The following is a 69,992-nucleotide window of genomic DNA, read 5'->3' as shown; positions in this document are numbered from 1 at the left end:
TCACCCTATCAACCTGGGTGGCAACTTTCAGGGATCTATGTACATGGACACCGAGATCCCTCTGCTCATCCACACTTCCAAGAATTTTACCATTAGCCAAATATTCCGCATTCCTGTTATTCCTTCCAAAGATAATCACCTCACACTTCTCAACATTGAACTCCATTTGCCACCTCACAGCCCAGCTCTGCAGCTTATCTATGTCCCTCTGTAACCTGCAATATCCTCCCGCACTGTCGCCAACACCACCGACTTTAGTGTCGTCTGTAAATTTACTCACCCACCCTTCTGCGCCCCCCTCTAAGTCATTTATAAAAATGACAAACAGCAACGGCCCCAGAACAGACCCTTGTGGTACTCCACTTGTGACTGTACTCCATTCTGAACATTTCCCATCAACCACCACCCTCTGTCTTCTTTCAGCTAGCCAATTTCTGATCAACATCTCTAAATCACCCTCAATCCCCAGCCTCCGTATTTTCTGCAATAGCCTACCGTGGGGAACCTTATCAAACGCTTTACTGAAATCCATATACACCACATCAACTGATCTACCCTCGTCTACCTGTTCAGTCACCTTCTCAAAAAATTCGATTCGGTTTGTGAGGCATGACCTCCCCTTCACAAAGCCATGCTGACTATCCCTAATCATATTATTCCTATCTAGATGATTATAAATATTGTCTCTTATAATCCCCTCCAAGACTTTACCCACAACAGACGTGAGGCTCACCGGTCTCTCGTTGCCGGGGTTGTCTCTGCTCCCCTTCTTCAACAAAGGAACCGCATTTGCTATCCTCCAGTCCTCTGGCCAATGATGACATAAAAATCAAAGCCAAAGGCTCAGCAATCTCTTCCCTGGCTTCCGAGAGAATACTAGGATAAATCCCATCAGGCCCGCGGGACTTATCTATTTTCAGCCTGTCCAGGATTGCCAACACCTCTTCCCTACGTACCTCAATGCCATCTATTCTAATAGCCTGGGTCTCAGCATTCTCCTCCACAACATTCTCTTTTTCCTGAGTGAATACTGACGAAAAATATTCATTTAGTATCTCGCCTATCTCTTCAGACTCCACACACAACTTCCCATCCCTGTCCTTGACTGGCCCTACTCTTACCCTAGTCATTATTTTATTCCTGACATACCTACAGAAAGCTTTTGGGTTTTCCTTGATTCTACCTGCCAAATACTTCTCATGTCCCCTCCTTGCTCGTCTTAACTCTCTCTTTAGATCCTTCCTCGCTACCTTGTAACTATCGTGCGCCCCAAATGAAACTTTACACCTCATCTTCACATAGGCCTCCTTCTTCCTCTTAACAAGAGATTCCACTTCTTTGGTAAACCACGGTTCCCTCGCTCGACGCCTTCCTCCCTGCCTGACCGGTACGTACTTATCAAGAACACGCAGTAGCTGTTCCTTGAACAAGCTCCACATATCCAGTGTGCCCAACACTTGCAGCCTACTTCTCCAACCTACCCCTCCCAAGTCATGTCTAATGGCATCATAATTGCCCTTCACCCAGTTATAACTCTTGCCCTGCGGGGTATACTTATCCCTTTCCATCAATAACGTAAACGTCACCGAATTGTGGTCACTGTCCCCAAAGTGCTCACCTACCTCCAAATCTAACACCTGGCCTGGTTCATTACAGGGCGAACAGGGTTGCAGGATGGATGAGTCAGCTGAAGAAGGCACCATGGTTCAGCAGGCCATTCAAGGGGAGGGAGTAAATAGGCAAGTTGTAGTTGTAGGGGATTCTATTATCAGGGGGGTAGATAATATCCTTTGTGAGCAGGATAAAGAGTCCCGCATGGTACGTTGCCTGCCCGGTGCTAGGGTGCGGGACATCTCTGACCGGCTTGAAAGGATACTGAAGAGGGAGGGGGAGGATCCAGTTGTTGTGGTCCATGTTGGTACCAACAACATAGGCAAGTCAAGGAAAGAGGACCTGTTTAGAGATTATAAAGAGCTAGGATTCAAATTTAAAAACAGGTCCTCAAGGGTCATAATCTCCGGATTACTGCCCGAGCCACGTGCAAATTGGCATAGGGAGGCGAGAATAAGGGAAGTTAACACGTAGCTGAGTGGTGTGGGAATGAGGGGTTCCTTTTCATGGCACACTGGCATCAGTTTTGAGAAAGGGGGGAACTATACCGTTTGGATGGTCTGCTCCTGAACCGAGCCGGGACCAGTGTTCTGGCGAAAAGAGTAAATAGGGTGGTCAATAGGACCTTAAACTAAAGATTGGGGGGGGGGGGGGGGAAGGGAAAGTCAGGGAACCAAGAGGTGAAGTAATTAGTGGGAAGCGTAGCTGCTTAGGAATACAAAAAAGCACGAAAATACAGAACTCAGAAGAGGTTACAATAGTCCCCATCCCACAACATATAACACAGTGTATGGTAAGGCTCAGTAAACCAAGGTCCACCACACTAAGAAAACAAAAAGGGACGGTCAATAGAGAATTATAAGTGCTATATTTAAATGTGCGCAGTGTACGGAACAAGGTAGATGAGCTTGTGGCCCAGATTGTGACTGGCAGGCATGATGTGGTAGGCATCACAGAGACATGGTTGCAGGGGGTTCAGGACTTGCATTTAAACATCCAGGGATTCACAACCTATCGCAAAGACAGAGAGGTGGGCAGAGGGGGCGGGGTTACCTTGTTAATTAAGAATGAAATTAAATCAATAGCACTAAACGACATGAGGTCGGGTGATGTGGAGTCTGTGTGGGTAGAGGTGAGGAACCACAAAGGCAAAAAAAACATAATGGGAGTTATGTACTGGTCTCCTAACGGTGGTCAGGACCAGGGGCACAAGATGCACCACGAAATAGAGAGTGCATGTCAGAAAGGCAAGGTCACAGAGATCATGGGGGACTTTAATATGCAGGTGGACTGGGTAAATAATGCTGCCAGTGGACCCAAGGAAAGGGAGTTCATTGAATGTTTACAGGAGGGCTTTTTGGAACAGCTTGTGATGGAGCCTACGAGGGAACAGGCCATTCTGGACTTAGTGTTAAGTAATGAGCCAGACTTGATTAAAGATCTTAAAGTAAGGGAGCACTTAGGAGGCAGTGATTATAATATGGTCGAATTCAATCTCCAATTTGAAAGAAAGAAGGTAGAATCAGATGTAAAGGTGTTACAGTTAAATAAAGGTAACTACGGGGCATGAGGGAGGAACTGACGAAAATCGACTGGGAGCAGAGCCTAGTGGGAAAGACAGTAGAACAGCAATGGCAGGAGTTTCTGGGAGTAATTGAGGACACAGTACACAGGTTCATCCAAAAGAAAATAAAGGTTATCAGAGGGGTGATTAGGCAGCCATGGCTGACAAAGGAAGTTAGTGAATGCATCAAAGCAAAAGAGAAAGCCTATAATGTGGCAAAGAGTAGTGGGAAGTCAGAAGATTGGGAAGGCTACAAAAACAAACAGAGGATAGCAAAGAGAGAGATAAGGAAAGAGAGGATCAAATTTGAAGGTAGGCTAGCCAGTAACATTAGGAATGATCGTAAAAGTTTCTTTAAATCCATAAAAAACAAACAAAAGTTGACATTGGGCCGCTCCCAAATGACGCTGGTAATTTTGTGATGGGAGACAAGGAAATAGCCGAGGAACTGAATAAGTACTTTGCGTCAGTCTTCACAGTAGAAGACATGAGTAATGTCCAAACAATTCCGTAGAGTCAGGGGACAGAGTTAAATATGGTAGCCATCCCAAAGGAGAAAGTGCTAGAGAAACTAAGAGGTCCAAAATTTGATAACTCTTCGGGCCCAGATGGGTTACATCCTAAAGGAGATAGCTGAAGAAATAGGGAGGCGTTGGTGATGATGTTTCAAAAGTCACTCGAGTCAGGGAAAGTACCAGAGGATTGGAAAATGGCTGTTGTAACCCCCCTGTTCAAAAAGGGAACAAGGAAAAAGATGGAAAATTATAGGCCAATTAGCCTAACCTCGGTTGTTGGCAAGATTCTAGACTCCATTGTTAAGGATGAGATTTCTAAATTCTTGGAAGTGCAGGGTCGGATTAGTACAAGTCAGCATGGATTTAGTAAGGGGAGGTCGTGCCTGACAAACCTGTTAGAGTTCTTTGAAGAGATAACAAATATGTTAGACCAAGGAGAGCCAATGGATGTTATCTCTCTTGACTTCCAAAAGGCCTTTGATAAGGTGCCTCACGGGAGACTGCTGAGTAAAATAAGGGACCATGGTATACGAGACAAGGTACCAACATGGATTGACGATTGGCTGTCAGGCAGAAGGCAGCGAGTTGGGATAAAAGGTGCTTTTTCGGAATGGCAACCGGTGACGAGTGGTGTCCCGCAGGGTTCAGTGTTGGGGCCACAGCTGTTCTCTTTATATATTAACGATCTAGATGACGGGACTGGGGGCATTCTGGCTAAGTTTGCCGATGATACAAAGATAGATGGAGGGGCAGGTAGTATGGAGGAAGTGGGAGGCTGCAGAAAGATTTAGACAGTTTAGGAGAGTGGTCCAAGAAATGGCTGATGAAATTCAACGGGGGCAAGTGCGAGGTCTTGCACTTTGGAAAAAAGAATAGAGGCGTGGACTATTTTCTAAACGGTGACAAAATTCAAAATGCTGAAGTGCAAAGGGACTTGGGTCCTAGTCCAGGATTCTCTAAAGGTAAACTTGCAGGTTGAGTCCGTAATTAAGAAAGCAAATGCAATGTTGTCATTCATCTCAAGAGGCTTGGAATATAAAAGCAGGGATGTACTTCTGAAGCTTTATAAAGCATTAGTTAGGCCCCATTTAGAATACTGTGAGCAATTTTGGGCCCCACACCTCAGGAAGGAGATACTGGCACTGGAGCGGGTCCAGCGGAGATTCATAAGAACATAAGAACTAGGAGCAGGAGTAGGCCATCTGGCCCCTCGAGCCTGCTCCGCCATTCAATGAGATCATGGCTGATCTTTTGTGGACTCAGCTCCACTTTCCGGCCCGAACACCATAACCCTTAATCCCTTTATTCTTCAAAAAACTATCTATCTTTAGATAGATATCACACGGATGATCCCAAGAATGGTAGGCCTAACATACGATGAACGTCTGAGGATCCTCGATTATATTCATTGGAGTTTAGGAGGTTGAGGGGAGATCTAATAGAAACTTACAAGATAATGAATGGCTTAGATAGGGTGGATGTAGGGAAGTTGTTTCCATTAACAGGGGAGACTAGGACCCGGGGGCACGGCCTTAGAATAAAAGTGATTCACTTTAGAACAGAGATGAGGAGACATTTCTTCAGCCAGAGAGTGGTGGATCTGTGGAATTCATTGCCACAGAGGGCGGTGGAGGCCGGGACGTTGAGTGTCTTTAAGACAGAAGTTGATAAATTCTTGATTTCTCGAGGAATTAAGGGCTATGGATAGAGAGCGGGTAAATGGAGTTTTAATCAGCCATGATTGAATGGTGGAGTGGACTCGATGGGCCGAATGGCCTTACTTCCAATCCTATGTCTTATGGTCTGATGGTCTTATTACCCAAAACAAATCCAATGTGGCCTCGCCCCTTGTTGGCCTGTCAACATATTGTGTCAGGAAACCCTCCTGCGCACATTGTACAAAAAGCGACCCATCTAATGTACTCGAACTATATATTTTCCAGTCAATATTTGGAAAGTTAAAGTCTCCCATAATAACTACCTTGTTACTTTCGCTCTTATCCAGAATCATCTTCGCCATCCTTTCCTCTACATCCCTAGAACTATTAGGAAACCTATAGAAAACTCCCAACAGGTGACCTCTCCTTTCCTGTTTCTAACCTCAGCCCATACTACCTCGGGAGAAGATTCCCCGTCTAGCATCCTCTCCGCCACCGTAATACTGATCTTGACTAGCAGCGCCACACCTCCCCCTCTTTTGCCTCCTTTTCTGAGCTTACTAAACTACCTAAACCCCGGAACCTGCAACAACCATTCCTGTCCCTGCTCTGTCCATGTCTCCGAAATGGCCACAACATCGAAGTCCCAGGTACCAACCCATTCTGCCAGTTCCCCTACCTTATTTCGTATACTCCTGGCATTGAAGTAGACACACTTCAAACCACCTACCTGAACACTGGCCCCCTCCTGCGAAGTCAAGTATGTGCCCCTGACCTCTATACTCTCAATCTCCCGTATCCTAAAACTACAATCCTGGTTCCCATGCCCATGCTGCATTAGTTTAAACGCCCCCAAAGAGCACTAACAAATCTCCCCCCCAGGATATTTGTGCCCGTCAGGTTCAGATGTAGACCATCCTGTCTGTAGAGGTCCCATCTTCCCCAGAAAGAGCCCCACTTATCCAGAAATCTGAATTATGTTATTGGAAGGTTAGCGAAGACGCTGACGATGGGTTTCTGCAGGGTGTGTTTTTGGGAGAAGAGTGGAGATGTTGAGGATGGGATTGTGCAAGTTGTGTTATTGGAAGGTGAGTGGAGATGCTGAGGATGGGTTTCTGCAGGTTATGTTTTTGGAAGGTTGGCGAAGATGCTGAGGATGTGTTACTGCAGGTTGTGTTATTGGGAGGTGAGTGAAGATGCTAAGGACGAGTTTCTGCAGGCTGTGTTATTGGAAGGTGAGAAAAGATGCTGAGGATGGGTAAGGTAGACTATGAAAGTAAACTGGCTCAGAACATAAAAGCAGATCGTAAAAGCTTCTACAAATATATAAGACAAAAATGAGTGGCTAAGGTAAATATTGGTCCTTTGGCAGATGAGAAGTGAGATTTAATAATAGGAGACGGGGAAATGGATGAGGAGCTGAACAGGTGCTTTGGGTCAGTCTTCACAGTGGAGGACACAAATAACATGCCAGTGACTGATGGAAATAAAGATATGATAGGTGAGGACCTTGAGATGATTGTAATCGCGAAGGAGGCAGTATTGGGCAAGATAATGGGGCTAAAGGTAGACAAGTCTCCTGGCACTGATGGGATGCATCCCAGAGTATTAAAAGAGATGGCTAGGGATATTGTAAATGCACTAGTGATAATTTATTAAAATTGACTAGACTCTGGGGTGGTCCCAGAGGATTGGAAAGTAGCAAACGTGACACCACTGTTTAAAAATTGAGTCGGCAGAAAGCGGGTAATTGTAGGCCGGTAAGCTTAACTTCGGTTGTAGGGAAAATGCTGGAATCTATCATTAAGGAGGAAATAGCGGGGCACCTGGAGGGAAATTGTCCCATTGAGCAGACGCAGCATGGGTTCACAAAGGATAGGTCGTGTCTGACTAATTTGGTAGAATTTTTTGAGGACGTTACCAGTGCAGTAGATAACGGGGAGCCAATGGATGTGGTATATCTGGATTTTCAGAAAGCTTTTGACAAGGTGCCATACAAGATGTTGCTGCATAAACTAAAGATGCATGGCATTGACGGGAAAGTGATAGCATGGGTAGAGGAAGGATTATCAAGCAGAAAGCAGAGAGTGGGAATAAATGGGTGTTTCTCTGGTTGGCAACCTGTAACTAGTGGGGTCCCTCGAGGATCAGTGTTGGGCCCGCACTTCATCACAATTTACATAGACGATTTGGAGTTGGGGACCAAGTGCAATGTGTCAAAGTTTGCAGACGACACTAAGATGAGTGGTATAGCAAAAAGTGCAGAGGATACCGGAAGTCTGCAGAAGGATTTGGATAGGTTAGGTGAATGGGCTAGGGTCTGGCAGATGGAATTCAATGTTGCCAAGTGTGAGGCTATCCATTTTGGGAGGAATAACAGATGAATGGATGTATTTAAACGGTAAGATGTTAAAACATGCTGCTGTGCAGATGGACCTGGGTGTGCTGGTGCACGAGTCGCAAAACGTTGGTGGGCAGGTGCAGCAGGTGATTAAGAATGCTAATCGAGTTTTGTATTTCATTGCTAGAGGAATGGAGTTCAAGATGAGTGAGGTTCTGCTGCAATTGTATAGGGTGTTGGTGAGGCCGCATCTGGAGTATTGTGTTCAGTTTTGGTCTCCTTACCTGAGTAAGGACATATTGCCACTGGAGGGAGTGCAGAGGAGATACACTAGGTTGAACCCAGAGTTGAGGGGATTAGATCATGACGAGAGGTTGAGTAGACAGGGACTGTACTCATTGGAGTTTAGAAGGATGAGAGGGAATATTATTGAGACATATAACATTATGAAGGGAATAGATAGGATAGATGCGGGCAGGTTGTTTCCACTGGTCGGGGAAAGCAGAACTAGGGGGCATAGCCTCAAAATAAGGGGAGGTAGATTTAGGACGGAGTGTAGGAGGAACTTCTTCACCCAAAGGGTTGTGAATCACTGGAATTCCTTGCCCAGTGAAGCAGTTGAGGCTCCTTCTTTAAACGTCTTTAATGAAAAGATATATGCCTTTCTAAAGAATAAAGATTTTCGGGGATATGGTGTACGGTCCGGAGAGTGGAGCTGATCCACCAAGGTCAGCCATGATCTCATTAAATGGCGGAGCAGACTCGAGAGGCCAGATGGCCTACTCCTGTTCCTAGTTCTTATGTTCTGCAGGTTGTGTTATTGGAAGGTTAGTTAAGATGCTGAGGATGGGTTTCTGCAGGTTGTGTTATTGGAAGGTGAGTGGAGATGCTGAGGATGTGTTTCTGCAGATTGTGTTATTCGAAGCTTAGTGAAGATGCTGAGGATGGGTTTTTGCAGGTTGACGTATTTGGAGGTGAGTGAAGATGCTGAGAACGGGTTTATAGAACATAGAACATAGAACGATACAGCGCAGTACAGGCCCTTCGGCCCACGATGTTGCACCGAAACAAAAGCCATCTAACCTACACTATGCCCTTATCATCCAAATGTTTATCCAATAAACTTTTAAATGCCCTCAATGTTGGCGAATTCACTACTGTTGCAGGTAGCGCATTCCACGGCCTCACTACTCTTTGCGTAAAGAACCTACCTCTGACCTCTGTCCTATATCTATTACCCCTCAGTTTAAAGCCATCTCCCCTCGTGCCAGCCGTTTCCATCCGCCGGAGAAGGCTCTCACTGTCAACCCTATCTAACCCCCTGATCATTTTGTATGCTTCTAATAAGTTTCCTCTTAACCTTCTTCTCTCCAATGAAAACAACCTCAACTCCATCAGCCTTTCCTCATAAGATTTTCCCTCTATACCAGGCAACATCCTGGTAAATCTCCTCTGCACCCGCTCCAAAGCCTCCACGTCCTTCGTATAATGCGGTGACCAGAACTGTACGCAATACTCCAAAGTTTTGTACAGTTGCAACATGATCTCCTGACTCCGGAACTCACGTTGTGTTATCCGAAGCTTAGTGAAGATGCTGAGGATGGGTTTCTGCAGGTTGTGTTATTGGAAGGTTAGCGAAGATGCTGAGGATGGGTTTATGCAGGTTTTTGTTATTGGGAGGTGAGTGAAGATGCTGAAGATGGCATTCTGCAGGTTGTGTTATTGGGAGGTGAGTGAAGATACTGAGGATGGGTTTCTGCAGGTTGGGTTATTGGAAGGTGAGTGAAGATGCTGAGGATGGGTTTCTGCAGATTTTTGTTATTGGGAGGTGAGTGAAGATGCTGAGGATGGCATTCTGCAGGTTGTGTTATTGGGAGGTGAGTGGAGATGCTGAGGATGTGTTTCTGCAGGTTGTGTTATTGGAAGTTTAGTGAAGATGCTGATGATGGGTTTCTGCAGTTTGTGTTTTTGGGAGGCGAGTGGAGAAGCTGAGGATGGGTTTCTGCAGGTTGTATTTTTGGGAGGCAAGTGGAGATGCTGAGGATGGGTTTCTGCAGGTTGTGTTATTGGGAGGTGAGTGAAGATGCTGAGGATAGGTTTCTGAAGGTTGTGTTATTGGAAGGTTATTGAAAATGCTGAGGATGGGTTTCTGCAGGTTGTGTTATTGGGAGGTGAGTGAAGATGCTGAGGATGGGTCTCTGCAGGTTGTGTTATTGGGAGGTGAGTGAAGATGCTGAGGATGGGTTTCTGCAGGTGGTGTTATTGGGAGGTGAGTAGAGATGCTGAGGATGGGTTTCTGCAGGTTGTGTTATTGGGAGGTGAGTGGAGATGCTGAGGATGGGTTTCTGCAGGTTGTGTTATTGGAAGGTGAGTGAAGATGCTGAGAATGGGTTTCTGCAGGTTGTGTTATTGGAAGATTAGTGAAGCTGCTGAGGATGGGTTTCTGCAGATTGTGTTTTTGGAAGGCTAGTGGAGATGCCGAGGATGGTTTTCTGCAGGGTGTGTTATTGGGAGGTGAGTGGAGATGCCGAGGATGGGTTTCTGCAGGGTGTGTTATTGGGAGGTGAGTGAAGATGATGAGGATGGGTTTCTTCAGGTTGTATTTTTGGATGGTTTGTGAAGGTGCTGAGGATGGGTTTCTGCAGGTTGTGTTATTGGAAGGCTAGTGGAAATGCCGAGGATGGGTTTCTGCAGGGTGTGTTATTGGGAGGAGAGTGAAGATGCTGAGGATGGGATTCTGCAGGTTATGTTATTGGAAGGTTAGCGAAGATGCTGAGGATGGGTTTCTGCAGTTTGTGTTAATGGGAGGTGATTGATGATGCTGAGGATGGGTTTCTGCAGGTTGTGTTATTAGGAGTTTAGTGGAGATGCTGAGGATGGACTTCTGCAGGTTGTGTTAGAACATAGGACATAGAAAATACAGCACAGAACAGGCCCTTCGGCCCACGATGTTGTGCCGATCCTTTGTTATTGGGAGGTGAGTGGAGATTCTGAGGTTGGGATTCTGCAGGGTGTGTTATTGGAACGTGAATGGAGATGCTGAGGATGGGTTTCTGCATGTTGCGTTTTTAGTAGGTGAGTAGAGATGCTGAGGATGGGTTTCTGCAGGTTGTGTTATTGGGAGGTGAGTGGAGATGCAGAGGATGGATTTCTGCAGGTTGTGTTATTGGAAGGTGAGTGAAGATATTGAGGATGGGTTTCTGCAGGTTATGATATTGGAAGGTTAGCGAAGGTGATGAGGATGGGTTTCTGCAGGTTGTGTTACTGGGAGGTGGGTGGAGATGCTGAGAATGGGTTTCTGCAGGTTGTGTTATTGGAAGGTTAGTGGAGATGCTGAGGATGGGTTTATGCAGGTTGTGTTATTGGAAGGTGAGTGGAAATGCTGAGGCTGGGTTTCTGCAGGTTGTGAAATTGGAAGGTTACTGAAGATGCTGAGGATGGCTTTCTGCAGGTTGAGTTATTGGAAGGTGAGTGGAGATGCTGACGATGGGTTTCTGCAGGTTATGTTATTGGGAGGTGAGTGGAGATGATGAGGATGGGTTTCTGCAGGTTGTGTTATTGGGAGGTGAGTGATGATGCTGAGGATGGGTTTCTGCAGGTTGTGTTATTGGGAGGTGACTGGAGATGATGAAGATGGTTTTCTGCAGGTTGTCTTATTGCATGGTTAGTGAAGATGCTGAGGATGGGTTTCTGCAGGTTGTGTTATTGGCAGGTGAGTCAAGATGCTGAGGATGGGTTTCTGCAGGTTGTGTTATTGGAAGTTTAGTGAAGATGCGGAGGATAGGTTTCTGCAGATTGTGTTATTGGAAGATGATTGAAGGTGCTGAGGATGGGTTTCTGCAGGACATGTTATTGGGAAATGAGTGAAGATGCTGAGGATGGGTTTCTGCAGGTTGTGTTATTGGGAGTTTAGTGGAGATGCTGAGGATGGGTTTCTGCAGGTTGTGTTATTGGGAGGTGAGTGGAGATGCTGAGGATGAGTTTCTGCAGGTTGTGTTATTGGGAGGTGAGTGGAGATGCTGAGGATGGGTTTCTGCAGGTTGTGTTATTGGGAGGTGAGTGGAGATGCTGAGGATGGGTTTCTGCAGGTTGTGTTATTGGGAGGTGAGTGAAGATGCTGAGGATGGGTTTCTGCAGGTTGTGTTATTGGAAGGGGAGTGAAGATGCTGAGAATGGGTCTCTGCAGTTTGTGTTATTGGAAGGCGAGTGAAGATGATGAGGATGGGTTTCTACAGGTTGTGTTATTGGAAGGTTAGTGAAGATGCTGAGGATGGGTTTCTGCAGTTTGTATTTTTGGTAGGTTTGGAAGATGCTTTGGATGGGTTTCTTCAGTTTGTGTTATTGGGGGTGGGTGAAGATGCTGATCATGGGTTTCTGGAGGTAGTATTATTGGAAGATTAGTGGAGATGCTGAAGATTGGTACTTCAGGTTGTATTATTGGAAGGTTAGTGAAGATGTTGAGGATGTGTTTCTGCAGTGTGTGTTATTGGGAGGTGGGTGGAGATGCTGAGGATGGGTTTCTTCAGTTTGTGTTCTTGGGAGGTGTGTGAAGATGCTAAGGATGCGTTTCTGGAGGTTGTGTTATTGGAAGGTGAGTGGAGATATTGAGGATGGGTTTCTGCAGGTTATGTTATTGGAAGATTAGCGAAGATGCTGAGGATGGGTTTCGGCAGGTTGTGTTATTCGGAGGTGGGTGGAGATATTGAGCATGGGTTTCTGCAGGTTGTGTTATTGGAAGGTTAGCGAAGATGCTGAGGATGGGTTTCTGCAGGTTGTGTTATTGGAAGTTTAGTGGAGATATTGAGCATGGGTTTCTGCAGGTTATGTTATTGGAAGGTTAGCGAAGATGCTGAGGATGGGTTTCTGCAGGTTGTGTTAATGGGAGGTTATTGATGATGCTGAGGATGGGTTTCTGCAGGTTGTGTTATTGGGAGTTTAGTCGAGATGCTGAGGATGGATTTCTTCAGGTTGTGTTAGAACATAGAGCATCGAAAATACAGCACAGAACAGGCCCTTCGGCCCACGATGTTGTGCCGATCCTTTGTTATTGGGAGGTGAGTGGAGATTCTGAGGATGGGTTTCTGCAGGATGCGTTATTGGAAGTTGCGTGGTAATGCTGAGGATAGGTTTCTGCAGGTTGTGTTATTGGAACGTGAATGGAGATGCTGAGGATGGGTTTCTGCATGTTGCGTTTTTAGTCGGTGAGTAGAGATGCTGAGGATGGGTTTCTGCAGGTTGTGTTATTGGGAGGTGAGTGGAGATGCAGAGGATGGATTTCTGCAGGTTGTGTTATTGGGAGGTGAGTGGAGATGCTGAGGATGGGTTTCTGCAGGTTGTGTTATTGGGAGGTCAGTGGAGATGCTGAGGATGGGTTTCTGCAGGTTGTGTTATTGGGAGGTGAGTGAAGATGCTGAGGATGGGTTTCTGCAGGTTGTGTTATTGGAAGGGGAGTGAAGATGCTGAGAATGGGTTTCTGCAGTTTGTGTTATTGGAAGGCGAGTGAAGATGATGAGGATGGGATTCTACAGGTTGTGTTATTGGGAGGTGAGTGGAGATGCAGAGGATGTATTTCTGAAGGTTGTGTTATTGGAAGGTGAGTGAAGATATTGAGGATGGGTTTCTGCAGGTTATGTTATTGGAAGGTTAGCGAAGATGCTGAGGATGGGTTTCTGAAGGTTGTGTTATTGGGAGGTGGGTGGAGATGCTGAGAATGGGTTTCTACAGGTGGTGTTATTGGAAGGTTATTGGAGATGCTGAGGATGGGTTTATGCAGGTTGTGTTATTGGAAGGTGAGTGGAAATGCTGAGTCTGGGTTTCTGCAGGTTGTGAAATTGCAAGGTTACTGAAGATGCTGAGGATGGCTTTCTGCAGGTTGAGTTATTGGAAGGTGAGTGGAGATGATGAGGATGGGTTTCTGCAGGTTGTGTTATTGGGAGGCGAGTGGAGATGATGAGGATGGGTTTCTGAAGGTTGTGTTATTGGGAGGTGAGTGATGATGCTGAGGATGGGGTTCTGCAGGTTGTGTTATTGGGAGGTGAGTCAAGATGCTGAGGATGGGTTTCTGCAGGTTGTGCTATTGGAAGGTTAGTGAAGATGCGGAGGATAGTTTTCTGCAGATTGTGTTATTGGAAGATGAGTGAAGGTGCTGAGGATTGGTTTCTGCTGGTTGTGTTATTGGAAGGTAAGTGAAGATGCTGAGGATAGGTTTCTGCAGGACATGTTATTGGGACGTGAGTGAAGATGCTGAGGCTGGGTTTCTGCAGGTTGTGTTACTGGAAGGTATGTGAAGATGCTGAGGATCGGTTTCTGCAGGTTGTGTTATTGGGAGGTGAGTGGAGATGCTGAGGATGGGTTTCTGCACGGTGTGTTATGGGAAGTTGCGTGGAAATGCTGAGGATGGGTTTCTGCAAGTTGTGTTATTGGGAGGTGAGTAGAGATGCTGAGGATGGGTTTCTGCAGGTTGTGTTATTGGGAGGTGAGTGGAGATGCTGACGATGGGTTCCTGCAGGTTGTGTTATTGGAAGGTTAGTGAAGATGCTGAGGATGGGTTTCTTCAGTTTGTGTTATTGGGGGGTCGGTGAAGATGCTGAGGATGAGTTTCTGAAGGTTGTGTTATTGGGAGGTGGGTGGAGATGCTGAGAATGGGTTTCTGCAGGTGGTGTTATTGGAAGGTTATTGGAGATGCTGAGGATGGGTTTATGCAGGTTGTGTTATTGGAAGGTGAGTGGAAATGCTGAGTCTGGGTTTCTGCAGGTTGTGAAATTGCAAGGTTACTGAAGATGCTGAGGATGGCTTTCTGCAGGTTGAGTTATTGGAAGGTGAGTGGAGATGCTGACGATGGGTTTCTGCAGGTTGTGTTATTGGGAGGCGAGTGGAGATGATGAGGATGGGTTTCTGAAGGTTGTGTTATTGGGAGGTGAGTGATTATGCTGAGGATGGGGTTCTGCAGGTTGTGTTATTGGGAGGTGAGTCAAGATGCTGAGGATGGGTTTCTGCAGGTTGTGCTATTGGAAGGTTAGTGAAGATGCGGAGGATAGTTTTCTGCAGATTGTGTTATTGGAAGATGAGTGAAGGTGCTGAGGATTGGTTTCTGCTGGTTGTGTTATTGGAAGGTGAGTGAAGATGCTGAGGATAGGTTTCTGCAGGACATGTTATTGGGACGTGAGTGAAGATGCTGAGGCTGGGTTTCTGCAGGTTGTGTTACTGGAAGGTTAGTGAAGATGCTGAGGATCGGTTTCTGCAGGTTGTGTTATTGGGAGGTGAGTGGAGATGCTGAGGATGGGTTTCTGCACGGTGTGTTATGGGAAGTTGCGTGGAAATGCTGAGGATGGGTTTCTGCAGGTTGTGTTATTGGGAGGTGAGTGGAGATGCTGACGATGGGTTCCTGCAGGTTGTGTTATTGGAAGGTTAGTGAAGATGCTGAGGATGGGTTTCTTCAGTTTGTGTTATTGGGGGGTCGGTGAAGATGCTGAGGATGGGTTTCTGAAGGGCGTGTTATTGGAAGGTTAGTGAAGATGCTGAGGATGGGTTTCTGCAGATTGTGTTTTTGGGAGGTGAGTGAAGATGCTGAGGATGGGTTTCTGCAGGTTGTGTTATTGGAAGGTTAGCGTAGATGCTGAGGATAAGGTTCTGCAGATTGTGTTATTGGACAATGAGTGAAGGTGTTGAGGATTGGTTTCTGCAGGTTGTGTTATTGGGAGGTGAGTGAAGATGCTGAGAATGGGTTTCTGCAGGTTGTGTTATTGCGAGTATAGTGGAGATGCTGAGGATGGGTTTATGGAGGTTGTGTTATTGGGACGTGAATGGAGATGCTGAGGAAGTGTATCTGCAGGTTGTGTTTTTAGTAGGTGAGTAGAGATGCTGAGGATGGGTTTCTGCAGGTTGTGTTATTTTTAGGTGAGTGACGATGCTGAGGATGGGTTTCTGCTGGTTGTGTTATTGGAAGGTGAGTGAAGATGCTGAGAATGGGTTTCTGCAGGTTGTGTTATTGGAAGGTGAGTGAATATGCTGAGGATGCGTTTCTTCAGGTTGTATTATTGGAAGGTTTGTGAAGATGCTGAGGATGCGTTTCTGCAGGTTGTGTTATTGGAAGGTGAGTGGAGATAGTGAGGATGGGTTTCTGCAGGTTATGTTATTGGAAGGTTAGCGACGATGCTGAGGATGGGTTTCTGCAGTTTGTGTTATTGGGAGGTGGGTTGAGATGCTGAGGATGGGGTTCTGCAGGTTGTGTTATTAGAAGGTGAGTGAAGATGCTGAGGATGCGTTTCTGCAGGTTGTGTTATTGTAAGGTGAGTGGAGATATTGAGGATGGGTTTCTGCAGGTTGTGTTATTGGAAGGTGAGTGGAGATATTGAGGATGGGTTTCTGGAGGTTATGTGATTGGAAGGATAGCGAAGGTGCTGAGGATGGGTTTCTGCAGGTTGTGTTCTTGGGAGGTGAGTGTAGATGCTGAGGATGGGTTTCAGCAGATAGTGTTATTGGGAGGTGAGTGAAGATGCTGAGGATTGGTTTCTGCAGGTTGTGTTATTGGGAGTTTAGTGGAGATGCTGAGGATGGGTTTCTGCAGGTTGTGTTGTTGGAAGGTGAGTCAAGATGCTGAGGATGGGTTTCTGCAGGTTGTGTTGTTGGAAGTTAGTGAAGATGCTGAGGATAGGTTTCTGCAGATTGTGTTATTGGAAGATGAGTGAAGGTGCTGAGGATGGGTTTCTGCAGGTTGTGTTATTGGGAGTTTACTGGAGATGCTGAGGATTGGTTTTTGCAGGTTGTGTTATTGGGAGGTGAGTGGAGATGCTGAGGATGGGTTTCTGCAGGGTGTGTTATTGGGAGGTGGGTGAACATGCTGAGGATGGGTTTCTGCAGGTTATGTTATTGGAAGGTTAGTGAAGATGCTGAGGATAGGTTTCTGTAAATTGTGTTATTGGGAGTTTAGTGGAGATGCTGAGGATGGATTCCTGCAGGTTGTGTTGTTGGAAGGTGAGTGAAGATGCTGAGGATGGATTTCTGCAGGGTGTGTTGTTGGAAGTTGCGTGGAAATGCTGAGGATGGGTTTCTGCAGGTTGTGTTATTGGAACGTGAATGGAGATGCTGAGGATGGGTTTTTGGAGGTTGTGTTTTTAGTATGTGAGTAGAGATGCTGAGGATGGATTTCTGCAGGTTGTGTTATTTTGAGGTGAGTGGAGATGCTGAGGATGGGTTTCTGCAGATTGTCTTATTGGAAGGTGAGTGAAGATGCTGAGAATTGGTTTCTGCAGGTTGTGTTATTGGAAGGTTAGTGAAGATGCTGAGGATGGGTTTCTGCAGGTTGTGATATTGGGAGGTGGGTGGAGATGCTGAGGATGGGTTTCTGCAGGTTGTGTTATTAGAAGGTGAGTGAAGATGCTGAGGATGCGTTTCTGCAGGTTGTGTTATTGGAAGGTGAGTGGAGATATTGAGGATGGGTTTCTGCAGGTTGTGTTATTGGAAGGTGAGTGGAGATATTGAGGATGGGTTTCTGGAGGTTATGTGATTGGAAGGTTAGCGAAGGTGCTGAGGATGGGTTTCTTCAGGTTGAGTTCTTGGGAGGTGAGTGTAGATGCTGAGGATGGGTTTCAGTAGATTGTGTTATTGGGAGGTGAGTGAAGATGCTGAGGATTGGTTTCTGCAGGTTGTGTTATTGGGAGTTTAGTGGAGATGCTGAGGATGGGTTTCTGCAGGTTGTGTTATTGGAAGGTGAGTCAAGATGCTGAGGATGGGTTTCTGCAGGTTGTGTTATTGGAAGTTAGTGAAGATGCTGAGGATAGGTTTCTGCAGATTGTGTTATTGGAAGATGAGTGAAGGTGCTGAGGATGGGTATCTGCAGGTTGTGTTATTGGGAGTTTACTGGAGATGCTGAGGATTGGTTTTTGCAGGTTGTGTTATTGGGGGATGGGTGAAGATGCTGATCATGGGTTTCTGGAGGTAGTATTATTGGAAGATTAGTGGAGATACTGAAGATGGGTTTCTTCAGGTTGTATTATTGGAAAGTTTGTGAAGATGCTGAGGATGGGATTCTGCAGGTTGTGATATTGGAAGATGAGTGAAGGTGCTGAGGATGGGTTTTTGCAGGTTGTGTTATTTGTAGGATGGTGGAGATGCTCAGGATGGGTTTCTGCAGGTTGTGTTATTGGGAGGTGAGTGGAGATGCTGAGGATGGGTTTCTGCAGATTGTGTTATTGGAAGGTGCGTCAAGATGCTGAGGATGGGTTTCTGCAGGTTGTGTTATAGGAAGGTTAGTGAAGATGCTGAGGATAGGTTTCTGTAGATTGTGTTATTGGGAGTTTAGTGGAGATGCTGAGGACGGGTTTCTGCTGGTTGTGTTATTGGGAGTTGAGTGGTGATGCTGAGGATGAGTTTCTGCAGGGTGTGTTGTTGGAAGTTGCGTGGAAATGCTGAGGATGGGTTTCTGCAGGTTGTGTTATTGGAACGTGAATGGAGATGCTGAGGATGGGTTTCTGGAGGTTGTGTTTTTAGTATGTGAGTAGAGATGCTGAGGATGGATTTCTGCAGGTTGTGTTATTTTGAGGTGAGTGGAGATGCTGAGGATGGGTTTCTGCAGGTTGTGTTATTGGAAGGTGAGTGAAGATGCTGAGAATTGGTTTCTGCAGGTTGTGTTATTGGAAGGTTAGTGAAGATGCCGAGGATGGGTTTCTGCAGATTGTGTTTTTGGGAGGTGAGTGAAGATGCTGAGAATGGGTTTCTGCAGATTGTGTTTTTGGGAGGTGAGTGAAAATGCTGAGAATGGGTTTCTTCAGGTTGTATTATTGGAAGGTTTGTGAAAATGCTGAGGATGTGTTTCTTCAGTTTGTGTTATTGGGGGGTGGGTGAAGATGCTGAGCATGGGTTTCTGAAGGTAGTATTATTGGAAGGTTTGTGAAGATGCTGAGGATTGGATTCTGCAGGTTGTGTTATTGGAAAGTTAGTGAAGATGCCGAGGATGGGTTTCTGCAGGGTCTGTTATTGAGAGGTGAGTGAAGATGCTGATGATGGATTTCTTCAGGTTGTGTTATTGGAAGGTTTTTGAAGATGCTGAGGATGCGTTTCTGCAGGTTGTGTTATTGGAAGGTGAGTGGATATATTGAGGATGGGTTTCTGCAGGTTATGTTATTGGAGGTTAGCGAAGATGATGAGGATGGGTTTCTGCAGGTTGTGTTATTGGGAGGTCGGTGGAGATGCTGAGGATGGGTTTCTACAGGTTGTGTTATTGGGAGGTGAGTGGAGATGCAGAGGATGTATTTCTGAAGGTTGTGTTATTGGAAGGTGAGTGAAGATATTGAGGATGGGTTTCTGCAGTTTATGTTATTGGAAGGTTAGCGAAGATGCTGAGGATGGGTTTCTGAAGGTTGTGTTATTGGGAGGTGGGTGGAGATGCTGAGAATGGGTTTCTCCAGGTGGTGTTATTGGAAGGTTATTGGAGATGCTGAGGATGGGTTTATGCAGGTTGTGTTATTGGAAGGTGAGTGGAAATGCTGAGTCTGGGTTTCTGCAGGTTGTGAAATTGCAAGGTTACTGAAGATGCTGAGGATGGCTTTCTGCAGGTTGAGTTATTCGAAGGTGAGTGGAGATGCTGACGATGGGTTTCTGCAGGTTGTGTTATTGGGAGGCGAGTGGAGATGATGAGGATGGGTTTCTGAAGGTTGTGTTATTGGGAGGTGAGTGATGATGCTGAGGATGGGGTTCTGCAGGTTGTGTTATTGGGAGGTGAGTCAAGATGCTGAGGATGGGTTTCTGCAGGTTGTGTTATTGGAAGGTGAGTGGATATATTGAGGATGGGTTTCTGCAGGTTATGTTATTGGAGGTTAGCGAAGATGATGAGGATGGGTTTCTGCAGGTTGTGTTATTGGGAGGTCGGTGGAGATGCTGAGGATGGGTTTCTACAGGTTGTGTTATTGGGAGGTGAGTGGAGATGCAGAGGATGTATTTCTGAAGGTTGTGTTATTGGAAGGTGAGTGAAGATATTGAGGATGGGTTTCTGCAGTTTATGTTATTGGAAGGTTAGCGAAGATGCTGAGGATGGGTTTCTGAAGGTTGTGTTATTGGGAGGTGGGTGGAGATGCTGAGAATGGGTTTCTCCAGGTGGTGTTATTGGAAGGTTATTGGAGATGCTGAGGATGGGTTTATGCAGGTTGTGTTATTGGAAGGTGAGTGGAAATGCTGAGTCTGGGTTTCTGCAGGTTGTGAAATTGCAAGGTTACTGAAGATGCTGAGGATGGCTTTCTGCAGGTTGAGTTATTGGAAGGTGAGTGGAGATGCTGACGATGGGTTTCTGCAGGTTGTGTTATTGGGAGGCGAGTGGAGATGATGAGGATGGGTTTCTGAAGGTTGTGTTATTGGGAGGTGAGTGATGATGCTGAGGATGGGGTTCTGCAGGTTGTGTTATTGGGAGGTGAGTCAAGATGCTGAGGATGGGTTTCTGCAGGTTGTGCTATTGGAAGGTTAGTGAAGATGCGGAGGATAGTTTTCTGCAGATTGTGTTATTGGAAGATGAGTGAAGGTGCTGAGGATTGGTTTCTGCTGGTTGTGTTATTGGAAGGTGAGTGAAGATGCTGAGGATAGGTTTCTGCAGGACATGTTATTGGGACGTGAGTGAAGATGCTGAGGCTGGGTTTCTGCAGGTTGTGTTACTGGAAGGTTAGTGAAGATGCTGAGGATCGGTTTCTGCAGGTTGTGTTATTGGGAGGTGAGTGGAGATGCTGAGGATGGGTTTCTGCACGGTGTGTTATGGGAAGTTGCGTGGAAATGCTGAGGATGGGTTTCTGCAAGTTGTGTTATTGGGAGGTGAGTAGAGATGCTGAGGATGGGTTTCTGCAGATTGTGTTATTGGACAATGAGTGAAGGTGTTGAGGATTGGTTTCTGCAGGTTGTGTTATTGGGAGGTGAGTGAAGATGCTGAGAATGGGTTTCTGCAGGTTGTGTTATTGCGAGTATAGTGGAGATGCTGAGGATGGGTTTATGGAGGTTGTGTTATTGGGACGTGAATGGAGATGCTGAGGAAGGGTATCTGCAGGTTGTGTTTTTAGTAGGTGAGTAGAGATGCTGAGGATGGGTTTCTGCAGGTTGTGTTATTTTTAGGTGAGTGACGATGCTGAGGATGGGTTTCTGCTGGTTGTGTTATTGGAAGGTGAGTGAAGATGCTGAGAATGGGTTTCTGCAGGTTGTGTTATTGGAAGGTGAGTGAATATGCTGAGGATGCGTTTCTTCAGGTTGTATTATTGGAAGGTTTGTGAAGATGCTGAGGATGCGTTTCTGCAGGTTGTGTTATTGGAAGGTGAGTGGAGATAGTGAGGATGGGTTTCTGCAGGTTATGTTATTGGAAGGTTCGCGACGATGCTGAGGATGGGTTTCTGCAGTTTGTGTTATTGGGAGGTGGGTGGAGATGCTGAGGATGGGTTTCTGCAGGTTGTGTTATTAGAAGGTGAGTGAAGATGCTGAGGATGCGTTTCTGCAGGTTGTGTTATTGTAAGGTGAGTGGAGATATTGAGGATTGGTTTCTGCAGGTTGTGTTATTGGAAGGTGAGTGGAGATATTGAGGATGGGTTTCTGGAGGTTATGTGATTGGAAGGATAGCGAAGGTGCTGAGGATGGGTTTCTGCAGGTTGTGTTCTTGGGAGGTGAGTGTAGATGCTGAGGATGGGTTTCAGCAGATAGTGTTATTGGGAGGTGAGTGAAGATGCTGAGGATGGGTTTCTGCAGGTTGTGTTGTTGGAAGTTAGTGAAGATGCTGAGGATAGGTTACTGCAGATTGTGTTATTGGAAGATGAGTGAAGGTGCTGAGGATGGATTTCTGCAGGTTGTGTTATTGGGAGTTTACTGGAGATGCTGAGGATTGGTTTTTGCAGGTTGTGTTATTGGGAGGTGAGTGGAGATGCTGAGGATTGGTTTCTGCAGGGTGTGTTGTTGGAAGTTGCGTGGAAATGCTGAGGATGGGTTTCTGCAGGTTGTGTTATTGGAACGTGAATGGAGATGCTGAGGATGGGTTTCGCAGGTTGTGTTTTTAGTAGGTGAGTAGAGATGCTGAGGATGGGTTTCTTCAGGTTGCGTTATTTTGAGGTCACTGGAGATGCTGAGGATGGGTTTCTGCAGGTTGTGTTATTGGGAGGTGAGTGAACATGCTGAGGATGGGTTTCTGCAGGTTGTGTTATTGGAAGGTTAGTGAAGATGCTGAGGATAGGTTTCTGTAAATTGTGTTATTGGGAGTTTAGTGGAGATGCTGAGGATGGATTCCTGCAGGCTGTGTTGTTGTAAGGTGAGTGAAGATGCTGAGGATGGATTTCTGCAGGGTGTGTTGTTGGAAGTTGCGTGGAAATGCTGAGGATGGGTTTCTGCAGGTTGTGTTATTGGAACGTGAATGGAGATGCTGAGGATGGGTTTTTGGAGGTTGTGTTTTTAGTATGTGAGTAGAGATGCTGAGGATGGATTTCTGCAGGTTGTGTTATTTTGAGGTGAGTGGAGATGCTGAGGATGGGTTTCTGCAGATTGTCTTATTGGAAGGTGAGTGAAGATGCTGAGAATTGGTTTCTGCAGGTTGTGTTATTGGAAGGTTAGTGAAGATGCTGAGGATGGGTTTCTGCAGGTTGTGTTATTGGGAGGTGGGTGGAGATGCTGAGGATGGGTTTCTGCAGGTTGTGTTATTAGAAGGTGAGTGAAGATGCTGAGGATGCGTTTCTGCAGGTTGTGTTATTGGAAGGTGAGTGGAGATATTGAGGATGGGTTTCTGGAGGTTATGTGATTGGAAGGTTAGCGAAGGTGCTGAGGATGGGTTTCTTCAGGTTGAGTTCTTGGGAGGTGAGTGTAGATGCTGAGGATGGGTTTCAGTAGATTGTGTTATTGGGAGGTGAGTGAAGATGCTGAGGATTGGTTTCTGCAGGTTGTGTTATTGGGAGTTTAGTGGAGATGCTGAGGATGGGTTTCTGCAGGTTGTGTTATTGGAAGGTGAGTCAAGATGCTGAGGATGGGTTTCTGCAGGTTGTGTTATTGGAAGTTAGTGAAGATGCTGAGGATAGGTTTCTGCAGATTGTGTTATTGGAAGATGAGTGAAGGTGCTGAGGATGGGTTTCTGCAGGTTGTGTTATTGGGAGTTTACTGGAGATGCTGAGGATTGGTTTTTGCAGGTTGTGTTATTGGGGGATGGGTGAAGATGCTGATCATGGGTTTCTGGAGGTAGTATTATTGGAAGATTAGTGGAGATACTGAAGATGGGTTTCTTCAGGTTGTATTATTGGAAAGTTTGTGAAGATGCTGAGGATGGGATTCTGCAGGTTGTGATATTGGAAGATGAGTGAAGGTGCTGAGGATGGGTTTTTGCAGGTTGTGTTATTTGTAGGATGGTGGAGATGCTGAGGATGGGTTTCTGCAGGTTGTGTTGTTGGGAGGTGAGTGGAGATGCTGAGGATGGATTTCTGCAGGTTGTGTTATTGGGAGGTGAGTGGAGATGCTGAGGATGGGTTTCTGCAGATTGTGTTATTGGAAGGTGCGTCAAGATGCTGAGGATGGGTTTCTGCAGGTTGTGTTATAGGAAGGTTAGTGAAGATGCTGAGGATAGGTTTCTGTAGATTGTGTTATTGGGAGTTTAGTGGAGATGCTGAGGATGGGTTTCTGCTGGTTGTGTTATTGGGAGTTGAGTGGTGATGCTGAGGATGTGTTTCTGCAGGGTGTGTTGTTGGAAGTTGCGTGGAAATGCTGAGGATGGGTTTCTGCAGGTTGTGTTATTGGAACGTGAATGGAGATGCTGAGGATGGGTTTCTGGAGGTTGTGTTTTTAGTATGTGAGTAGAGATGCTGAGGATGGATTTCTGCAGGTTGTGTTATTTTGAGGTGTGTGGAGATGCTGAGGATGGGTTTCTGCAGGTTGTGTTATTGGAAGGTGAGTGAAGAAGCTGAGAATTGGTTTCTGCAGGTTGTGTTATTGGAAGGTTAGTGAAGATGCCGAGGATGGGTTTCTGCAGATTGTGTTTTTGGGAGGTGAGTGAAGATGCTGAGAATGGGTTTCTGCAGATTGTGTTTTTGGGAGGTGAGTGAAAATGCTGAGAATGGGTTTCTTCAGGTTGTATTATTGGAAGGTTTGTGAAAATGCTGAGGATGTGTTTCTTCAGTTTGTGATATTGGGGGGTGGGTGAAGATGCTGAGCATGGGTTTCTGAAGGTAGTATTATTGGAAGGTTTGTGAAGATGCTGAGGATTGGATTCTGCAGGTTGTGTTATTGGAAAGTTAGTGAAGATGCCGAGGATGGGTTTCTGCAGTGTCTGTTATTGAGAGGTGAGTGAAGATGCTGAGGATGGATTTCTTCAGGTTGTGTTATTGGAAGGTTTGTGAAGATGCTGAGGATGCGTTTCTGCAGGTTGTGTTATTGGAAGGTGAGTGGATATATTGAGGATGGGTTTCTGCAGGTTATGTTATTGGAGGTTAGCGAAGATGATGAGGATGGGTTTCTGCAGGTTGTGTTATTGGGAGGTCGGTGGAGATGCTGAGGATGGGTTTCTGCATGTTGTGTTACTGGAACGTGAATGGAGATGCTGAGGATGGGTTTCTGTCGGTTGTGTTTTTAGTAGGTGAGTACAGATGCTGAGGATGGGTTTCTGCAAGTTGTGTTATTTTGTGGTGAGTGGAGATGCTGAGAATGGTTTTCTGCAGATTGTGTTTTCGGGAGGTGAGTGAAGATGCTGTGTATGGGTCTCTTCAGTTTGTGTTATTGGGGAGTGGTTGAAGATGCTGAGCATGGGTTTCTGGAGGTAGTATCATTGGAAGATTAGTGGAGATACTGAAGATGGCTTTCTTCAGCTTGTATTATTGGAAGATTTGTGACGATGCTGAGGATGGGTTTCTGCAGGTTGTGTTATTGGAAGGTGAGTGAAGATGCTGAGGATGCATTCTTCAGGTTGTGTTATTGGAAGGCTTGTGAAGATGCTGAGGATGGGTTTCTTCAGTTTGTGTTCTTGGGAGGTGTGTGAAGATGCTGATGATGCCTTTCTGCAGGTTGTGTTATTGGAAGGTGAGTGGAGATATTGAGTATGGGTTTCTTCAGGTTGTGTGATTGGGAGGTGAATGGAGATGCTGAGGATGGGTTTCTGTAGATTGTGTTATTGGAAGGTTAGTGAAGATGCTGAGGATAGGTTTCTGCAGATTGTGTTATTGGAAGATGAGTGAAGGTGCTGAGGATTGGTTTCTGCAGGTTGTGTTATTGGAAGGTGAGTGAAGATGCTGAGGATGGGTTTCTGCAGGTTGTGTTATTGGGAGGTGAGTGGAAATGCTGAGGATGGGTTTCTGCAGGTTGTTTTATTGGAACGTGAATGGAGATGCTGAGGATGGGTTTCTGCAGGTTGTGTTTTTAGTAGGTGAGTAGAGATGCTGAGGATGGGTTTCTGCAGGTTGTGTTATTTTGAGGTGAGTGGAGATGCTGAGGATGGGTTTCTGCAGATTGTGTTTTTGGGAGGAGAGTGAAGATGCTGAGGATGGGTTTTTGCAGGTTTTGTTATTGGAAGGTTTGTGATGATGCTGAGGATTGATTTCTTCAGTTTGTGTTATTGGGGGGTGGGTGAAGATGCTGAGCATGGGTTTCTGGAGGTAGTATTTTTGGAAGATTATTGGAGATGCTGAAGCTGGGTTTCTTCAGGCTGTGTTATTGGAAGGTTTGTGAAGATGCTGAGGATGGGTTTCTGCAGGTTGTGTTATTGGAAGCTGAGTGGAGATATTGAGGATGGGTTTCTGCAGGTTATGTGATTGGTAGGTTAGCGAAGATGCTGAGGATGGGTTTCTGCACGTTGAGTTATTGGGAGGTGGGTGGAGATGCTGAGGATGGGTTTCTGCAGGTTGTGTTATTGGAAGGTTAGCGAAGATGCTGAGGATGGGTTTCTGCCGGTTGTGTTATTGGGAGGTGAGTGGAGATGCTGAGGTTGGGTTTCTGCAGGGTGTGTTGTTGGAAGTTGCGTGGAAATGCTGAGGATGGGTTTCTGCAGATTGTGTTATTGGAACGTGAATGGAGATGCTGAGGATGGGTTTCTGAGGTTGTGTTTTTAGTAGGTGAGTAGAGATGCTGAGGATGGGTTTCTGCATGTTGTATTATTGGAAGGTGAGTAAAGATGCTAAGAATGGGTTTCTGCAGGTTGTGTTATTGGAAGGTTAGTGAAGATGCTGAGGATGGCTTTCTGCAGGTTGTGTTATTGGAAGGTTAGTGAAGATGCTGGTGATGGGTTTCTGCAGATTGTGTTTTTGGGAGGTGAGTGAAGATGCTGAGGATAGGTTTCTGCAGATTGAGTTATTGGAAGTTGAGTGAAGATGCTGAGGATGGATTTCTTCAGGTTGTGTTGTTGGAAGGTTTGTGAAGTTGCTGAGGATGGGTTTCTTCAGTTTGTGTTCTTGGGAGGTGTGTGAAGATGCTAAGGATGGGTTTCTGCAGGTTGTGTTATTGGAAGGTTAGTGGAGATGCTGAAGATGGGTTTCTTAAGAATGAATTATTGGAAGGTTTGTGAAGATGCTGAGGATGGGTTTCTGCAGGTTGTGTTATTGGAAGGTTAGTGGAGATATTGAGGATGGGTTTCTGCAGGTTATGTGATTGGAAGGTTAGCGAAGATGCTGAGGATGGGTTTCTGCAGATTGTGTTGTTGGAAGGTTTGTGAAGTTGCTGAGGATGGGTTTCTTCAGTTTGTGTTCTTGGGAGGTGTGTGAAGATGCTAAGGATGGGTTTCTGCAGGTTGTGTTATTGGAAGGTTAGTGGAGATGCTGAAGATGGGTTTCTTAAGAATGAATTATTGGAAGGTTTGTGAAGATGCTGAGGATGGGTTTCTGCAGGTTGTGTTATTGGAAGGTTAGTGGAGATATTGAGGATGGGTTTCTGCAGGTTATGTGATTGGAAGGTTAGCGAAGATGCTGAGGATGGGTTTCTGCAGATTGTGTTCTTGGGCGGTGAGTGTAGATGCTGAGGATGGGTTTCTGCAGGTAGTGTTATAGGGAGGTTAGTGGAGATATTGAGGATGGGTTTCTGCAGGTTATGTGATTGTAAGGTTAGCGAAGATGCTGAGGATGGGTTTCTGCAGATTGTGTTCTTGGGCGGTGAGTGTAGATGCTGAGGATGGGTTTCTGCAGGTAGTGTTATAGGGAGGTGAGTGGAGATATTGAGGATGTGTTTCTGCAGGTTATGTGATTGGAAGGTTAGCGAAGATGCTGAGGATGGGTTTCTGCAGTTTGTGTTCTTGGGAGGTGAGTGTAGATGCTGAGGATGGGTTTCTGCATGTAGTGTTATTGGGAGGTGAGTGAAGATGCTTCGGATTGGTTTCTTCAGGTTGTGTTATTGGGAGATGTGTGGAGATGCTGAGGATGGGTTTCTGCAGGTAGTGTTATTGGAAGGTGAGTGAAGATGCTGAGGATGGGTTTCTGCAGGTTATGTTCTTGGGAGGTGAGTGTAGATGCTGAGGATGGGTTTCTGCAGGTAGTGTCATTGGGAGGTGAGTAAAGATGCTGAGGATTGGTTTCTGCAGGTTGTGTTGTTGGGAAATGAGTGGAGATGTTGAGGATGGGTTTCTGCAGGTTGTGTTACTGGAAGGTGAGTCAAGATGCTGAGGATGGGGTTCTGCAGGTTGTGTTATTGGAAGGTTAGTGAAGATGCTGAGGATAGGTTTCTGCAGTTTGTTTTATTGGAGGATGAGTGAAGGTGCTGAGGATTGGTTTCTGCAGGTTGTGTTATTGGAAGGTGAGTGAAGATGCTGAGGATGTGTTTCTGCAGGTTATGTTATTGGGACGTGAGTGAAAATGCTGAGGATGGGTTTCTGCAGGTTGTGTTATTGGAAGGTGAGTGGAGATATTGAGGATGGGTTTCTGCAGGTTATGTGATTGGAAGGTTAGTGAAGATGCTGAGGATGGGTTTCTGCAGGTTATGTTCTTGGGAGGTGAGTGTAGATGCTGAGGATGGGTTTCTGCAGGTAGTGTCATTGGGAGGTGAGTAAAGATGCTGAGGATTGGTTTCTGCAGGTTGTGTTGTTGGGAAATGAGTGGAGATGTTGAGGATGGGTTTCTGCAGGTTGTGTTACTGGAAGGTGAGTCAAGATGCTGAGGATGGGGTTCTGCAGGTTGTGTTATTGGAAGGTTAGTGAAGATGCTGAGGATAGGTTTCTGCAGTTTGTTTTATTGGAGGATGAGTGAAGGTGCTGAGGATTGGTTTCTGCAGGTTGTGTTATTGGAAGGTGAGTGAAGATGCTGAGGATGTGTTTCTGCAGGTTATGTTATTGGGACGTGAGTGAAAATGCTGAGGATGGGTTTCTGCAGGTTGTGTTATTGGGAGTTTAGTGGAGATGCTGAGGATGGGTTTTTGCAGGTTGTGTTATTGGAAGGTGAGTGAAGATGCTGGGGATGGGTTTCTGCAGGTAGTGTTATTGGGAGGTGAGTGAAGATGCTGAGGATGGGTTTCTGCTGGTTGTGTTTTTAGTAGGTGAGTAGAGATGCTGAGGATGGGTTTCTGCAGGTAGTGTTACTGGAAGGTTTGTGAAGATGCTGAGGATGGGTTTCTTCAGTTTGTGCTATTGGGGGGTGGGTGAAGATGCTGAGCATGGGTTTCTGGAGGTAGTATTATTGGAAGATTAGTGGAAATGCTGAAGATGGGTTTCTTCAGGTTGTATTATTGGAAGTTTTGTGAAAATGCTGAGGAGGGGATACTGCAGGTTTTGTTATTGGAAGGTTAGTGAAGATGCTGAGGATGGGTTTCTGCAGGGTGTGTTATTGAGAGGTGAGTCAAGATGCTGAGGATTTGTTTCTGCAGGTTGTGTTATTGGAATGTTTGTGAAGATGCTGAGATTGCGTTTCTGCAGGTTGTGTTATTGGAAGGTTAGTGGATATATTGAGGATGGGTTTCTGCAGGTTATGTTATTGGAAGGTTAGCGAAGATGCTGAGGATGGGTTTCTGCAGGTTGTGCTATTGGGAGGTGGGTGGAGATGCTGAGGATGGGTTTCTGCAGGTTGTGTTGTTGGAAGGTGAGTGAAGATGCTGAGGATGGGTTTCTGCAGGTTGTGTTATTGGAACGTGAATGGAGATGCTGAGGATGGCTTTCTGCAGGTTGTGTTTTTAGTAGGTGAGTAGAGATGCTGAGGATGGGTTACTGCAGGTTGTGTTATTTTGAGGTGAGTGGAGATGCTGAGGATGGGTTTCTGCAGGTTGTGTTACTGGAAGGTGAGTGAAGATGCTGAGAATGGGTTTCTGCAGGTTGTGTTATTGGAAGGTTAGTGAAGATGCTGAGGATTGGTTTCTGCAGATTGTGTTTTCGGGAGGTGAGTGAAGATGCTGAGGATGGGTTTCTGCAGGTTGTGTTATTGGAAGGTTTGTGAAGATGCTGAGGATGGGTTTCTGCAGGTTGAGTTATTGGAAGGTGAGTGTAGATGCTGAGGATGGGTTTCTGCAGATTGTGTTATTGGGAGGTGAGTGTAGATGCTGAGGATGGGTTTCTGCAGGTTGTGTTATTGGGAGGTGAGTGAAGATGCTGAGGATGGGTTACTGCAGGTTGTGTTATTGGAAGGTTTGTGAAGATGCTGAGGATGGGTTTCTGCAGGTTGAGTTATTGGAAGGTGAGTGGAGATGCTGACGATGGGTTTCTGCAGATTGTGTTATTGGGAGGTGAATGGAGATGCTGAGGATGGGTTTCTGCAGATTGTGTTATTGGGTGGTGAGTGGAGATGATGAAGATGGGTTTCTGTAGGTTGTGTTATTGGAACGTGAATGGAGATGCCGAGGATGGGTTTCTGCAGGTTGTGTTTTTAGTAGGTGAGTAGAGATGCTGAGGATGGGTTTCTGCAGGTTGAGTTATTGGAAGGTGAGTGGAGATGCTGACGATGGGTTTCTGCAGGTTGTGTTATTGGAAGGTTAGTGAAGATGCTGAGGATGGGATTCTGCAGATTGTGTTTTCGGGAGGTGAGTGAAGATGCTGAGGATGGGTTTCTTCAGGTTGTATTATTGGAAGGTTTGTGAAGGTGCTGAGGATGGGTTTCTGCTGGTTGTGTTATTGGAAGGTGAGTGAAGATGCTGAGGATGCATTTCTTCAGGTTGTGTTATTGGAAGGCTTGTGAAGATGCTGAGGATGGGTTTCTTCAGTTTGTGTTCTTGGGAGGTGTGTGAAGATGCTGAGGATGCGTTTCTGCAGGTTGTGTTATTGGAAGGTGAGTGGAGATATTGAGGATGGGTTTCTGCAGGTTATGTTATTGGAAGGTTAACGAAGATGCTGAAGATGGGTTTCTGCAGGTTGTGTTATTGGGAGGTGGGTGGAGATGCTGAGGATGGGTTTCTGCAGGTTGTGTTATTGGAAGGCGAGTGGAGATATTGAGGTTGGGTTTCTGCAGGTTATGTGATTGGAAGGTTAGCAAAGATGCTGAGGATGGGTTTATGCAGCTTGTGTTATTGGGAGGTGGGTGGAGATGCTGAGGATGGGTTCTGCAGGTTGTGTGATTGGGAGGTGAGTGGAGATGCTGATGATGGGTTTCTGCAGGTTGTGTTATTGGGAGGTGAGTGAAGATGCTGAGGATTGGTTTCTGCAGGTTGTGTTATTGATAGATGAGTGGAGATGCTGAGGATGGATTTCTGCAGCTTGTGTTATTGGGAGGTGAGTGAAGGTGCTGAGGATTGGTTTCTGCAGGTTGTGTTATTGGGAGGTGAGTGGAGAATCTGAGGATGGGTTTCTGCAGGTTATGTTATTGGGAGTTCAGTGGAGATGCTGAGGATGGGTTTCTGCCGGTTGTGTTATTGGGAGGTGAGTGGAGATGCTGAGGATGGGTTTCTGCAGGTTGTGTTATTGGGAGGAGAGTGAAGATGCTGAGGATGGGTTTCTGCAGGTTGTGTTATTGGAGGGTTTGTGAAGATGCTGAGGATGGGTTTCTGCAGGTTGAGTTATTGGAAGGTGAGTGGAAATGCTGACGATGGGTTTCTGCAGATTGTGTTATTGGGAGGTGAGTGGAGATGCTGAGGATGGGTTTCTGCAGGTTGTGTTATTGGGAGGTGAGTGAAGATGCTGAGGATGGGTTTCTGCAGATTGTGTTATTGGGTGGTGAGTGGAGATGATGAAGATGGTTTTCTGCAGGTTGTGTTATTGGATGGTTCGTGAAGATGCTGAGGATGGGTTTCTGCAGGTTGTGCTATTGGAAGGTGAGTCATGATGCTGAGGATGGGTTTCTGCAGGTTGTGTTATTGGAAGGTTAGTGAAGATGCCGAGGATAGGTTTCTGCAGATTGTGTTATTGGGAGGTGGGTGGAGATGATGAGGATGGGTTTCTGCAGGTTGTGTTGTTGGAAGGTGAGTGAAGATGCTGAGGAGGGGTTTCTGCAGGTTGTGTTATTGGAAGTTGCGTGGAAATGCTGAGGATGGGTTTCTGCAGGTTGTGTTATTGGAACGTGAATGGAGATGCTGAGGATGGGTTTCTGCAGGTTGTGTTATTGTGAGGTGAGTAGAGATGCTGAGGATGGGGTTCTGCAGGTTGTGTTATTGGAATGTTAGTGAAGAAGCTGAGCATGGGTTTCTGCAGATTGTGTTATCGGGAGGTGAGTGAAGATGCTGAGGATGGGTTTCTGCAGGTTGTATTATTGGAAGGGCTGTGAGGATGCTGTGGATGGGTTTCTTCAGTTTGTGTTATTGGGGGGTGGGTGAAGATGCTGAGCATGGGTTTCTGGAGGTAGTATTATTAGAAGATTAGTGGAGATGCTGAAGATGGATTTCTTCAGGTTGTATTATTGGAAGGTTTGTGAAGATGCTGAGGATGGGTTTCTGCAGGTTGTGTTATTTTGGGGTGGGTGGAGATGCTGAGGATGGGTTTCTGCAGGTTGTGTGATTGGGTGGTGAGTGGAGATGCTGAGGATGGGTTTCTGCAGGTTGTGTTATTGGGAGGTGAGTGAAGATGCTCAGGATTGGTTTCTGCAGGTTGTGTTATTGATAGATGAGTGGAGATGCTGAGGACGGATTTCTGCAGCTTGTGTTATTGGGAGGTGAGTGAAGGTGCTGAGAATTGGTTTCTGCAGGTTGTGTTATTGGGAGGTGAGTGGAGAATCTGAGGATGGGTTTCTGCAGGTTGTGTTATTGGAAGGCTTGTGAAGATGCTGAGGATGGGTTTCTTCAGTTTGTGTTCTTGGGAGGTGTGTGAAGATGCTGATGATGCGTTTCTGCAGGTTGTGTTATTGGAAGGTGAGTGGAGATATTGAGTATGGGTTTCTTCAGGTTGTGTGATTGGGAGGTGAATGGAGATGCTGAGGATGGGTTTCTGCAGATTGTGTTATTGGAAGGTTAGTGAAGATGCTGAGGATAGGTTTCTGCAGATTGTGTTATTGGAAGATGAGTGAAGGTGCTGAGGATTGGTTTCTGCAGGTTGTGTTATTGGAAGGTGAGTGAAGATGCTGAGGATGGGTTTCTGCAGGTTGTGTTATTGGGAGGTGAGTGGAAATGCTGAGGATGGGTTTCTGCAGGTTGTTTTATTGGAACGTGAATGGAGATGCTGAGGATGGGTTTCTGCAGGTTGTGTTTTTAGTAGGGGAGTAGAGATGCTGAGGATGGGTTTCTGCAGGTTGTGTTATTTTGAGGTGAGTGGAGATGCTGAGGATGGGTTTCTGCAGATTGTGTTTTTGGGAGGAGAGTGAAGATGCTGAGGATGGGTTTTTGCAGGTTTTGTTATTGGAAGGTTTGTGATGATGCTGAGGATTGATTTCTTCAGTTTGTGTTATTGGGGGGTGGGTGAAGATGCTGAGCATGGGTTTCTGGAGGTAGTATTTTTGGAAGATTATTGGAGATGCTGAAGCTGGGTTTCTTCAGGCTGTGTTATTGGAAGGTTTGTGAAGATGCTGAGGATGGGTTTCTGCAGGTTGTGTTATTGGAAGCTGAGTGGAGATATTGAGGATGGGTTTCTGCAGGTTATGTGATTGGTAGGTTAGCGAAGATGCTGAGGATGGGTTTCTGCACGTTGAGTTATTGGGAGGTGGGTGGAGATGCTGAGGATGGGTTTCTACAGGTTGTGTTATTGGAAGGTTAGCGAAGATGCTGAGGATGGGTTTCTGCCGGTTGTGTTATTGGGAGGTGAGTGGAGATGCTGAGGTTGGGTTTCTGCAGGGTGTGTTGTTGGAAGTTGCGTGGAAATGCTGAGGATGGGTTTCTGCAGGTTGTGTTATTGGAACGTGAATGGAGATGCTGAGGATGGGTTTCTGAGGTTGTGTTTTTAGTAGGTGAGTAGAGATGCTGAGGATGGGTTTCTGCATGTTGTATTATTGGAAGGTGAGTAAAGATGCTAAGAATGGGTTTCTGCAGGTTGTGTTATTGGAAGGTTAGTGAAGATGCTGAGGATGGCTTTCTGCAGGTTGTGTTATTGGAAGGTTAGTGAAGATGCTGGTGATGGGTTTCTGCAGATTGTGTTTTTGGGAGGTGAGTGAAGATGCTGAGGATGAGTTTCTTCAGGTTCTGTTATTGGAAGGTTTGTGAAGATGCTGAGGATGCGTTTCTGCAGGTTGTGTTATTGGATGGTTCGTGAAGATGCTGAGGATGGGTTTCTGCAGGTTGTGCTATTGGAAGATGAGTCATGATGCTGAGGATGGGTTTCTGCAGGTTGTGTTATTGGAAGGTTAGTGAAGATGCTGAGGATAGGTTTCTGCAGATTGTGTTATTGGAAGTTGAGTGAAGATGCTGAGGATGGATTTCTTCAGGTTGTGTTGTTGGAAGGTTTGTGAGGTTGCTGAGGATGGGTTTCTTCAGTTTGTGTTCTTGGGAGGTGTGTGAAGATGCTAAGGATGGGTTTCTGCAGGTTGTGTTATTGGAAGGTTAGTGGAGATGCTGAAGATGGGTTTCTTAAGAATGAATTATTGGAAGGTTTGTGAAGATGCTGAGGATGGGTTTCTGCAGGTTGTGTTATTGGAAGGTTAGTGGAGATATTGAGGATGGGTTTCTGCAGGTTATGTGATTGGAAGGTTAGCGAAGATGCTGAGGATGGGTTTCTGCAGATTGTGTTCTTGGGCGGTGAGTGTAGATGCTGAGGATGGGTTTCTGCAGGTAGTGTAATAGGGAGGTTAGTGGAGATATTGAGGGTGGGTTTCTGCAGGTTATGTGATTGGAAGGTTAGCGAAGATGCTGAGGATGGGTTTCTGCAGATTGTGTTCTTGGGCGGTGAGTGTAGATGCTGAGGATGGGTTTCTGCAGGTAGTGTTATAGGGAGGTGAGTGGAGATATTGAGGATGTGTTTCTGCAGGTTATGTGATTGGAAGGTTAGCGAAGATGCTGAGGATGGGTTTCTGCAGTTTGTGTTCTTGGGAGGTGAGTGTAGATGCTGAGGATGGGTTTCTGCATGTAGTGTTATTGGGAGGTGAGTGAAGATGCTTCGGATTGGTTTCTTCAGGTTGTGTTATTGGGAGATGTGTGGAGATGCTGAGGATGGGTTTCTGCAGGTAGTGTTATTGGAAGGTGAGTGAAGATGCTGAGGATGCGTTTCTGCAGGTTGTGTTATTGGAAGGTGAGTGGAGATATTGAGGATGGGTTTCTGCAGGTTATGTGATTGGAAGGTTAGTGAAGATGCTGAGGATGGGTTTCTGCAGGTTATATTCTTGGGAGGTGAGTGTAGATGCTGAGGATGGGTTTCTGCAGGTAGTGTCATTGGGAGGTGAGTAAAGATGCTGAGGATTGGTTTCTGCAGGTTGTGTTGTTGGGAAATGAGTGGAGATGTTGAGGATGGGTTTCTGCAGGTTGTGTTACTGGAAGGTGAGTCAAGATGCTGAGGATGGGGTTCTGCAGGTTGTGTTATTGGAAGGTTAGTGAAGATGCTGAGGATAGGTTTCTGCAGTTTGTTTTATTGGAGGATGAGTGAAGGTGCTGAGGATTGGTTTCTGCAGGTTGTGTTATTGGAAGGTGAGTGAAGATGCTGAGGATGTGTTTCTGCAGGTTATGTTATTGGGACGTGAGTGAAAATGCTGAGGATGGGTTTCTGCAGGTTGTGTTATTGGGAGTTTAGTGGAGATGCTGAGGATGGGTTTTTGCAGGTTGTGTTATTGGAAGGTGAGTGAAGATGCTGGGGATGGGTTTCTGCAGGTAGTGTTATTGGGAGGTGAGTGAAGATGCTGAGGATGGGTTTCTGCTGGTTGTGTTTTTAGTAGGTGAGTAGAGATGCTGAGGATGGGTTTCTGCAGGTAGTGTTACTGGAAGGTTTGTGAAGATGCTGAGGATGGGTTTCTTCAGTTTGTGCTATTGGGGGGTGGGTGAAGATGCTGAGCATGGGTTTCTGGAGGTAGTATTATTGGAAGATTAGTGGAAATGCTGAAGATGGGTTTCTTCAGGTTGTATTATTGGAAGTTTTGTGAAAATGCTGAGGAGGGGATACTGCAGGTTTTGTTATTGGAAGGTTAGTGAAGATGCTGAGGATGGGTTTCTGCAGGGTGTGTTATTGAGAGGTGAGTCAAGATGCTGAGGATTTGTTTCTGCAGGTTGTGTTATTGGAATGTTTGTGAAGATGCTGAGATTGCGTTCCTGCAGGTTGTGTTATTGGAAGGTTAGTGGATATATTGAGGATGGGTTTCTGCAGGTTATGTTATTGGAAGGTTAGCGAAGATGCTGAGGATGGGTTTCTGCAGGTTGTGCTATTGGGAGGTGGGTGGAGATGCTGAGGATGGGTTTCTGCAGGTTGTGTTGTTGGAAGGTGAGTGAAGATGCTGAGGATGGGTTTCTGCAGGTTGTGTTATTGGAACGTGAATGGAGATGCTGAGGATGGGTTTCTGCAGGTTGTGTTTTTAGTAGGTGAGTAGAGATGCTGAGGATGGGTTACTGCAGGTTGTGTTATTTTGAGGTGAGTGGAGATGCTGAGGATGGGTTTCTGCAGGTTGTGTTACTGGAAGGTGAGTGAAGATGCTGAGAATGGGTTTCTGCAGGTTGTGTTATTGGAAGGTTAGTGAAGATGCTGAGGATTGGTTTCTGCAGATTGTGTTTTCGGGAGGTGAGTGAAGATGCTGAGGATGGGTTTCTGCAGGTTGTGTTATTGGAAGGTTTGTGAAGATGCTGAGGATGGGTTTCTGCAGGTTGAGTTATTGGAAGGTGAGTGTAGATGCTGAGGATGGGTTTCTGCAGATTGTGTTATTGGGAGGTGAGTGTAGATGCTGAGGATGGGTTTCTGCAGGTTGTGTTATTGGGAGGTGAGTGAAGATGCTGAGGATGGGTTACTGCAGGTTGTGTTATTGGAAGGTTTGTGAAGATGCTGAGGATGGGTTTCTGCAGGTTGAGTTATTGGAAGGTGAGTGGAGATGCTGACGATGGGTTTCTGCAGATTGTGTTATTGGGAGGTGAATGGAGATGCTGAGGATGTGTTTCTGCAGGTTGTGTTATTGGGAGGTGAGTGAAGATGCTGAGGATGGGTTTCTGCAGATTGTGTTATTGGGTGGTGAGTGGAGATGATGAAGATGGGTTTCTGTAGGTTGTGTTATTGGAACGTGAATGGAGATGCCGAGGATGGGTTTCTGCAGGTTGTGTTTTTAGTAGGTGAGTAGAGATGCTGAGGATGGGTTTCTGCAGGTTGTGTTATTGGAAGGTTAGTGAAGATGCTGAGGATGGGATTCTGCAGATTGTGTTTTCGGGAGGTGAGTGAAGATGCTGAGGATGGGTTTCTTCAGGTTGTATTATTGGAAGGTTTGTGAAGGTGCTGAGGATGGGTTTCTGCTGGTTGTGTTATTGGAAGGTGAGTGAAGATGCTGAGGATGCATTTCTTCAGGTTGTGTTATTGGAAGGCTTGTGAAGATGCTGAGGATGGGTTTCTTCAGTTTGTGTTCTTGGGAGGTGTGTGAAGATGCTGAGGATGCGTTTCTGCAGGTTGTGTTATTGGAAGGTGAGTGGAGATATTGAGGATGGGTTTCTGCAGGTTATGTTATTGGAAGGTTAACGAAGATGCTGAAGATGGGTTTCTGCAGGTTGTGTTATTGGGAGGTGGGTGGAGATGCTGAGGATGGGTTTCTGCAGGTTGTGTTATTGGAAGGCGAGTGGAGATATTGAGGTTGGGTTTCTGCAGGTTATGTGATTGGAAGGTTAGCAAAGATGCTGAGGATGGGTTTATGCAGCTTGTGTTATTGGGAGGTGGGTGGAGATGCTGAGGATGGGTTCTGCAGGTTGTGTGATTGGGAGGTGAGTGGAGATGCTGATGATGGGTTTCTGCAGGTTGTGTTATTGGGAGGTGAGTGAAGATGCTGAGGATTGGTTTCTGCAGGTTGTGTTATTGATAGATGAGTGGAGATGCTGAGGATGGATTTCTGCAGCTTGTGTTATTGGGAGGTGAGTGAAGGTGCTGAGGATTGGTTTCTGCAGGTTGTGTTATTGGGAGGTGAGTGGAGAATGTGAGGATTGGTTTCTGCAGGTTATGTTATTGGGAGTTCAGTGGAGATGCTGAGGATGGGTTTCTGCCGGTTGTGTTATTGGGAGGTGAGTGGAGATGCTGAGGATGGGTTTCTGCAGGTTGTGTTATTGGGAGGAGAGTGAAGATGCTGAGGATGGGTTTCTGCAGGTTGTGTTATTGGAGGGTTTGTGAAGATGCTGAGGATGGGTTTCTGCAGGTTGAGTTATTGGAAGGTGAGTGGAAATGCTGACGATGGGTTTCTGCTGATTGTGTTATTGGGAGGTGAGTGGAGATGCTGAGGATGGGTTTCTGCAGGTTGTGTTATTGGGAGGTGAGTGAAGATGCTGAGGATGGGTTTCTGCAGATTGTGTTATTGGGTGGTGAGTGGAGATGATGAAGATGGTTTTCTGCAGGTTGTGTTATTGGATGGTTCGTGAAGATGCTGAGGATGGGTTTCTGCAGGTTGTGCTATTGGAAGGTGAGTCATGATGCTGAGGATGGGTTTCTGCAGGTTGTGTTATTGGAAGGTTAGTGAAGATGCCGAGGATAGGTTTCTGCAGATTGTGTTATTGGGAGGTGGGTGGAGATGATGAGGATGGGTTTCTGCAGGTTGTGTTGTTGGAAGGTGAGTGAAGATGCTGACGAGGGGTTTCTGCAGGTTGTGTTATTGGAAGTTGCGTGGAAATGCTGAGGATGGGTTTCTGCAGGTTGTGTTATTGGAACGTGAATGGAGATGCTGAGGATGGGTTTCTGCAAGTTGTGTTATTGTGAGGTGAGTAGAGATGCTGAGGATGGGGTTCTGCAGGTTGTGTTATTGGAATGTTAGTGAAGATTCTGAGGATGGGTTTCTGCAGATTGTGTTATCGGGAGGTGAGTGAAGATGCTGAGGATGGGTTTCTGCAGGTTGTATTATTGGAAGGGCTGTGAGGATGCTGTGGATGGGTTTCTTCAGTTTGTGTTATTGGGGGGTGGGTGAAGATGCTGAGCATGGGTTTCTGGAGGTAGTATTATTGGAAGATTAGTGGAGATGCTGAAGATGGATTTCTTCAGGTTGTATTATTGTAAGGTTTGTGAAGATGCTGAGGATGGGTTTCTGCAGGTTGTGTTATTTTGGGGTGGGTGGAGATGCTGAGGATGGGTTTCTGCAGGTTGTGTGATTGGGTGGTGAGTGGAGATGCTGAGGATGGGTTTCTGCAGGTTGTGTTATTGGGAGGTGAGTGAAGATGCTCAGGATTGGTTTCTGCAGGTTGTGTTATTGATAGATGAGTGGAGATGCTGAGGACGGATTTCTGCAGCTTGTGTTATTGGGAGGTGAGTGAAGGTGCTGAGAATTGGTTTCTGCAGGTTGTGTTATTGGGAGGTGAGTGGAGAATCTGAGGATGGGTTTCTGCAGGTTGTGTTATTGGAAGGTTAGTGAAGATGCTGAGGATAGGTTTCTGCAGTTTGTTTTATTGGAGGATGAGTGAAGGTGCTGAGGATTGGTTTCTGCAGGTTGTGTTATTGGAAGGTGAGTGAAGATGCTGAGGATGTGTTAACGCAGGTTATGTTATTGGGACGTGAGTGAAAATGCTGAGGATGGGTTTCTGCAGGTTGTGTTATTGGGAGTTTAGTGGAGATGCTGAGGATGGGTTTTTGCAGGTTGTGTTATTGGAAGGTGAGTGAAGATGCTGGGGATGGGTTTCTGCAGGTAGTGTTATTGGGAGGTGAGTGAAGATGCTGAGGATGGGTTTCTGCTGGTTGTGTTTTTAGTAGGTGAGTAGAGATGCTGAGGATGGGTTTCTGCAGGTAGTGTTACTGGAAGGTTTGTGAAGATGCTGAGGATGGGTTTCTTCAATTTGTGCTATTGGGGGGTGGGTGAAGATGCTGAGCATGGGTTTCTGGAGGTAGTATTATTGGAAGATTAGTGGAAATGCTGAAGATGGGTTTCTTCAGGTTGTATTATTGGAAGTTTTGTGAAAATGCTGAGGAGGGGATACTGCAGGTTTTGTTATTGGAAGGTTAGTGAAGATGCTGAGGATGGGTTTCTGCAGGGTGTGTTATTGAGAGGTGAGTCAAGATGCTGAGGATTTGTTTCTGCAGGTTGTGTTATTGGAATGTTTGTGAAGATGCTGAGATTGCGTTTCTGCAGGTTGTGTTATTGGAAGGTTAGTGGATATATTGAGGATGGGTTTCTGCAGGTTATGTTATTGGAAGGTTAGCGAAGATGCTGAGGATGGGTTTCTGCAGGTTGTGCTATTGGGAGGTGGGTGGAGATGCTGAGGATGGGTTTCTGCAGGTTGTGTTGTTGGAAGGTGAGTGAAGATGCTGAGGATGGGTTTCTGCAGGTTGTGTTATTGGAACGTGAATGGAGATGCTGAGGATGGGTTTCTGCAGGTTGTGTTTTTAGTAGGTGAGTAGAGATGCTGAGGATGGGTTACTGCAGGTTGTGTTATTTTGAGGTGAGTGGAGATGCTGAGGATGGGTTTCTGCAGGTTGTGTTACTGGAAGGTGAGTGAAGATGCTGAGAATGGGTTTCTGCAGGTTGTGTTATTGGAAGGTTAGTGAAGATGCTGAGGATTGGTTTCTGCAGATTGTGTTTTCGGGAGGTGAGTGAAGATGCTGAGGATGGGTTTCTGCAGGTTGTGTTATTGGTAGGTTTGTGAAGATGCTGAGGATGGGTTTCTGCAGGTTGAGTTATTGGAAGGTGAGTGTAGATGCTGAGGATGGGTTTCTGCAGATTGTGTTATTGGGAGGTGAGTGTAGATGCTGAGGATGGGTTTCTGCAGGTTGTGTTATTGGGAGGTGAGTGAAGATGCTGAGGATGGGTTACTGCAGGTTGTGTTATTGGAAGGTTTGTGAAGATGCTGAGGATGGGTTTCTGCAGGTTGAGTTATTGGAAGGTGAGTGGAGATGCTGACGATGGGTTTCTGCAGATTGTGTTATTGGGAGGTGAATGGAGATGCTGAGGATGTGTTTCTGCAGGTTGTGTTATTGGGAGGTGAGTGAAGATGCTGAGGATGGGTTTCTGCAGATTGTGTTATTGGGTGGTGAGTGGAGATAATGAAGATGGGTTTCTGTAGGTTGTGTTATTGGAACGTGAATGGAGATGCCGAGGATGGGTTTCTGCAGGTTGTGTTTTTAGTAGGTGAGTAGAGATGCTGAGGATGGGTTTCTGCAGGTTGTGTTATTGGAAGGTTAGTGAAGATGCTGAGGATGGGATTCTGCAGATTGTGTTTTCGGGAGGTGAGTGAAGATGCTGAGGATGGGTTTCTTCAGGTTGTATTATTGGAAGGTTTGTGAAGGTGCTGAGGATGGGTTTCTGCTGGTTGTGTTATTGGAAGGTGAGTGAAGATGCTGAGGATGCATTTCTTCAGGTTGTGTTATTGGAAGGCTTGTGAAGATGCTGAGGATGGGTTTCTTCAGTTTGTGTTCTTATGAGGTGTGTGAAGATGCTGAGGATGCGTTTCTGCAGGTTGTGTTATTGGAAGGTGAGTGGAGATATTGAGGATGGGTTTCTGCAGGTTATGTTATTGGAAGGTTAACGAAGATGCTGAAGATGGGTTTCTGCAGGTTATGTGATTGGAAGGTTAGCAAAGATGCTGAGGATGGGTTTATGCAGCTTGTGTTATTGGGAGGTGGGTGGAGATGCTGAGGATGGGTTCTGCAGGTTGTGTGATTGGGAGGTGAGTGGAGATGCTGATGATGGGTTTCTGCAGGTTGTGTTATTGGGAGGTGAGTGAAGATGCTGAGGATTGGTTTCTGCAGGTTGTGTTATTGATAGATGAGTGGAGATGCTGAGGATGGATTTCTGCAGCTTGTGTTATTGGGAGGTGAGTGAAGGTGCTGAGGATTGGTTTCTGCAGGTTGTATTATTGGGAGGTGAGTGGAGAATCTGAGGATGGGTTTCTGCAGGTTATGTTATTGGGAGTTCAGTGGAGATGCTGAGGATGGGTTTCTGCCGGTTGTGTTATTGGGAGGTGAGTGGAGATGCTGAGGATGGGTTTCTGCAGGTTGTGTTATTGGGAGGAGGTGAAGATGCTGAGGATGGGTTTCTGCAGGTTGTGTTATTGGAGGGTTTGTGAAGATGCTGAGGATGGGTTTCTGCAGGTTGAGTTATTGGAAGGTGAGTGGAAATGCTGACGATGGGTTTCTGCAGATTGTGTTATTGGGAGGTGAGTGGAGATGCTGAGGATGGGTTTCTGCAGGTTGTGTTATTGGGAGGTGAGTGAAGATGCTGAGGATGGGTTTCTGCAGGTTGTGCTATTGGAAGGTGAGTCATGATGCTGAGGATGGGTTTCTGCAGGTTGTGTTATTGGAAGGTTAGTGAAGATGCCGAGGATAGGTTTCTGCAGATTGTGTTATTGGGAGGTGGGTGGAGATGATGAGGATGGGTTTCTGCAGGTTGTGTTGTTGGAAGGTGAGTGAAGATGCTGAGGAGGGGTTTCTGCAGGTTGTGTTATTGGAAGTTGCGTGGAAATGCTGAGGATGGGTTTCTGCAGGTTGTGTTATTGGAACGTGAATGGAGATGCTGAGGATGGGTTTCTGCAGGTTGTGTTATTGTGAGGTGAGTAGAGATGCTGAGGATGGGGTTCTGCAGGTTGTGTTATTGGAATGTTAGTGAAGATGCTGAGGATGGGTTTCTGCAGATTGTGTTATCGGGAGGTGAGTGAAGATGCTGAGGATGGGTTTCTGCAGGTTGTATTATTGGAAGGGCTGTGAGGATGCTGTGGATGGGTTTCTTCAGTTTGTGTTATTGGGGGGTGGGTGAAGATGCTGAGCATGGGTTTCTGGAGGTAGTATTATTGGAAGATTAGTGGAGATGCTGAAGATGGATTTCTTCAGGTTGTATTATTGGAAGGTTTGTGAAGATGCTGAGGATGGGTTTCTGCAGGTTGTGTTATTTTGGGGTGGGTGGAGATGCTGAGGATGGGTTTCTGCAGGTTGTGTGATTGGGTGGTGAGTGGAGATGCTGAGGATGGGTTTCTGCAGGTTGTGTTATTGGGAGGTGAGTGAAGATGCTCAGGATTGGTTTCTGCAGGTTGTGTTATTGATAGATGAGTGGAGATGCTGAGGACGGATTTCTGCAGCTTGTGTTATTGGGAGGTGAGTGAAGGTGCTGAGAATTGGTTTCTGCAGGTTGTGTTATTGGGAGGTGAGTGGAGAATCTGAGGATGGGTTTCTGCAGGTTGTGTTATTGGAAGGTTTGTGAAGATGCTGAGGATGGGTTTCTTCAGTTTGTGTTCTTGGGAGGTGTGTGAAGATGCTAAGGATGCGTTTCTGCAGGTTGCGTTATTGGGAGGTGGGTGGAGATGCTGAGGATGGGTTTCTGCAGGTTGTGTGACTGGAAGGTTAGTGGAGATGCTGAGGATGGGTTTCTGCAGGTTGTGTTATTGGGAGGTGAGTGAAGATGCTGAGGATTAGTTTCTGCAGGTTGTATTATTGGGAGATGAGTGGAGATGCTGAGGATGGGTTTCTGCAGGTTGTGTTATTGGAATGTTAGTGGAGATGCTGAGGATGGGTTTCTGCAGATTGTGTTTTTGGGTGTGTGTGAAGATGTTGAGCATGGGTTTCTCGAGGTAGTATTTTTGGAAGATTAGTGGAGATGCTGAAGATGGGTTTCTTCAGGTTGTATTATTGGAAGGTTTGTGAAGATGCTGAGGATGGGTTTCTGCAGGTTGTGTTATTTTGGGGTGGGTGAAGATGCTGAGCATGGGTTTCTGGAGGTAGTATTATTGGAAGATTAGTGGAGAGCTGAAGATGGGTTTCTTAAGATTGAATTATTGGAAGGTTTGTGAAGATGCTGAGGATGGGTTTCTGCAGGTTGTATTATTGGAAAGTTAGTGGAGATATTGAGGATGGGTTTCTGCAGGTTGTGTTATTGGGCGGTGAGTGTAGATGCTGAGGTTGGGTTTCTGCAGGTAGTGTTATAGGAAGGTGAGTGGAGATATTGAGGATGTGTTTCTGCAGGTTATGTGATTGGAAGGTTAGCGAAGATGATGAGGATGGGTTTCTGCAGTTTGTGTTCTTGGGAGGTGAGTGTAGATTCTGAGCATGGGTTTCTGCAGGTAGTGTTATTGGGAGGTGAGTGAAGATGCTGAGGATTGGTTTCTCCAGGTTGTGTTATTGGGAGATGAGTGGAGAGGCTGAGGATGGGTTTCTGCAGGTTGTGTTATTGGAAGATGAGTGAAAATGCTGAGGATGCGTTTCTGCAGGTTGTGTTATTGGAAGTTGAGTGGAGATATTGAGGATGGGTTTCTGCAGGTTATGTGATTGGAAGGTTAGCGAAGATGCTGAGGATGGGTTTCTGCAGGTTGTGTTCTTGGGAGGTGAGTGTAGATGCTGAGGATGGGTTTCTGCAGGTAGTGTCATTGGGAGGTGAGTGAAGATGCTGAGGATTGGTTTCTGCAGGTTCTGTTGTTGGGAAATGAGTGGAATGCTGAGGATAGTTTTCTGCAGTTTGTTTTATTGGAGGATGAGTGAAGGTGCTGAGGATTGGTTTCTGCAGGTTGTGTTATTGGGAGGTGAGTGGAGATGCTGAGGATTGGTTTCTGCAGGTTGTGTTATTGGGAGGTGAGTGAAGATGCTGAAGATGGGTTTCTTCAGGTTGTATTATTGGAAGGTTTGTGAAGATGCTGAGGATGGGTTTCTGCAGGTTGTGTTATTTTGGGGTGGGTGAAGATGCTGAGCATGGGTTTCTGGAGGTAGTATTATTGGAAGATTAGTGGAGAGCTGAAGATGGGTTTCTTAAGATTGAATTATTGGAAGGTTTGTGAAGATGCTGAGGATGGGTTTCTGCAGGTTGTATTATTGGAAAGTTAGTGGAGATATTGAGGATGGGTTTCTGCAGGTTGTGTTATTGGGCGGTGAGTGTAGATGCTGAGGTTGGGTTTCTGCAGGTAGTGTTATAGTAAGGTGAGTGGAGATATTGAGGATGTGTTTCTGCAGGTTATGTGATTGGAAGGTTAGCGAAGATGATGAGGATGGGTTTCTGCAGTTTGTGTTCTTGGGAGGTGAGTGTAGATTCTGAGCATGGGTTTCTGCAGGTAGTGTTATTGGGAGGTGAGTGAAGATGCTGAGGATTGGTTTCTCCAGGTTGTGTTATTGGGAGATGAGTGGAGAGGCTGAGGATGGGTTTCTGCAGGTTGTGTTATTGGAAGATGAGTGAAAATGCTGAGGATGCGTTTCTGCAGGTTGTGTTATTGGAAGGTGAGTGGAGATATTGAGGATGGGTTTCTGCAGGTTATGTGATTGGAAGGTTAGCGAAGATGCTGAGGATGGGTTTCTGCAGGTTGTGTTCTTGGGAGGTGAGTGTAGATGCTGAGGATGGGTTTCTGCAGGTAGTGTCATTGGGAGGTGAGTGAAGATGCTGAGGATTGGTTTCTGCAGGTTCTGTTGTTGGGAAATGAGTGGAATGCTGAGGATGGGTTTCTGCAGGTTATGTTATTGGGACGTGAGTGAAAATGCCGAGGATGGGTTTCTGCAGGTTGTGTTATTGGGAGTTCAGTGAAGATGCTGAGGATGGGTTTTTGCAGGTTGTGTTATTGGGAGGTGAGTGGAGATGCTGAGGATGGGTTTCTGCATGTTGTATTATTGGAAGGTTTGTGAAGATGCTGAGGATGGGTTTCTTCAGTTTGTGTTATTGGGGGGTGGGTGAAGATGCTGAGCATGGGTTTCTGGAGGTAGTATTATTGGAAGATTAGTGGAGATGCTGAAGATGGGTTTCTTCAGGTTGTATTATTGGAAGTTTTGTGAAGATGCTGAGGAGGGGATACTGCAGGTTGTGTTATTGAAAGGTTGGTGAAGATGCTGAGGATGTGCTTCTGCAGGTTGTGTTATTGTAAGGTTTGTGAAGATGCTGAGATTGCGTTTCTGCAGGTTTCGTTATTGGAAGGTTAGTGGAGATGCTGAGGATGGGTTTCGGCAGGTTGTGTTATTCGGAGGTGGGTGGAGATATTGAGGATGGGTTTCTGCAGGTTATGTTATTGGGAGGTGGGTGGAGATGCTGAGGATGGGTTTCTGCAGGTTGTATTATTGGAAGGTGAGTGGAGATGCTGAGGATGGGTTTCTGCAGGTTGTGTTGTTGGAAGGTGAGTGAAGATGCTGAGGATGGGTTTCTGCAGGTTGTGTTATTGGAAGTTGCGTGGAAATGCTGAGGATGTGTTTCTGCAGGTTGTGTTATTGGAACGTGAATGGAGATGCTGAGGATGGGTTTCTGCAGGTTATGTTATTGGAAGTTGCTTGGAAATGCTGAGGATGGGTTTCTGCAGGTTGTGTTATTGGAAGGTGAGTGAAGATGCTGAGGATGGGTTTCTGCAGGTTGTGTATTTAGTAGGTGAGTAGAGATGCTGAGGATGGGTTTCTGCAGGTTGTGTTATTGGAAGGTGAGTGGAGAGGCTGAGAATGGGTTTCTTCAGGTTGTGTTCTTGGGAGGTGAGTGGAGATGCTGAGGATGGGTTTCTGCAGATTGTGTTTTCGGGAGGTGAGTGAAGATGCTGTGGATGGGTTTCTTCAGTTTGTGTTATTGGGGGATGGGTGAAGATGCTGAGCATGGGTATCTGGAGGTAGTATAATTGGAAGATTAGTGGAGATGCTGAAGATGGGTTTCTTCAGGTTGTATTATTGGAAGGTTTGTGAAGATGCTGAGCATGGGTTTCTGGAGGTAGTATTATTGGAAGATTAGTGGAGATGCTGAAGATGGGTTTCTGCAGGTTGTGTTATTGGGAGGTGAGTGAAGGTGCTGAGGATGGGTTTCTGCAGGTTGTGTTATTGGAAGGTGACGAATGTGATATAAAATAGTTACTTTAGAGATACTAGTTAATGTAATGTAGAAATAAGCCACTTTGATTCTTTTAGTTAGGGACAAAGGAATTTGGGACCGCATGGAAAAAGCAGGAAGAGGTGTGTCTATAAGAGTGAGGATGCATTGATAAGGGCCAGAGAAAGGGATTGGAAGTGAGCCAATCAGAATGGATTAAACAGGTCAGGAGGGACCTAGGCTGACCTATGTCCGTCGAGTATGTGAAACTTGATACCATTTGAACTGATTTTGCAGAGATTCCTTTGTCTGTTAGTTCAGTCGTTTTCTGGAGTGTAAGAGGCAGGACGTCCTGTTACATTTCTGTAAGATGATAAAGCTTGCAAGCTAAATAAATAACTTCTGTTTACGTGCGAATCCGTCTCAACTTTTATTGAGGCCAGACTGACAGAGAAAGAAAATAGGAGATCAACATTTGGTGCCGAAAACCGGGATTTCTCAGGGCGATCCTGTTCCAACTGCGAAATCAGAATTAGACTGATTATGAACAGGAGGACGGGGAACAAAGGGCCCTCAATGTAGAAATGGAAAACGACCAGCATTGATTGTTCCCCCTCTTCTCATCGTCTGATTAGTCTGGTCACTCGCGGTTGGCACAGAAAGACCGCCTCGACGAAATCACAGGTCAGTCTGGGGATAAGCACTTTAATTGTGAGTTAATTCGGCTGGGGAAGGCTATATTGTTGATGTAACATTTAAGATAAATGGTTCAACTTTAATTGTGAGTTAATTCGGCTGGGGAAGGCTATATTGTTGATGTAACATTTAAGATAAATGGTTCAACTTTAATTGTGAGTTAATTCGGCTGGGGAAGGCTATATTGTTGATGTAACATTTAAGATAAATGGTTCAACTTTAATTGAGAGTTAATTTGGCTGGGTTATGTTATGAGGGGTAGATGTAACATTTGAAATTGAAACAAATGGTTCACCTCTATATGTCTGTGTGTTAAAAATATAGTTGATTAAGTTAAAGAATTTTCCTTGGATTGTAGTGGCGAAAAAACGCAGTTCCAAGGACTAGTTGAGATTATGGGAAATTCCTTGGATAGCACAAATGATCCAGGCATGCCACTGCAAATATTATGTGATAAGTATCCGGACAAAGCTAAAGACTTTAGAAAATTGTCAGCACAGTTAAGAACTAAAATGGGAGATGAATGGCCACTAGGGGGAACCAAAGACCTAGAAATGGTTAAGAAAATCCAGGGACTGATATGGAAAAAAAATCAAAGTATGAAAACTAAAGAATTAATTGGATTATGGAGGCAATATTGTCAAGAGGAAAAAGATAAGATTATGTTGTCCAGCTGGCAGGATAATGCACTTAAAATGGGGATTTCAATTAGTGAACAGGGTAACCTAAAAACATTACAAATCTTGAAAAAGGAATGTGCATTTAAAAAAAGAGCAAATAGAGACAAGAAGGACCCGGGTCACACAAGAGGTGAACTACGTAGTTCAATGGCTGGCCTTGAATTGTCGGAAGAAGAAAAATTCAATAAGTCGGAAAAGTCAGTAGAAATTCCGTCTGCACCCATAGTATGGTCTGCGCTCATTCCAGAACCACCAGAGTACAATAATATATACCCAGCCATTGCTCCCCAGATTTCAAATATGCCAGAAACTCAAGCCCTTTTGGGTGATAGTGTGGGTCCTGTTTTACCAACTTCACAACCGAAAGAGCAAAAGGAACTTTGTCCCACAAGCCCAGTTAGCTCTAGGACAAGATCTCGGACAGCAAGAGAGGGGCTTGAAGCTCACCAGAAACAATTAAGCATATCACCTCAGTCTCCCCAAACTAAGGAGAAATCACAAGAGTTGGGAACAAAGAAAGCTGAAACAACTTCGGTTGAAGAGAAAGAACTCCCCCTAGTGACAGGGAGAGACGTTGAAGTCTTGGAACAACCAGGGGAAATACCTAGAGTGCCCCCTGGTGACATTCGGAGACAGTTACCGATTAGGAAGATGAGAAACCCCGATCCAGGGACGGCAGCTGCAAACCCCACAATAGACGTTTACTTCCCATGGACACCCAGTGAGATGATGGCTATTATGACTACAATCCCAGATAGAAAAAAATCTCCTGCTGCCTTTGTGGATTCATTGAGAACTACTATCTCAATTTATCAAGCTGATTCAAGGGACCTCTGGGCCCTAGTTCAGCAGATTTTAACCCCAGCAGAGTACCGCACTTGTCTTAACCACCTGAATTATGCTAGTCATGCCGCACTCCAGCAGGCCTATGCGTTAGACGACGATAGAAGGACACAGATCTTAAATGCATTGAATAGCACATTTCAAAGGCCCATAAATCTTTCTGTTATCTTAGACCTAAAACCTAAGAAGAATGAAGACCCAGAGGAATTTCTGGGGCGTTTTAATGAAATCTACCGGGGGCAGTCAGGCGATTTGCTGTATCAAAATGGTCAGAATTCCCCTCAATACTGTGCTATGTTAATGCATTGCCTACCACCTTCTGTGGTTACTGCTGTGAAATGTAATAACATGAATTGGACGGAGAACGACCCTTCCCAGATGGCAAGGGCAGTCAGATTTTACTGGAAGGAGGGTGTAGGCCCAGAAGGAGGCTCAGTTACAAAGGTTAAGACTGAGTATGTAATGAAAAAGGATGATCTGCGACCCCAACAAGGGGCAGAAATGGTAGTTTACCAGCAGGAGCCCCAATATAGTGACTTTGGGTGGGTGGATCAGCGAAGAGGGGGATACCAAACCCACCCAAAAGGACCCTCACCCCATTTTTATGGTCCACTGAATGAATCAACAGCTCTACAACCGCAGCCCCCTCTGAGGGGCCATTGGTCTACTGGAAGACGAGGCCGGGGCAGATATAAAGGGAACAATGGATGTTTTAATTGCGGCCGTGCAGATCACTGGCAACAGGAATGCCCTTTTAAAAGACAGACAGTAGAAGGAGATTATCCGACCCAAAGGAGGGGGTACCCACAAAGGGGAGGACAGATGAGATACACTGACTTCTCCCAGGAAAACCCTTTCCCAACACAGGATTGACTAGCTAATTTAGCCATCAGGACTCTCCAATCCGACAGGGAACCTATTATCTCTCTGCAGATAGGAGATCAACATCACTCATTTGTCATCGACACAGGGGCAGCGATGTCTTCTGTGCAATCAACACTTAAATTACCAATATCCAACCACACACAGCAATTATCAGGGTTCCAAGGACAGGTGTGTGAGTATCCTATTTCTGAACCTGTGACAGTCACTTACGAGAATACGTCTGCAGAACATCAGTTTGTAGTGACTACTGGATTGGACTGTAACTTGTTGGCCCGAGATTTACTGTGTATCTTCCAGCTACAGCTAGAATGCGGAGATGAGGGGGTAACGGTTACATCATGGAGGATGAGACAACAGTGCTATATTTCTATCACCCCCCAGTGGTGGACGTTAGACATTGAACAGTCACTGCATCACGTTACCCTGGCCTATGACAGAACTGGACGAAACAGGGAGTTGGAGGACAAATACCGGCCATTACTTGAGACCGAATGGCCAGTCAAGGTTACAGCCACAGTCACGGGAAAAGAAGGTACAGCCGATTTTGTTACAATATCACCACATTTATGGCCACAGTCAGCTTCGGTAAGCCCTCACATTACACGTCAGGTCTATGACCCGTACCATGCCAGGGATATGGGACGAATGGTCAGGAGGGCAGTGGATCATTCAGATCCAACAGACTACGCACTTCAAGCCATGCCAGACGGCACTACCATAAAATATTTTGAGGTCCCTGAAACGATTAACACTCGACTGCAGCATCACAGGGGACATGATGTGTTGGAATATGTCAATCCACAGGTCTGGGCGGAATACCCATCACAAGTGGGAAAGACAAATGTTACACCTATCAAGGTAATGATTAAGGATCATGCAAAGCTACCTTCCATTCGGCAATACCCCCTCAAATCTCAAGCTGCTCCATCAATAGATAAATTAATTCAAGAACTATTGAAACAGGGTATTTTGGTCCCTTGCCAATCAGAATGTAACACCCCCATACTTGCTGTGCCTAAACCAGCCAAACCAGACCAGTACCGATTAGTACAGGATTTACGTTCAATCAATGCCATCGCACAGCCGTTACATGCTCTCGTCCCTAACCCTGCCCACATACTGGCTCAAATTCCAGCACAAGCCCGGGTCTTCGCCGTAATTGACCTTCAGCACGCCTTCTTTGCCCTCCCACTTGCGACTGAAAGTCAATATTTGTTTGCCTTCACTTACAATGGGCAGCAGTATACCTGGACCCGACTGCCACAGGGGTTTGTCAATTCCCCTACACTCTTCTCCAGATGTTTGCAGACCCAACTGCAGGCCTTGACATTGGAGCATGGTTCCACTCTAGTGCAGTATGTAGATGACATATTGGTGGCAAGTCCTGACGAGCCCAGTAACAGGGATGATGTGATCCAATTACTGAACCACCTATCCTCGTTGGGTTATGTTGTTTCACAAGCAAAGGTCTTGGTGGCTCAGAGAAAAGTTAAGTTCTTAGGAGTTTTACTTACAGCCACAGAAAGAAGTCTCGACCCCAGTAGGATTGAACCAATATGCCAATTCCCTGCCCCTACAATAGCCAAAGAGGTTCGTCATTGGCTGGGTATGGTGAATTATTGTCGGCAGTGGATACCAAACATCGCTGTCTATACAAAGCTGCTGACACCTTATACGAGTAAAGAGGGAAACTTTACTCTCACCACCGAGGCAGTCGAGGCCTTCCGTTGCCTGAAGCAGGCCTTGCTACAAGCACCGGCCCTCGGTAGGCCCCTATACGACCGACCATTCCAGATATACTGTACCGTTCTGGAAGGATGTTCAACAGCGGTACTCACTCAGAAACATGGGGACAAGCACCGGCCCGTAGCATATTACTCTTCCAAACTCGACCCAGTGGCGTTGGGTCACCCTGTTTGCACCCAGATCCTGGCAGCGATATACAATAGTTTGCAAGCTGCTGCCAACATCACTCTACAACAGGATATTATGGTGTATAGCTCCCACTCGGTAATCGCACTATTGGGGCAACTGCAGACTCAGCATCTTACCGCAGCTCGTCAGAATAGGTATGAAATATACCTTTTGAACAATCCACGTCTGACATTTAAATATTGTACCACTATCAATCCAGCCTGTTTTCTTAGCGGTCCCCCGGTCCATGAGGATGCGCCTGGTCACGACTGTTTAGCCTTGATTCAGGAAACTACCACAATAAGGGACGATCTGAGTGATATTCCGTTAGAACAACCTGACATGATTATGTATGTTGATGGCAGTGCATTAGTAAGCCCCACTGGCCGGAGACTGTCCGGTTATGCAATCATAGATCAGGATGGTCTGATTTTAGAAGCAGCAGCTTTCCAGACCCCTTACTCAGCACAACAAGCTGAACTTTTTGCCCTCACCCGTGCATGTATACTTGGGGGAGATCGCCGGGTAAATATCTACACTGACTCCCGATATGCTTTCGGGGTAGTTCATGACTTCGGACAACTCTGGAAGAATAGGGGATTCCTTACCTCGGCTGGTACAGAAATATCCAACCGGGGTTTAGTTAATGACCTACTGCAGGCCCTCCTTCTGCCAGCGCAGATTTCCGTTATTAAATGCGCTGCCCACACGAATGGTACAACCCCAGTTGACGTTGGTAATGAACGAGCAGATCGTGCAGCGCGCACAGCCGCACAAATTCAGCAAGTGATGGTGCCTAAAATGTTAAGTCAGACTAAACGACCTACTATGAATGTGTCTGCTTCTGACAAGCCAATGCCAACCATCCAAGACGTCATAAGGTTACAGGAGGACGCTCCTGAGAGTGATAAACAAATGTGGAAACGGTTAGGTTGTACATATGATTCTGTTTCCTCTTTATGGACCACGCCTGCACATCAGACTTGTATGTCTGATGTGCTGGCTTTATGGGTCATTGAATGTGTACACTTTGCAACTCATTGTGGGGCTCGAGGGACTAGTGATTTGTTGCTGGACACTTGGTGGCACCCTAAAATGCAGGGGTTGGCCCAAAGTATCAGTAATCGGTGTTTGATTTGTCAGCAATATAACACCGGAAAAGGTATCCCTTGTGGGAAGGGGCAAACCCCGTTGCCCAGTGGTCCCTTTGAGACGCTCCAAATGGATTACATTGAGTTGGAAAGGTGTCAATGTTACAAATATGTTTTGGTCATTGTGGATGTGTTCAGCAGATGGGTCGAGGCGTATCCGACTATCGATAATAAAGCTGCTACTGTGGTTAAAGTCTTGATGAGGGAAATCATTCCCCGGTACGGTATACCAGCTCAGTTAAGTTCTGATAATGGGCCTCATTTTATTGGACAAATTAACAAGGAGTTTTGCTCCCAGTTGGGCATACGCCAGCAGTTACACTGTGCTTACAGACCGCAGGCAGCCGGGTTGGTTGAAAGACACAATCAGACCCTCAAAACTAAATTGGCTAAATTAAGAGCAGACACGGGACTGACATGGCTTAAGTTGCTCCCCGTTGCCCTCTTCCAGCTGCGGGTTACACCTGCGGGACCAGCCCGGCTCTCTCCCGCCGAGATTCTTTATGGCAGGCCTCTTAGAACTCCTTGGAGCCTGCAGGTTCCCAGACGGGTTCAGTTTCATCAGATGACTGAGGAAATGACCACCTATGTTCTGGCCCTTACGCAAGTGCTCAAGGAACTCCATGGCCAGGTCCGCGCGGCTCACCAGCCATTGCCCCCAGTACCTAGCTCACTTTCAGTCCAGCCCGGTAGTTATGTAATGGTCAAAAATTGGACTAGGAAGGGGTCGGAGCCGCGATGGGACGGGCCCTTCCAAGTTCTCCTTGCCACCCCCACAGCAGTTAAAGTGGAGGGGCGAAGTGCTTGGGTCCACCTACATCACTGTAAATTGAGCCCATCTCCACTACTGTAAAAGGTCGGATACTAACCTGCCTCCCTTCTCCAGTGCTATTTTACAGGTGTGGAGCATGATGGAGTGGCTACGCATCGTCTGTCTGATATTTGGCCTCACTTCGCTTGGCGTGTTATTGGCGATGGACATGGAAAAGGGGAATATTATGTATCTGTGTAGCCCCAACCAATCTACAAGGATACATCACCTATGCACAGGTGATGTTCTTCACTGCCCCCATATACGAGGACATGGTATCGACTCATGGAAGGTCATCAAAGTTAAGGAGAATGCGGGAGTCATGAAGCAGCTGCACCGGTCCCGGCGATGGGAAGGGAACATTATATGGACATTGCCTTGTTTTTGGAATACATGTAAATTTGATTTTGGATGTGTTAAAAGTGGTACAATAAAGGTAACATCAAGCTGTCAGAAGAGTGTAGGAAGAGACCATGAGAAAGAGAAAGGGACTAGAGAGAGGACGGGGCGTGTGAGAAGGGAAGTACAGCTAGAACGTAGGTTACCGGGAGATACACTTAAGTTAATTAAAGGCCAAACTGAGGAAAACCCGGGTAGTATGAATCTCTTCTACCAGATTTACCACCGTCTGTATGGCCAGGGACGGGTTGTCTGCTACCCGAACCCCGCAGCGGTGTCTAGGTTATTTTCTGTTTCACCGCTTTGGGGCACTCCCCAAACGGTGGTTCATTGTCAGCGTTCCGAGCCATTGCCCGAGCACGTCACTCTTCCTTACGATCCGGATTCAGCACCACCGGCTATTTGCCTTCCCCTCCCTCGGGATAATTCCCATTCACAGTACGATAGGCTGCGACGGTGGAGGGCGTACATACCTAGCCACTTCACTCCCAATAGGGATTCCCGGTCGTACGAGAATTGCTTCAGCAGTGAAGGATATGGCTGTTTGCTGGTAGAGGTGGACACAAATATAACATGTCTGTTTCCCACCTGTACGGACAGGAGGTGCCATATCACCCAGGCGTCTGGCAAATGCGTTTGTTATAGCACCACTTGCGTTCCATTGAACGCTGGCCTCCAGCTCCTTTGTGGCTGGGCGAATGTCTCTCATATCACTGTTGGGACTAGGGCTTTCCGCATTGCTGGGCGGCCCGAATGGGCATTTCAAAATTGGATAAACTGGGCTACTGGGAGGTCCTTACGCAACCGATATACTGATTGTGATGCTAGTCTCCACACGGACCAAGGATACTACTTTTTATTTAATGGTACGGCGACCAACGTTTTGTCACCCCCATTTCCCCGCCGAATTGCTGTAGGGACTCTAGTCCCTACCACAGTCCCCTGCCCTTCGGCGTGGAACCTGCATAATCAGTTAGCACGCCGGGCAGTCTCTGCTGAATTTTGCGAGAACTGGAAAAAACCTCAGGTTCTTGCACCCAACCGGGGCCACTCAGCCGGGTGGGGCATTCTGAGCGTATTGACACTGGGAGGTGTGGGGGGTTCCTTGGCTGTTAGTGATCGGAATTATTTTATTTGCGGCCTTACCATCTTGGGAAATGAAACCTTGGGAGCCCTCGGGGCAATAACTAAGGAGTTGTCTCAGCTACGGTTGTTTGCAATGCAGAACCGGTATGCTCTTGACTATCTTCTGGCCCGTGAGGGTGGGGTATGCGCCATAGTACAGGGCAAGTGTATTATGGGTGTTCAAGACTTGACCGCTAACATCACTAAATTTATGGATCGCATACGGGATCACTTGGACGGGATGCAGGATCCTGGCTCTTGGGGTAACTGGGGATTTGGGGGATGGAAGGACTGGTTGATAAATATGGCCATGTATCTAGTGGTAGCTATCGGCTGCATCTTTGTGGGCCTGGCCATCCTTAAATGTGTGATGGGTAGAATGCGGGGTGCACTGGATCAGATCACCGCCCCAATCACCGAGAAAAAGATTTTAACTGTTAAAATCCATGAGGGTGAAGCAGATGAAGGGGGGCTAAGACAGGAATTGGAAATGCAGCGACGAATCTTTTTAGATGAGGAACCGTAGCTATAGATTGGATAGTTCGGTTATCATGGAATGATAAAAGGAGGGAATGACGAATGTGATATAAAATAGTTACTTTAGAGATACTAGTTAATGTAATGTAGAAATAAGCCACTTTGATTCTTTTAGTTAGGGACAAAGGAATTTGGGACCGCATGGAAAAAGCAGGAAGAGGTGTGTCTATAAGAGTGAGGATGCATTGATAAGGGCCAGAGAAAGGGATTGGAAGTGAGCCAATCAGAATGGATTAAACAGGTCAGGAGGGACCTAGGCTGACCTATGTCCGTCGAGTATGTGAAACTTGATACCATTTGAACTGATTTTGCAGAGATTCCTTTGTCTGTTAGTTCAGTCGTTTTCTGGAGTGTAAGAGGCAGGACGTCCTGTTACATTTCTGTAAGATGATAAAGCTTGCAAGCTAAATAAATAACTTCTGTTTACGTGCGAATCCGTCTCAACTTTTATTGAGGCCAGACTGACAGAGAAAGAAAATAGGAGATCAACAAAGGTGAGTGGCGAGGCTGAGAATGGGTTTCTTCAGATTGTGTTCTTGGGAGGTGAGTGGAGATGCTGAGGATGGGTTTCTGCAGGTTGTGTAATTGGGAGGTGAGTGAAGATGCTGAGGATGCGTTTCTGCAGGTTGTGTTATTGGAAGGCGAGTGGAGATATTGAGGATGGGTTTCTGCAGGTTATGTTATTGGAAGGTTAACGAAGATACTGAAGATGGGTTTCTGCAGATTGTGTTATTGGGAGGTGGGTGGAGATGCTGAGGATGGGTTTCTGCAGGTTGTGTTATTGGAAGGTGAGTGAAGATGCTGAGGATGCGTTTCTGCAGGTTGTGTTATTGGAAGGCGAGTGGAGATATTGAGGATGGGTTTCTGCAGGTTATGTTATTGGAAGGTTAACGAAGATGCTGAAGATGGGTTTCTGCAGGTTGTGTTATTGGGAGGTGGGTGGAGATGCTGAGGATGGGTTTCTGCAGGTTGTGTGATTGGGAGGTGAGTGGAGATGCTGAGGATGGGTTTCTGCAGGTTGTGTTATTGGGAGGTGAGTGAAGATGCTGAGGACTGGTTTCTGCAGGTTGTGTTATTGATAGATGAGTGGAGATGCTGAGGATGGATTTCTGCAGCTTGTGTTATTGGAAGGAGAGTGAAGGTTCTGAGGATTGGTTTCTGCAGGTTGTGTTATTGGGAGTTCAGTGGAGATGCTGAGGATGGGTCTCTGCGGTTGTGTTATTGGGAGGTGAGTGGAGATGCTGAGGATGGGTTTCTGCAGGTTGTGTTATTTTGCGGTGAGTGGAGATGCTGAGGATGAGTTTCTGCAGGTTGTGTTATTGGAAGGTGAGTGAAGATGCTGAGAATGGGTTTCTGCAGGTTGTGTTATTGGAAGGTCACTGAAGATGCTGAGGATGGGTTTCTGCAGATTGTGTTTTTGGGAGGTGAGTGAAGGTGCTGAGGATGGGTTTCTGCAGGTTGTATTATTGGAAGGTTTGTGAAGATGCTGAGGATGCGTTTCTGCAGTTTGTGTTAGTGGGAGGTGAGTGGAGATGCTGAGGATGGGTTTCTGCAGGTTGTGTTATTGGGGGGTGGGTGAAGATGCTGAGCATGGGTTTCTGGAGGTAGTATTTTTGGAAGATTAGTGGAGATGCTGAAGATGGGTTTCTTCAGGCTGTGTTATTGGAAGGTTTGTGAAGATGCTCAGGATGGGTTTCTGCAGGTTGTGTTATTGAAAGGTTAGCGAAGATGCTGAGGATGGGTTTCTGCAGGTTGTGTTATTGGGAGGTGGGTGGAGATGCTGAGGATGGGTTTCTGCACGTTGTGTTATTGGAAGGTTAGCGAAGTTCCTGAGGTTGGTTTCTGCGTGTTGTGTTATTGGGAGGTGAGTGAAGATGCTGTGGATGGGTTTCTTCAGTTTGTGTTATTGGGCGATGGGTGAAGATGCTGAGCATGGGTTTCTGGAGGTAGTATTATTGGAAGATTAGTGGAGATGCTGAAGATGGGTTTCTTCAGGTTGTATTATTGGAAGGTTTGTGAAGATGCTGAGCATGGGTTTCTGGAGGTAGTATTATTGAAAGATTAGTGGAGATGCTGAAGATGGGTTTCTGCAGGTTGTGTTATTGGGAGGTGTTTGAAGATGCTGAGGATGGGTTTCTGCAGGTTGTATTATTGGGGGGGGGGGGTGAGTGAAGGTGCTGAGGATGGGTTTCTACAGGTTGTGTTATTGGAATCGTTTGTGAAGATGCTGAGATTGCGTTTCTGCAGGTTTCGTTATTGGAAGGTTAGTGGAGATGCTGAGGATGGGTTTCGGCAGGTTGTGTTATTCGGAGGTGGGTGGAGATATTGAGGATGGGTTTCTGCAGGTTATGTTATTGGGAGGCGAGTGGAGATATTGAGGATGGGTTTCTGCAGGTTGTATTATTGGAAGGTGAGTGGAGATGCTGAGGATGGGTTTCTGCAGGTTGTGTTGTTGGAAGGTGAGTGAAGATGCTGAGGATGGGTTTCTGCAGGTTGTGTTATTGGAAGTTGCGTGGAAATGCTGAGGATGTGTTTCTGCAGGTTGTGTTATTGGAACGTGAATGGAGATGCTGAGGATGGGTTTCTGCAGGTTATGTTATTGGAAGTTGCTTGGAAATGCTGAGGATGGGTTTCTGCAGGTTGTGTTATTGGAAGGTGAGTGAAGATGCTGAGGATGTGTTTCTGCAGGTTGTGTTTTTAGTAGGTGAGTAGAGATGCTGAGGATGGGTTTCTGCAGGTTGTGTTATTGGAAGGTGAGTGGAGAGGCTGAGAATGGGTTTCTTCAGGTTGTGTTCTTGGGAGGTGAGTGGAGATGCTGAGGATGGGTTTCTGCAGATTGTGTTTTCGGGAGGTGAGTGAAGATGCTGTGGATGGGTTTCTTCAGTTTGTGTTATTGGGGGATGGGTGAAGATGCTGAGCATGGGTATCTGGAGGTAGTATAATTGGAAGATTAGTGGAGATGCTGAAGATGGGTTTCTTCAGGTTGTATTATTGGAAGGTTTGTGAAGATGCTGAGCATGGGTTTCTGGAGGTAGTATTATTGGAAGATTAGTGGAGATGCTGAAGATGGGTTTCTGCAGGTTGTGTTATTGGGAGGTGAGTGAAGATGCTGAGGATGGGTTTCTGCAGGTTGTGTTATTGGGGGGGGGGTGAGTGAAGGTGCTGAGGATGGGTTTCTACAGGTTGTGTTATTGGAAGGTGAGTGGCGAGGCTGAGAATGGGTTTCTTCAGATTGTGTTCTTGGGAGGTGAGTGGAGATGCTGAGGATGGGTTTCTGCAGGTTGTGTAATTGGGAGGTGAGTGAAGATGCTGAGGATGCGTTTCTGCAGGTTGTGTTATTGGAAGGCGAGTGGAGATATTGAGGATGGGTTTCTGCAGGTTATGTTATTGGAAGGTTAACGAAGATACTGAAGATGGGTTTCTGCAGATTGTGTTATTGGGAGGTGGGTGGAGATGCTGAGGATGGGTTTCTGCAGGTTGTGTTATTGGAAGGTGAGTGAAGATGCTGAGGATGCGTTTCTGCAGGTTGTGTTATTGGAAGGCGAGTGGAGATATTGAGGATGGGTTTCTGCAGGTTATGTTATTGGAAGGTTAACGAAGATGCTGAAGATGGGTTTCTGCAGGTTGTGTTATTGGGAGGTGGGTGGAGATGCTGAGGATGGGTTTCTGCAGGTTGTGTGATTGGGAGGTGAGTGGAGATGCTGAGGATGGGTTTCTGCAGGTTGTGTTATTGGGAGGTGAGTGAAGATGCTGAGGACTGGTTTCTGCAGGTTGTGTTATTGATAGATGAGTGGAGATGCTGAGGATGGATTTCTGCAACTTGTGTTATTGGAAGGAGAGTGAAGGTTCTGAGGATTGGTTTCTGCAGGTTGTGTTATTGGGAGTTCAGTGGAGATGCTGAGGATGGGTCTCTGCGGTTGTGTTATTGGGAGGTGAGTGGAGATGCTGAGGATGGGTTTCTGCAGGTTGTGTTATTTTGCGGTGAGTGGAGATGCTGAGGATGAGTTTCTGCAGGTTGTGTTATTGGAAGGTGAGTGAAGATGCTGAGAATAGGTTTCTGCAGGTTGTGTTATTGGAAGGTCACTGAAGATGCTGAGGATGGGTTTCTGCAGATTGTGTTTTTGGGAGGTGAGTGAAGGTGCTGAGGATGGGTTTCTGCAGGTTGTATTATTGGAAGGTTTGTGAAGATGCTGAGGATGCGTTTCTGCAGTTTGTGTTAGTGGGAGGTGAGTGGAGATGCTGAGGATGGGTTTCTGCAGGTTGTGTTATTGGGGGGTGGGTGAAGATGCTGAGCATGGGTTTCTGGAGGTAGTATTTTTGGAAGATTAGTGGAGATGCTGAAGATGGGTTTCTTCAGGCTGTGTTATTGGAAGGTTTGTGAAGATGCTGAGGATGGGTTTCTGCAGGTTGTGTTATTGAAAGGTTAGCGAAGATGCTGAGGATGGGTTTCTGCAGGTTGTGTTATTGGGAGGTGGGTGGAGATGCTGAGGATGGGTTTCTGCACGTTGTGTTATTGGAAGGTTAGCGAAGTTCCTGAGGATGGGTTTCTGCGTGTTGTGTTATTGTGAGGTGAGTGAAGATGCTGTGGATGGGTTTCTTCAGTTTGTGTTATTGGGGGATGGGTGAAGATGCTGAGCATGGGTTTCTGGAGGTAGTATTATTGGAAGATTAGTGGAGATGCTGAAGATGGGTTTCTTCAGGTTGTATTATTGGAAGGTTTGTGAAGATGCTGAGCATGGGTTTCTGGAGGTAGTATTATTGGAAGATTAGTGGAGATGCTGAAGATGGGTTTCTGCAGGTTGTGTTATTGGGAGGTGTTTGAAGATGCTGAGGATGAGTTTCTGCAGGTTGTATTATTGGGGGGGGGGGTGAGTGAAGGTGCTGAGGATGGGTTTCTACAGGTTGTGTTATTGGAAGGTGAGTGGAGAGGCTGAGAATGGGTTTCTTCAGGTTGTGTTCTTGGGAGGTGAGTGGAGATGCTGAGGATGGGTTTCTGCAGGTTGTGTAATTGGGAGGTGAGTGAAGATGCTGAGGATGCGTTTCTGCAGGTTGTGGTATTGGAAGGCGAGTGGAGATATTGAGGATGGGTTTCTGCAGGTTATGTTATTGGAAGGTTAACGAAGATACTGAAGATGGGTTTCTGCAGGTTGTGTTATTGGGGGGGGGGGGTGGAGATGCTGAGGATGGATTTCTGCAGGTTGTGTGATTGGGAGGTGAGTGGAGATGCTGAGGATGGGTTTCTGCAGGTTGTGTTATTGGGAGGTGAGTGAAGATGCTGAGGATTGGTTTCTGCAGGTTGTGTTATTGATAGATGAGTGGAGATGCTGAGGATGGATTTCTGCAGCTTGTGTTATTGAAAGGAGAGTGAAGGTTCTGAGGATTGGTTTCTGCAGGTTGTGTTATTGGGAGTTCAGTGGAGATGCTGAGGATGGGTTTCTGCGGTTGTGTTATTGGGAGGTGAGTGGAGATGCTGAGGATGGGTTTCTGCAGGTTGTGTTATTTTGCGGTGAGTGGAGATGCTGAGGATGAGTTTCTGCAGGTTGTGTTATTGGAAGGTTTGTGAAGATGCTGAGGATGGGTTTCTGCAGGTTGAGTTATTGGAAGGTGAGTGAAGATGCTGAGGATGGGTTTCTGCAGGTTGTGTTATTGGAATGTTAGTGAAGATGCTGAGGATGGGATTCTGCAGATTGCGTTATTGGAAGATGAGTGAAGGTGCTGAGGATTGGTTTCTGCAGGTTGTGTTTTTGGAAGGTGAGTGAAGATGCTGAGGATGGGTTTCTGCAGGTTGTGTTATTGGGACGGGAGTGGAGAGGCTGAGGATGGGTTTCTGCAGGTTGTGTTATTGGGGGGGTGAATGAAGATGCTGAGCATGGGTTTCTGCAGGTTGCGTTTTTGGGAGGTGAGCGGAGACGCTGAGGATGGGTTTCTGCATGTTATGTTATTGGACGGTTAGTGGAGATGCTGACGATGGGTTTCTGCAGGTTGTGTTATTGGGACGTGAGTGAAGATGGTAGGGATGAGTTTCTGCCGGTTGTGTTATTGGGAGGTGAGTGAAAATGCTGAGGATGGTTTTCTGCAGGTTGTGTTATTGGAAGATGGGTGATGGTGCTGAGGATTGGTTTCTGCAGATTGTGTTTTTGGAAGTTGAGTGAAGATACTGAGGATGGGTTTCTGCAGGTTGTGTTATTGGGAGGTGAGTGGAGATGCTGAGGATGGGTTTCTGCAGGTTGTGTTATTGGGAGGTGAGTGAAGATGCTGAGGCTGGGTTTCTGCAGGTTGTGTTACTGGGAGGTGAGTGGAGATGCTGAGGATGGGTTTCTGCAGGCTGTGTTATTGGAAGACGAGTGAAAATGCTGAGTATGGGTTTCTGCAGTTTGTGTTTTTGGGAGGTGAGTGAAGATGCTGAGGATGGGTTTCTTCAGGTTGTGGTATTGGAAGGTCTGTGAAGATGCTGAGGATGGGTTTCTGCAGGTTGTGTTATTGTGAGGTGAGTGAAGATGCTGAGGATGGGTTTCTTCAAGTTGTGGTATTGGAAGGTCTGTGAAGATGCTGAGGATGGGTTTCTGCAGGTTGTGTTATTGGAACGTGAATGGAGATGCCGAGGATGGGTTTCTGCAGGTTGTGTTTTTAGTAGGTGAGTAGAGATGCTGAGGATGGGTTTCTGCAGGTTGTGTTATTGGAAGGTTAGTGAAGATGCTGAGGATGGGTTTCTGCAGATTGTGTTTTCGGGAGGTGAGTGAAGATGCTGTGGATGGGTTTCTTCAGGTTGTATTATTGGAAGGTTTGTGAAGGTGCTGAGGATGGGTTTCTGCAGGTTGTGTTATTGGAAGGTGAGTGAAGATGCTGAGGATGCATTTCTTCAGGTTGTGTTATTGGAAGGCTTGTGAAGATGCTGAGGATGGGTTTCTTCAGTTTGTGTTCTTGGGAGGTGTGTGAAGATGCTGAGGATGCGTTTCTGCAGGTTGTGTTATTGGAAGGTGAGTGGAGATATTGAGGATGGGTTTCTGCAGGTTATGTTATTGGAAGGTTAACGAAGATGCTGAAGATGGGTTTCTGCAGGTTGTGTTATTGGGAGGTGGGTGGAGATGCTGAGGATGGGTTTCTGCAGGTTGTGTTATTGGAAGGCGAGTGGAGATATTGAGGTTGGGTTTCTGCAGGTTATGTGATTGGAAGGTTAGCAAAGATGCTGAGGATGGGTTTATGCAGCTTGTGTTATTGGGAGGTGGGTGGAGATGCTGAGGATGGGTTCTGCAGGTTGTGTGATTGGGAGGTGAGTGGAGATGCTGATAATGGGTTTCTGCAGGTTGTGTTATTGGGAGGTGAGTGAAGATGCTGAGGATTGGTTTCTGCAGGTTGTGTTATTGATAGATGAGTGGAGATGCTGAGGATGGATTTCTGCAGCTTGTGTTATTGGGAGGTGAGTGAAGGTGCTGAGGATTGGTTTCTGCAGGTTGTGTTATTGGGAGGTGAGTGGAGAATCTGAGGATGGGTTTCTGCAGGTTATGTTATTGGGAGTTCAGTGGAGATGCTGAGGATGGGTTTCTGCCGGTTGTGTTATTGGGAGGTGAGTGGAGATGCTGAGGATGGGTTTCTGCAGGTTGAGTTATTGGGAGGAGAGTGAAGATGCTGAGGATGGGTTTCTGCAGGTTGTGTTATTGGAAGGTTTGTGAAGATGCTGAGGATGGGTTTCTGCAGGTTGAGTTGTTGGAAGGTGAGTGGAAATGCTGACGATGGGTTTCGGCAGATTGTGTTATTGGGAGGTGAGTGGAGATGCTGAGGATGGGTTTCTGCAGGTTGTGTTATTGGGAGGTGAGTGAAGATGCTGAGGATGGGTTTCTGCAGATTGTGTTATTGGGTGGTGAGTGGAGATGATGAAGATGGTTTTCTGCAGGTTGTGTTATTGGATGGTTCGTGAAGATGCTGAGGATGGGTTTCTGCAGGTTGTGCTATTGGAAGGTGAGTCATGATGCTGAGGATGGGTTTCTGCAGGTTGTGTTATTGGAAGGTTAGTGAAGATGCTGAGGATAGGTTTCTGCAGATTGTGTTATTGGGAGGTGGGTGGAGATGATGAGGATGGGTTTCTGCAGGTTGTGTTGTTGGATGGTGAGTGAAGATGCTGAGGAGGGGTTTCTGCAGGTTGTGTTATTGGAAGTTGCGTGGAAATGCTGAGGATGGGTTTCTGCAGGTTGTGTTATTGGAACGTGAATGGAGATGCTGAGGATGGGTTTCTGCAGGTTGTGTTATTGTGAGGTGAGTAGAGATGCTGAGGATGGGGTTCTGCAGATTGTGTTATTGGAAGGTTAGTGAAGATGCTGAGGATGGGTTTCTGCAGATTGTGTTATCGGGAGGTGAGTGAAGATGCTGAGGATGGGTTTCTGCAGGTTGTATTATTGGAAGGGCTGTGAAGATGCTGTGGATGGGTTTCTTCAGTTTGTGTTATTGGGGGGTGGGTGAAGATGCTGAGCATGGGTTTCTGGAGGTAGTATTATTGGAAGATTAGTGGAGATGCTGAAGATGGATTTCTTCAGGTTGTATTATTGGAAGGTTTGTGAAGATGCTGAGGATGGGTTTCTGCAGGTTGTGTTATTGGGAGGTGGGTGGAGATGCTGAGGATGGGTTTCTGCAGGTTGTGTGATTGGGAGGTGAGTGGAGATGCTGATGATGGGTTTCTGCAGGTTGTGTTATTGGGAGGTGAGTGAAGATGCTGAGGATTGGTTTCTGCAGGTTGTGTTATTGATAGATGAGTGGATATGCTGAGGATGGATTTCTGCAGCTTGTGTTATTGGGAGGTGAGTGAAGGTGCTGAGGATTGGTTTCTGCAGGTTATGTTATTGGGAGGTGAGTGGAGAATCTGAGGATGGGTTTCTGCAGGTTATGTTATTGGGAGTTCAGTGGAGATGCTGAGGATGGGTTTCTGCCGGTTGTGTTATTGGGAGGTGAGTGGAGAATCTGAGGATGGGTTTCTGCAGGTTGTGTTATTGGGAGGTTTGTGAAGATGCTGAGGATGGGTTTCTGCAGGTTGTGCTATTGGAAGGTGAGTCATGATGCTGAGGATGGGTTTCTGCAGGTTGTGTTATTGGAAGGTTAGTGAAGATGCTGAGGATAGGTTTCTGCAGATTGTGTTATTGGGAGGTCGGTGGAGATGCTGAGGATGGGTTTCTGCAGGTTGTGTTGTTGGAAGGGGAGTGAAGATGCTGAGGAGGGGTTTCTGCAGGTTGTGTTATTGGAAGTTGCGTGGAAATGCTGAGGATGGGTTTATGCAGGTTGTGTTATTGGAACGTGAATGGAGATGCTGAGGATGGGTTTCTGCAGGTTGTGTTATTGTGAGGTGAGTAGAGATGCTGAGGATGGGGTTCTGCAGGTTGTGTTATTGGAATGTTAGTGAAGATGCTGAGGATGGGTTTCTGCAGATTGTGTTATCGGGAGGTGAGTGAAGATGCTGAGGATGGGTTTCTGCAGGTTGTATTATTGGAAGGGCTGTGAAGATGCTGTGGATGGGTATCTTCAGTTTGTGTTATTGGGGGGTGGGTGAAGATGCTGAGCATGGGTTTCTGGAGGTAGTATTATTGGAGATTAGTGGAGATGCTGAAGATGGATTTCTTCAGGTTGTATTATTGGAAGGTTTGTGAAGATGCTGAGGATGGGTTTCTGCAGGTTGTGTTATTTTGGGGTGGGTGGAGATGCTGAGGATGGGTTACTGCAGGTTGTGTTATTGATAGATGAGTGGAGATGCTGAGGACAGATTTCTGCAGCTTGTGTTATTGGGAGGTGAGTGAAGGTGCTGAGAATTGGTTTCTGCAGGTTGTGTTATTGGGAGGTGAGTGGAGAATCTGAGGATGGGTTCCTGCAGGTTGTGTTATTGGGAGGTGAGTGAAGATGCTGAGGATTAGTTTCTGCAGGTTTTGTTATTGGGAGATGCGTGGAGATGCTGAGGATGGGTTTCTGCAGGTTGTGTTATTGGAAGGTGAGTCAAGGTGCTGAGGATGGGTTTCTGCAGGTTGTGTTATTGGAATGTTAGTGGAGATGCTGAGGATGGGTTTCTGCAGATTGTGTTTTTGGGTGTGTGTGAAGATGTTGAGCATGGGTTTCTCGAGGTAGTATTTTTGGAAGATTAGTGGAGATGCTGAAGATGGGTTTCTTCAGGTTGTATTATTGGAATGTTTGTGAAGATGCTGAGGATGGGTTTCTGCAGGTTGTGTTATTTTGGGGTGGGTGAAGATGCTGAGCATGGGTTTCTGGAGGTAGTATTATTGGAAGATTAGTGGAGAGCTGAAGATGGGTTTCTTAAGATTGAATTATTGGAAGGTTTGTGAAGATGCTGAGGATGGGTTTCTGCAGGTTGTATTATTGGAAAGTTAGAGGAGATATTGAGGATGGGTTTCTGCAGGTTGTGTTATTGGGCGGTGAGTGTAGATGCTGAGGTCGGGTTTCTGCAGGTAGTGTTATAGGAAGGTGAGTGGAGATATTGAGGATGTGTTTCTGCAGGTTATGTGATTGGAAGGTTAGCGAAGATGCTGAGGATGGGTTTCTGCAGGTTGTGTTCTTGGGAGGTGAGTGTAGATGCTGAGGATGGGTTTCTGCAGGTAGTGTCATTGGGAGGTGAGTGAAGATGCTGAGGATTGGTTTCTGCAGGTTCTGTTGTTGGGAAATGAGTGGAATGCTGAGGATAGTTTTCTGCAGTTTGTTTTATTGGAGGATGAGTGAAGGTGCTGAGGATTGGTTTCTGCAGGTTGTGTTATTGGGAGGTGAGTGGAGATGCTGAGGATTGGTTTCTGCAGGTTGTGTTATTGGGAGGTGAGTGAAGATGCTGAGGATGGGTTTCTGCAGGTTATGTTATTGGGGCGTGAGTGAAAATGCCGAGGATGGGTTTTTGCAGGTTGTGTTATTGGGAGGTGAGTGGAGATGCTGAGGATGGGTTTCTGCATGTTGTATTATTGGAAGGTTTGTGAAGATGCTGAGGATATGTTTCTTCAGTTTGTGTTATTGGGGGGTGGGTGAAGATGCTGAGCATGGGTTTCTGGAGGTAGTATTATTGGAAGATTAGTGGAGATGCTGAAGATGGGTTTCTTCAGGTTGTATTATTGGAAGTTTTGTGAAGATGCTGAGGAGGGGATACTGCAGGTTGTGTTATTGGAAGGTTAGTGAAGATGCTGAGGATGGGCTTCTGCAGGTTGTGTTATTGGAAGGTTTGTGAAGATGCTGAGATTGCGTTTGTGCAGGTTTCGTTATTGGAAGGTTAGTGGAGATGCTGAGGATGGGTTTCGGCAGGTTGTGTTATTCGGAGGTGGGTGGAGATATTGAGGATGGGTTTCTGCAGGTTATGTTATTGGAAGGTTAGCGAAGATGCTGAGGATGGGTTTCTGCAGGTTGTGTTATTGGGAGGTGGGTGGAGATGCTGAGGATGGGTTTCTGCAGGTTGTATTATTGGAAGGTGAGTGGAGATGCTGAGGATGGGTTTCTGCAGGTTGTGTTGTTGGAAGGTGAGTGAAGATGCTGAGGATGGGTTTCTGCAGGTTGTGTTATTGGAAGTTGCGTGGAAATGCTGAGGATGTGTTTCTGCAGGTTGTGTTATTGGAACGTGAATGGAGATGCTGAGGATGGGTTTCTGCAGGTTGTGTTATTGGAAGTTGCTTGGAAATGCTGAGGATGGGTTTCTGCAGGTTGTGTTATTGGAAGGTGAGTGAAGATGCTGAGGATGGGTTTCTGCAGGTTGTGTTTTTAGTAGGTGAGTAGAGATGCTGAGGATGGGTTTCTGCAGGTTGTGTTATTGGGGGGGGGGTGAGTGAAGGTGCTGAGGATGGGTTTCTACAGGTTGTGTTATTGGAAGGTGAGTGGCGAGGCTGAGAATGGGTTTCTTCAGATTGTGTTCTTGGGAGGTGAGTGGAGATGCTGAGGATGGGTTTCTGCAGGTTGTGTAATTGGGAGGTGAGTGAAGATGCTGAGGATGCGTTTCTGCAGGTTGTGTTATTGGAAGGCGAGTGGAGATATTGAGGATGGGTTTCTGCAGGTTATGTGATTGGAAGGTTAACGAAGATACTGAAGATGGGTTTCTGCAGATTGTGTTATTGGGAGGTGGGTGGAGATGCTGAGGATGGGTTTCTGCAGGTTGTGTTATTGGAAGGTGAGTGAAGATGCTGAGGATGCGTTTCTGCAGGTTGTGTTATTGGAAGGCGAGTGGAGATACTGAGGATGGGTTTCTGCAGGTTATGTTATTGGAAGGTTAACGAAGATGCTGAAGATGGGTTTCTGCAGGTTGTGTTATTGGGAGGTGGGTGGAGATGCTGAGGATGGGTTTCTGCAGGTTGTGTGATTGGGAGGTGAGTGGAGATGCTGAGGATGGGTTTCTGCAGGTTGTGTTATTGGGAGGTGAGTGAAGATGCTGAGGACTGATTTCTGCAGGTTGTGTTATTGATAGATGAGTGGAGATGCTGAGGATGGATTTCTGCAGCTTGTGTTATTGGAAGGAGAGTGAAGGTTCTGAGGATTGGTTTCTGCAGGTTGTGTTATTGGGAGTTCAGTGGAGATGCTGAGGATGGGTTTCTGCGGTTGTGTTATTGGGAGGTGAGTGGAGATGCTGAGGATGGGTTTCTGCAGGTTGTGTTATTTTGCGGTGAGTGGAGATGCTGAGGATGAGTTTCTGCAGGTTGTGTTATTGGAAGGTGAGTGAAGATGCTGAGAATGGGTTTCTGAAGGTTGTGTTATTGGAAGGTCACTGAAGATGCTGAGGATGGGTTTCTGCAGATTGTGTTTTTGGGAGGTGAGTGAAGGTGCTGAGGATGGGTTTCTGCAGGTTGTATTATTGGAAGGTTTGTGAAGATGCTGAGGATGCGTTTCTGCAGTTTGTGTTAGTGGGAGGTGAGTGGAGATGCTGAGGATGGGTTTCTGCAGGTTGTGTTATTGGGGGGTGGGTGAAGATGCTGAGCATGGGTTTCTGGAGGTAGTATTTTTGGAAGATTAGTGGAGATGCTGAAGATGGGTTTCTTCAGGCTGTGTTATTGGAAGGTTTGTGAAGATGCTGAGGATGGGTTTCTGCAGGTTGTGTTATTGAAAGGTTAGCGAAGATGCTGAGGATGGGTTTCTGCAGGTTGTGTTATTGGGAGGTGGGTGGAGATGCTGAGGATGGGTTTCTGCACGTTGTGTTATTGGAAGGTTAGCGAAGTTCCTGAGGATGGGTTTCTGCGTGTTGTGTTATTGGGAGGTGAGTGAAGATGCTGTGGATGGGTTTCTTCAGTTTGTGTTATTGGGGGATGGTTGAAGATGCTGAGCATGGGTTTCTGGAGGTAGTATTATTGGAAGATTAGTGGAGATGTTAAGATGGGTTTCTTCAGGTTGTATTATTGGAAGGTTTGTGAAGATGCTGAGCATGGGTTTCTGGAGGTAGTATTATTGGAAGATTAGTGGAGATGCTGAAGATGGGTTTCTGCAGGTTGTGTTATTGGGAGGTGTTTGAAGATGCTGAGGATGGGTTTCTGCAGGTTGTATTATTGGGGGGGGGGTGAGTGAAGGTGCTGAGGATGGGTTTCTACAGGTTGTGTTATTGGAAGGTGAGTGGAGAGGCTGAGAATGGGTTTCTTCAGGTTGTGTTATTGGAAGGCGAGTGGAGATATTGAGGATGGGTTTCTGCAGGTTATGTTATTGGAAGGTTAACGAAGATACTGAAGATGGGTTTCTGCAGGTTGTGTTATTGGGAGGTGGGTGTAGATGCTGAGGATGGGTTTCTGCAGGTTGTGTTATTGGAAGGTGAGTGAAGATGCTGAGGATGCGTTTCTGCAGGTTGTGTTATTGGAAGGCGAGTGGAGATATTGAGGATGGGTTTCTGCAGGTTGTGTTATTGGGAGGTGGGTGGAGATGCTGAGGATGGGTTTCTGCAGGTTGTGTGATTGGGAGGTGAGTGGAGATGCTGAGGATGGGTTTCTGCAGGTTGTGTTATTGGGAGGTGAGTGAAGATGCTGAGGATTGGTTTCTGCAGGTTGTGTTATTGATAGATGAGTGGAGATGCTGAGGATGGATTTCTGCAGCTTGTGTTATTGGAAGGAGAGTGAAGGTTCTGAGGATTGGTTTCTGCAGGTTGTGTTATTGGGAGTTCAGTGGAGATGCTGAGGATGGGTTTCTGCGGTTGTGTTATTGGGAGGTGAGTGGAGATGCTGAGGATGGGTTTCTGCAGGTTGTGTTATTTTGCGGTGAGTGGAGATGCTGAGGATGAGTTTCTGCAGGTTGTGTTATTGGAAGGTTTGTGAAGATGCTGAGGATGGGTTTCTGCAGGTTGAGTTATTGGAAGGTGAGTGGAGATGCTGACGATGGGTTGCTGCAGATTGTGTTATTGGGAGGTGAGTGAAGATGCTGAGGATGGGTTTCTGCAGGTTGTGTTATTGGAATGTTAGTGAAGATGCTGAGGATGGGATTCTGCAGATTGCGTTATTGGAAGATGAGTGAAGGTGCTGAGGATTGGTTTCTGCAGGTTGTGTTTTTGGAAGGTGAGTGAAGATGCTGAGGATGGGTTTCTGCAGGTTGTGTAATTGGGACGGGAGTGGAGAGGCTGAGGATGGGTTTCTGCAGGTTGTGTTATTGGGGGGGTGAATGAAGATGCTGAGTATGGGTTTCTGCAGGTTGCTTTTTTGGGAGGTGAGCGGAGACGCTGAGGATGGGTTTCTGCATGTTATGTTATTGGGACGTGAGTGAAGATGGTAGGGATGAGTTTCTGCCGGTTGTGTTATTGGGAGGTGAGTGAAGATGCTGAGGATGGTTTTCTGCAGGTAGTGTTATTGGAAGATGAGTGATGGTGCTGAGGATTGGTTTCTGCAGATTGTGTTTTTGGAAGTTGAGTGAAGATACTGAGGATGGGTTTCTACAGGTTGTGTTATTGGGAGGTGAGTGGAGATGCTGAGGATGGGTTTCTGCAGGTTGTGTTATTGGGAGGTGTGTGAAGATGCTGAGGCTGGATTTCTGCAGGTTGTGTTACTGGGAGGTGAGTGGAGATGCTGAGGATGGGTTTCTGCAGGCTGTGTTATTGGAAGACGAGTGAAGATGCTGAGTATGGGTTTCTGCAGGTTGTGTTTTTGGGAGGTGAGTGAAGAAGTTGAGGATGGGTTTCTGCAGGGTGTGTTTTTGGGAGGTGAGTGAAGATGCTGAGGATGGGTTTCTGCAGGGTGTGTTATTGGGACGTGAGTGAAGATGCTGAGGATGGGTTTCTTCAGGTTGTGGTATTGGAAGGTCTGTGAAG

At 46.3% G+C, this 69,992-nt stretch overlaps 1 protein-coding gene across 1 annotated transcript; it reads left to right on the top strand.

Annotated features, from left to right (window-relative positions):
- The first annotated feature begins 46,085 nt into the window (after positions 1-46,085).
- On the top strand, positions 46,086-55,198 carry LOC140405633 (uncharacterized). The gene is made up of 3 exons (XM_072494171.1): positions 46,086-46,096; positions 52,042-52,119; positions 52,787-55,198. The coding sequence occupies exons 2-3, from the start codon at positions 52,100-52,102 to the stop codon at positions 54,759-54,761; spliced, it is 1,995 nt and encodes a 664-aa protein (XP_072350272.1). The 5' UTR covers positions 46,086-46,096; positions 52,042-52,099; the 3' UTR covers positions 54,762-55,198.
- The last annotated feature ends 14,794 nt before the right edge of the window (positions 55,199-69,992 follow it).

Source organism: Scyliorhinus torazame, unplaced genomic scaffold (genome assembly GCF_047496885.1).
Source record: "Scyliorhinus torazame isolate Kashiwa2021f unplaced genomic scaffold, sScyTor2.1 scaffold_163, whole genome shotgun sequence".
NCBI lineage: Eukaryota > Metazoa > Chordata > Chondrichthyes > Carcharhiniformes > Scyliorhinidae > Scyliorhinus > Scyliorhinus torazame.
This window is presented reverse-complemented; position numbering and strand designations above follow the sequence as displayed.

What these genes read in the sequence shown, in the direction of transcription:
- LOC140405633 (XM_072494171.1), top strand. Translation starts at nt 52,100, where the DNA reads ATGAGGGAAATCATTCCCCG. An exon ending in ATGAGGGAAATCATTCCCCG is followed by an intron (nt 52,120 to 52,786) that starts GTACGGTATACC and finishes TCCCTTCTCCAG; the next exon opens with TGCTATTTTACAGGTGTGGA.